The sequence below is a fragment of the Schistocerca gregaria genome, chromosome 8, assembly GCF_023897955.1.
Source record: "Schistocerca gregaria isolate iqSchGreg1 chromosome 8, iqSchGreg1.2, whole genome shotgun sequence".
NCBI classification, from domain to species: Eukaryota; Metazoa; Arthropoda; class Insecta; order Orthoptera; family Acrididae; genus Schistocerca; species Schistocerca gregaria.
Window position 1 is genome coordinate 94,757,820 of NC_064927.1, and position 72,089 is coordinate 94,829,908.

Genomic DNA, 72,089 nt, shown 5'->3' on the forward strand with positions numbered 1-72,089 from the left:
AGGAAATACGCTAGAGCTGTGCACATAGCATTCTTCACACCGAATGTATCTACGTACAATGGATGACTGAGTGGGTACTTCGTATAATGGTAAGTAATAGCTCCATGTTTAAATATGTTCAGATTCTGCATAAAGAATACTGATAAAATTACATATTCTCGTGCATTTGGAGTGCCCTATTGTATGCATTTTCTTTCTTTAGCAAGTGGAGAAGAGATGTGTGGCAGCGGCAACATATTCTAGAAGAAATTCGCTAGTGCTGTGCACATAGCATTCTTCACACGGAATGTATCTACGTACAATGGATGACTGAGTGGGTACTTCGTTATTTGGTAAGTAATAGTTCGATGATTAAATATGTTCAGACTCTGCATAAAGAATACTGATAAAATTACATATTCTCGTGCATTTGGAGTGCCCTAATGTATGCATTTTCTTTCTTTAGCAGGTGGAGAAGAGATGTGTGGCAGCGGCAACATATTCTAGAGGATATACGCTAGTGCTGTGCACATAGCATTCTTCACATGGAATGTATCTACGTAGAATGGATGACTAAGTGGGTACTTCGTTTTTTGGTAAGTAATTGCTCGATGTTTAAATATGTTCAGAATCTGCATTAAGAATACTGATAAAGTTACACAATCGCGTGCATTTGGAGTGCCCTAATGTTTGCATTTTCTTTCTTTAGCAGGTGAAGAAGAGATGTGTGGCAGCGGCAACATATTCTAGAGGAAATACGATAGTGCTGTGCACATAGCGTTCCTCACATAAAATCTATCTACGTACAATGGATGGCTGAGAGGGTACTTCGTTTTTTGGTAAGTAATAGCTCGATTTATAAATATATTCAGATTCTTCATAAGGAATACTGATAAAATTACACAATATCGTACATTTGGGGTGCCCTAATGTATGCATTTTCTTTCTTTAGCAGGTTGAGAAATGTGTGTGGCAGTGGCGACGTATTCTAGCAGAAATACGATAGTGCTCTGCACATAGTATTCTTCACACTTAATGTATCTACGTACAATGGATGACTGAGTGGGTATTTCGTTTTTGGTAAGTAATAACTCGATGTTTAAATATGTTCAGATTCTGCAAAAAGAGAACTGATAAAATTACACATTCTCGTGCATTTGGAGTGCACTAATGTATGCATTTTCTTTCTTTAGCAGGTGCAGAAGGGATGTGTGGCAGCGGCAACATATTCCAGAAGAAATACGCTAGTGCTGCGCACATAGCATTCTTCACACGGAATGTATCTACGTACAATGGATGGCTGAGTGGGTACTTCATTTTTTGGTAAGTAATAGCTCGATGTTTAAATATGTTCAGATTCTGCTTAAAGAATACTGATAAAATTACACATCCTCGTGCATTTGGAGTGCCCTAATGTATGCATTTTCTTTCTTTAGCAGGTGGAGAAGAGATGGGTGGCAGCGGCAACATATTCTAGAAGAAATTCGCTAGTGCTGTGTACATAGCATTCTTCACACGGAATGTATCTACGTACAATGGATGACTGAGTGGGTACTTCGTTTTTTGGTAAGTAATTGCTCGATTTTTAAATATGTTCAGATTCTGCATAAAGAATACTGATAAAATTACACATTCTCGTGCATTTGGAGTGCCCCAATGTATGCATTTTCTTTCTTTAGCAGGTGGAGAGGGATGTGTGGCAGCGGCAACATATTCTAGAAGAAATTCGCTAGTGCTGTGTACATAGCATTCTTCACACGGAATGTATCTGCGTACAATGGATGACTGAGTGGGTGCTTCGTTTTTTGGTAAGTAATAGCTCGTTGTTTAAATATGTTCAGATTCTGCATAAAGAATACTGATAAATTACACATTCTCGTGCATTTGGAGTGCCCTAATGTACACCTTTTCTTTCTTTATCAGGTGGTAGAAGAGATGTGTGGCAGCGGCAACATATTCTAGAAGAAATTCGCTAGTGCTGTGCACATAGCACTCTTCACACGGAATGTATCTACGTACAATGGATGACTGAGTGGGTACTTCGTTTTTTGGTAAGTAATAGCTCGATGTTTAAATATGTTCAGATTCTGCATAAAGAATACTGATAAATTACACATTCTCTTGCAATTGGTGTGCCTTAATGTATGCATTTTCATTCTTTAGCATGTGGAGAAGAGATGTGTGGCAGCGGCAACATTTTCTAAAGGAAATACGCTAGTGCTGTGCACATAGCATTCTTCACACGGAATGTATCTACGTACAATGGATGACTGAGTGGGTACTTCGTTTTTTGGTAAGATATAGCTCGATGTTTAAATATGTTCAGATTCTGCATAAAGAATACTGATAAAAGTACACATTCTCGTGCATTTGGAGTGCCCTAATGTATGCCTATTCTTTCTTTAGCAGGTGGAGAAGAGATGTGTGGCAGCGGCAACATATTCTAGAAGAAATTCGCTAGTGCTGTGCACATAGCATGCTTCACACGGAATGTATCTACGTACAATGGATGAATTAGTGGGTACTTCGTTTTTTGGTAAGTAATAGGTCGATGTTTAAATATGTTCAGATTCTGCATAAAGAATACTGATAAATTAAACATTCTCGTGCATTTGGTGTGCCCTAATGTATGCATTTTCTTTCTTTAGCAGGTGGAGAAGAGATGTGTGTCAACGGCAACATATTCCAGAAGAAATACGGTAGTACTGCGCACATAGCATTCTTCACACGGAATATATCTTCGTACAATGGATGACTGAGTGGCTATTTCGTTTATTGGTAAGTAATAGCTCGATGTTTAAATATGTTCAGATTCTGCATAAGGAATACTGATAAATTACACATTCTCTTGCATTTGGAGTGGCCTAATGTATGCATTTTCTTTCTTTAGCATGTGGAGAAGAGATGTGTGGCAGCGGCAACATTTTCTAAAGGAAATACGCTAGTGCTGTGCACATAGCATTCTTCACATGGAATGTATCTACGTACAATAGATGACTGAGTGGGTTCTTCCTTTTTTGGTAAGTAACAGTTCGATGATTAAATATGTTCTGATTCTGCATAAAGAATACTTATAAAATTACAGATTCTCGTGCATTTGGAGTGCCCTAATGTATGCATTTTCTTTCTTTAGCAGGTGCAGAATGGATGTGTGGCAGTGGCTACATATTCTAGAAGAAATACGCTAGTGCTGCGCACAAAGCATTCTTCACACGGAATGTATCTACGTACAATGGATGACTGAGTGGGTACTTAGTTTTTTGGTAAGTAATAGCTCGATGTTTAAATATGTTCAGATTATGCATAAAGAATACTGATAAAATTACACATTCTCGTGCATTTGGAGTGCCCTAATGTATGCATTTTCTTTCTTTAGAAGGTGGAGAGAGATGTGTGGCAGCGAAAACATATTCTAGAAGAAAATCGCTAGTGCTGTGCACACAGCAATCTTCACACGGAATGTATCTACATACAAGGGATGACTGAGTGGGTACTTCGTTTTTTGGTAAGTAATAGCTCGATGTTTACATATGTTCAGATTCTGCATAACGAATACTGATAAAATTACACATTCTCGTGCATTTGGAGTGCCCTAATGTATGCCTTTTCTTTCTTTAGCATGTGGAGAAGAGATGTGTGGCAGCGGCAACATATTCTAGAAGAAATACGCTAGTGCTGCGCACAAAGCATTCTTCACACGGAATGTATCTACGTACAATGGATGACTGAGTGGGTACTTCGTTTTTTGGTAAGTAATTGATCGATGTTTAAATATGTTCAGATTCTGCATAAAGAATACTGATAAATTAAACATTCTCGTGCATTTGGAGTGCCCTAATGTATGCACTTTCTTTCTTTAGAAGGTGGAGAGAGATGTGTGGCAGCGGCAACATATTCTAGAGGCAAATCGCTAGTGCTGTGCACACAGCAATCTTCACACGGAATGTATCTACGTACAATGGATGACTGAGTGGGTACTTCGATTTTTGGTAAGTAATAGCTCGATGTTTACATATGTTCAGATTCTGCATAAAGAATACTGATAAAATTACACATTCTCGTGCATTTGGTGTGCCCTAAGGTATGCCTTTTCTTTCTTTAGCAGGTGGAAAAGAGATGTGTGGCAGCGGCAACATATTCTAGAGGAAATACGCTAGTGCTGTTCACATAGCATTCTTCATACGGAATGTATCTATGTACAATGGATGACAGAGTGGGTACCTCGTTTTTTGGTAAGTAATAGCTCGATAATTAAATATGTTCAGATTCTTCATAAAGAATACTTTTAAAATTACACAATCTCGTACATATGTGGTGCCCTAATGTATGCATTTTCTTTCTTTAGCAGGTTGAGAAAGGTGTGAGGCAGCGGCGACGTATTCTGGCAGATATACGCTGGTGCTGTGCACATAGCGTTCTTCACACGGAATGTATCTACGTACAATGGATGACTGAGTGGGTACTTCGTTTTTTGGTAAGTAATAGCTCGATATTTAAATATGTTCAGATTCTGCATAAAGAATACTGATAAATTACACATTCTCTTGCAATTGGTGTGCCCTAATCTATGCATTTTCTTTCTTTAGCATGTGGAGAAGAGATGTGTGGCAGCGCAACATTTTCTAAAGGAAATACGCTAGTGCTGTGCACATAGCATTCTTCACACGGACTGTATCTACGTACAATGGATGACTGAGTGGGTACTTCGGTTTTTGGTAAGTAATAGCTCGATGTTTAAATAAGTTCAGGTTCTGCATAAAGAATACTGATAAAATTACACATTCTCGTGCATTTGGAGTGCCCTAACGTATGCATTTTCTTTCTTTAGCATGTGGAGAAGAGATGTTTGGCAGCGGCAACATATTCTAGAAAAAATTCGCTAGTGCTGTGACATAACATTCTTCACACGGAATGTATCTACGTACAATGGATGACTGAGTGGGTACTTCGTTTTTTGGTAAGTAATAGCTCGATGTTTAAGTATGTTCAGATTCTTCATAAAGAATACTTTTAATATTACACAATCTCGTACATATGTGGTGCCCTAATGTATGCATTTTCTTTCTTTAGCAGGTTGAGAAAGGTGTGAGGCAGCGGCGACGTATTCTGGCAGAAATACGCTTGTGCTGTGCACAGAGCATTCTTCACACGGAATGTATCTACGTACAATAGATGACTGAGTGGGTTCTTCGTTTTTTGGTAAGTAATAGTTCGATGTTTAAATATGTTCAGATTCTGCATAAAGAATACTGATAAAATTACAGATTCTCGTGCATTTGGAGTGCCCTAATGTATGCATTTTCCTTCTTTAGCAGGTGGAGAAGAGATGTGTGGCAGCGGCAACATATTATAGAAGAAATACGCTAGTGCTGCGCACATAGCATTCTTCACACGGAATCTATCTACATACAATGGATGACTGAGTGGGTACTTCGGTTTTTTTGGAAGTAATAGCTCAATGTTTAAATATGTTCAGATTCTGCATAAAGAATACTGATAAGTTACAGATTCTCGTGCATTTGGAGTGCCGTAATGTATGCATTTTCTTTCTTTAGCAGGTGGAGAAGAGATGTGTGTTAGCGGCAACATATTCTAGAGAAAATACGCTAGTGCTGTGCACATAGCATTCTTCACACGGAATGTATCTATGTACAATAGATGACTGAGTGGGTTCTTCGTTTTTTGGTAAGTGATAGTTCGACATTTAAATATGTTCAGATTCTGCATAAAGAATACTGATAAAATTACAGATTCTCGTGCATTTGGAGTGCCCTAATGTATGCATTTTCTTTCTTTAGCAGGTGGAGAAGAGATGTGTGGCAGCTTCAACATATTCTAGAAGAAATACACTAGTGCTGCGCACATAGCATTCTTCACACGGAATGTATCTACGTACAATGGATGACTGAGTGGGTACTTCGTTTTTTGGTAAGTAATAGCTCAATGTTTAAATATGTTCAGATTCTGCATAAAGGATACTGATAAAATTACACATTCTCGTGCATTTGGAGTGCCCTAATGTATGCATTTTCTTTCTTTAGCATGTGGAGAAGAGATGTTTGACAGTGGCAACATATTCTAGAAAAAATTCGCTAGTGCTGTGACATAGCATTCTTCACACGGAATGTATCTACGTACAATGGATGACTGAGTGGGTACTTCGTTTTTTGGTAAGTAATAGCTCGATGTTTAAATATGTTCAGATTCTGCATAAAGAACACTGATAAATTAAACATTCTCGTGCATTTGGAGTGCCCTAATGTATGCATCTTCTTTCTTTAGCAGGTTAAGAACAGATGTGTGACAGCGGCAACATATTCTAGAGGAAATACGCTAGTGCTGTGCACATAGCATTCTTCACACGGAATGTATCTACGTACAATGGATGACTGAGTGAGTACTTCGTTTTTTGGTAAGTAATAGCTCGATGTTTAAGTATGTTCAGATTCTTCATTAAGAATACTTTTAAAATTACACAAACTCGTACATATGTGGTGCCCTAATGTATGCATTTTCTTTCTTTAGCAGGTTGAGAAAGGTGTGAGGCAGCGGCGACGTATTCTGGCAGAAATACGCTTGTGCTGTGCACATAGCATTCTTCACACGGAATGTATCTACGTACAATAGATGACTGAGTGGGTTCTTCGTTTTTTGGTAAGTAATAGTTCGATGTTTAAATATGTTCAGATTCTGCATAAAGAATACTGATAAAATTACAGATTCTCGTGCATTTGGAGTGCCCTAATGTATGCATTTTCTTTCTTTAGCAGGTGGAGAAGAGATGTGTGGCAGCGGCAACATATTATAGAAGAAATACGCTAGTGCTGCGCACATAGCATTCTTCACACGGAATCTATCAACATACAATGGATGACTGAGTGGGTACTTCGGTTTTTTTGGAAGTAATAGCTCAATGTTTAAATATGTTCAGATTCTGCATAAAGAATACTGATAAGTTACAGATTCTCGTGCATTTGGAGTGCCCTAATGTATGCATTTTCTTTCTTTAGCAGGTGGAGAAGAGATGTGTGTTAGCGGCAACATATTCTAGAGGAAATACGCTAGTGCTGTGCACATAGCATTCTTCACACGGAATGTATCTACGTACAATAGATGACTGAGTGGGTTCTTCGTTTTTTGGTAAGTAATAGTTCGACAGTTAAATATGTTCAGATTCTGCATAAAGAATACTGATAAAATTACAGATTCTCGTGCATTTGGAGTGCCCTAATGTATGCATTTTCTTTCTTTAGCAGGTGGAGAAGAGATGTGTGGCAGCTTCAACATATTCTAGAAGAAATACACTAGTGCTGCGCACATAGCATTCTTCACACGGAATCTATCTACATACAATGGATGACTGAGTGGGCACTTCGTTTTTTGGTAAGTAATAGCTCGATGTTTAAATATGTTCAGATTCTGCATAAAGAGTACTGATAAAATTACACATTCCCGTGGATTTGGAGTGCCCTAATGTATGCCTTTTCTTTCTTTACCAGGTGGACAAGACATGTGTGGCAGCGGCAACATATTCTAGAAGAAATTCGCTAGTGCTGTGCACATAGCATTCTTCACACGGAATGTATGTACGTACAATGGATGACTGAGTGGGTACTTCGTTTTTTGGTAAGTAATAGCTCGATGTTTAAATATGTTCAGATTCTGCATAAAGAATACTGATAAATTAAACATTCTCGTGCATTTGAAGTGCCCTAATGTATGCATTTTCTTTCTTTAGCAGGTGGAGAAGAGATGTGTGGCAGCGGCAACATATTCTAGAGGAAATACGCTAGAGCTGTGCACATAGCATTCTTCACACCGAATGTATCTACGTACAATGGATGACTGAGTGGGTACTTCGTATAATGGAAAGTAATAGCTCCATGTTTAAATATGTTCAGATTCTGCATAAAGAATACTGATAAAATTACATATTCTCGTGCATTTGGAGTGCCCTATTGTATGCATTTTCTTTCTTTAGCAAGTGGAGAAGAGATGTGTGGCAGCGGCAACATATTCTAGAAGAAATTCGCTAGTGCTGTGCACATAGCATTCTTCACACGGAATGTATCTACGTACAATGGATGACTGAGTGGGTACTTCGTTATTTGGTAAGTAATAGTTCGATGATTAAATATGTTCAGACTCTGCATAAAGAATACTGATAAAATTACATATTCTCGTGCATTTGGAGTGCCCTAATGTATGCATTTTCTTTCTTTAGCAGGTGGAGAAGAGATGTGTGGCAGTGGCAACATATTCTAGAGGATATACGCTAGTGCTGTGCACATAGCATTCTTCACATGGAATGTATCTACGTAGAATGGATGACTAAGTGGGTACATCGTTTTTTGGTAAGTAATTGCTCGATGTTTAAATATGTTCAGAATCTGCATTAAGAATACTGATAAAGTTACACATTCGCGTGCATTTGGAGTGCCCTAATGTTTGCATTTTCTTTCTTTAGCAGGTGAAGAAGAGATGTGTGGCAGCGGCAACATATTCTAGAGGAAATACGATAGTGCTGTGCACATAGCGTTCCTCACATAAAATCTATCTACGTACAATGGATGGCTGAGAGGGTACTTCGTTTTTTGGTAAGTAATAGCTCGATTTATAAATATATTCAGATTCTTCATAAGGAATACTGATAAAATTACACAATATCGTACATTTGGGGTGCCCTAATGTATGCATTTTCTTTCTTTAGCAGGTTGAGAAATGTGTGTGGCAGTGGCGACGTATTCTAGCAGAAATACGATAGTGCTCTGCACATAGTATTCTTCACACTTAATGTATCTACGTACAATGGATGACTGAGTGGGTATTTCGTTTTTGGTAAGTAATAACTCGATGTTTAAATATGTTCAGATTCTGCAAAAAGAGAACTGATAAAATTACACATTCTCGTGCATTTGGAGTGCACTAATGTATGCATTTTCTTTCTTTAGCAGGTGCAGAAGGGATGTGTGGCAGCGGCAACATATTCCAGAAGAAATACGCTAGTGCTGCGCACATAGCATTCTTCACACGGAATGTATCTACGTACAATGGATGGCTGAGTGGGTACTTCGTTTTTTGGTAAGTAATAGCTCGATGTTTAAATATGTTCAGATTCTGCTTAAAGAATACTGATAAAATTACACATCCTCGTGCATTTGGAGTGCCCTAATGTATGCATTTTCTTTCTTTAGCAGGTGGAGAAGAGATGGGTGGCAGCGGCAACATATTCTAGAAGAAATTCGCCAGTGCTGTGCCCATAGCATTCTTCACACGGAATGTATCTACGTACAATGGATGACTGAGTGGGTACTTCGTTTTTAGGTAAGTAATAGCTCGATGTTTAAATATGTTCAGATTCTGCATAAAGAATATTGACAATTTAAACATTCTCGTGCATTGGAGGGCCCTAATGTATACATTTTCTTTCTTTAGCAAGTGGAGAAGAGATGTGTGGCAGCGGCAACATATTCTAGAGGAAATACGCTAGTGCTGTGCACATAGCATTCTTCACACAGAATGTGTCTACGTACAATTGATGACTGAGTGGGTACTTCGTATTTTGGTAAGTAAAACTCGATGTTTAAATATGTTCAGATTCTGCATAAAGAATACTGATAAAATTACACATTCTCGTGCATTTGGAGTGCCTTAATGTATGCATTTTCTTTCTTTAGCAGGTGGAGAAGAGATGTGTGGCTGCGGCAACATATTCTAGAGGAAATACGCTAGTGCTGTGCACATACCATTCTTCACACGGAATGTATCTACGTACAATAGATGACTGAGTGGGTTCTTCGTTTTTTGGTAAGTAATAGTTCGATGATTAAATATGTTCAGATTCTGCATAAAGAATACTGATAAATTACAGATTCTCGTGCATTTGGAGTGCCCTAATGTATGCATTTTCTTTCTTTAGCAGGTGGAGAAGAGATGTGTGGCAGCGGCAACATATTCTAGAAGAAATACGCTAGTGCTGCGCACATAGCATTCTTCACACGGAATCTATCTACGTACAATGGGTGACTGAGTGGGTACTTCTTTTTTTTGGTAAGTAATATCTCGATGTTTAAATATGTTCAGACTCTGCATAAAGAATACTGATAAAATTACACATTCTCGTGCATTTGGAGTGCCCTAATGTATGCCTTTTCTTTCTTTAGCAGGTGGAGAAGAGATGTGTGGCAGCGGCAACATATTCTAGAAGAAATTCGCTAGTGCTGTGCACATAGCATTCTTCACACCGAATGTATCTACGTACAATGGATGACTGAGTGGGTACTTCGTTTTTTGGTGAGTAATAGTTCGATGATTAAATATGTTCAGATTCTGCATAAAGAATACTGATAAAATTACAGATTCTCGTGCATTTGGAGTGCCCTAATGGATGCATTTTCTTTCTTTAGCAGGTGGAGAAGAGATGTGTGGCAACGGCAACATATTCTAGAAGAAATTCGCTAGTGCTGTGCACATAGCATTCTTCACACAAAATCTATCTACGTACAATGGATGGATGAGAGGGTACTTCGTTTTTTGGTAAGTAATAGCTCGATGTATAAATATATTCAGATTCTTCATATGGAATACTGATAAAATTACACAATCTCGTACATTTGGGGTGCCCTAATGTATGCATTTTCTTTCTTTAGCAGGTTGAGAAAGGTGTGTGGCAGTGGCGACGTATTCTAGCAGAAATACGCTAGTGCTCTGCACATAGTATTCTTCACACTTAATGTATCTACGTACAATGGATGACTGAGTGGGTATTTCGTTTTTGGTAAGTAATAACTCGATGTTTAAATATGTTCAGATTCTGCAAAAAGAAAACTGATAAAATTACACATTCTCGTGCATTTGGAGTGCACTAATGTATGCATTTTCTTTCTTTAGCAGGTGCAGAAGGGATGTGTGGCAGCGGCAACATATTCCAGAAGAAATACGCTAGTGCTGCGCACATAGCATTCTTCACACATAATGTATCTACGTACAATGGATGGCTGAGTGGGTACTTCGTTTTTTGGTAAGTAATAGCTCGATGTTTAAATATGTTCAGATTCTGCTTAAAGAATACTGATAAAATTACACATCCTCGTGCATTTGGAGTGCCCTAATGTATGCATTTTCTTTCTTTAGCAGGTGGAGAAGAGATGGGTGGCAGCGGCAACATATTCTAGAAGAAATTCGCCAGTGCTGTGCCCATAGCATTCTTCACACGGAATGTATCTACGTACAATGGATGACTGAGTGGGTACTTCGTTTTTAGGTAAGTAATAGCTCGATGTTTAAATATGTTCAGATTCTGCATAAAGAATATTGACAATTTAAACATTCTCGTGCATTGGAGGGCCCTAATGTATACATTTTCTTTCTTTAGCAAGTGGAGAAGAGATGTGTGGCAGCGGCAACATATTCTAGAGGAAATACGCTAGTGCTGTGCACATAGCATTCTTCACACAGAATGTGTCTACGTACAATTGATGACTGAGTGGGTACTTCGTATTTTGGTAAGTAAAACTCGATGTTTAAATATGTTCAGATTCTGCATAAAGAATACTGATAAAATTACACATTCTCGTGCATTTGGAGTGCCTTAATGTATGCATTTTCTTTCTTTAGCAGGTGGAGAAGAGATGTGTGGCTGCGGCAACATATTCTAGAGGAAATACGCTAGTGCTGTGCACATACCATTCTTCACACGGAATGTATCTACGTAGAATAGATGACTGAGTGGGTTCTTCGTTTTTTGGTAAGTAATAGTTCGATGATTAAATATGTTCAGATTCTGCATAAAGAATACTGATAAATTACAGATTCTCGTGCATTTGGAGTGCCCTAATGTATGCATTTTCTTTCTTTAGCAGGTGGAGAAGAGATGTGTGGCAGCGGCAACATATTCTAGAAGAAATACGCTAGTGCTGCGCACATAGCATTCTTCACACGGAATCTATCTACGTACAATGGGTGACTGAGTGGGTACTTCTTTTTTTTGGTAAGTAATATCTCGATGTTTAAATATGTTCAGACTCTGCATAAAGAATACTGATAAAATTTCACATTCTCGTGCATTTGGAGTGCCCTAATGTATGCCTTTTCTTTCTTTAGCAGGTGGAGAAGAGATGTGTGGCAGCGGCAACATATTCTAGAAGAAATTCGCTAGTGCTGTGCACATAGCATTCTTCACACCGAATGTATCTACGTACAATGGATGACTGAGTGGGTACTTCGTTTTTTGGTGAGTAATAGTTCGATGATTAAATATGTTCAGATTCTGCATAAAGAATACTGATAAAATTACAGATTCTCGTGCATTTGGAGTGCCCTAATGGATGCATTTTCTTTCTTTAGCAGGTGGAGAAGAGATGTGTGGCAACGGCAACATATTCTAGAAGAAATTCGCTAGTGCTGTGCACATAGCATTCTTCACACAAAATCTATCTACGTACAATGGATGGATGAGAGGGTACTTCGTTTTTTGGTAAGTAATAGCTCGATGTATAAATATATTCAGATTCTTCATATGGAATACTGATAAAATTACACAATCTCGTACATTTGGGGTGCCCTAATGTATGCATTTTCTTTCTTTAGCAGGTTGAGAAAGGTGTGTGGCAGTGGCGACGTATTCTAGCAGAAATACGCTAGTGCTCTGCACATAGTATTCTTCACACTTAATGTATCTACGTACAATGGATGACTGAGTGGGTATTTCGTTTTTGGTAAGTAATAACTCGATGTTTAAATATGTTCAGATTCTGCAAAAAGAAAACTGATAAAATTACACATTCTCGTGCATTTGGAGTGCACTAATGTATGCATTTTCTTTCTTTAGCAGGTGCAGAAGGGATGTGTGGCAGCGGCAACATATTCCAGAAGAAATACGCTAGTGCTGCGCACATAGCATTCTTCACACATAATGTATCTACGTACAATGGATGGCTGAGTGGGTACTTCGTTTTTTGGTAAGTAATAGCTCGATGTTTCAATATCTTCAGATTCTGCTTAAAGAATACTGATAAAATTACACATCCTCGTGCATTTGGAGTGCCCTAATGTATGCATTTCCTTTCTTTAGCAGGTGGAGAAGAGATGGGTGGCAGCGGCAACATATTCTAGAAGAAATTCGCTAGTGCTGTGCACATAGCATTCTTCACACGGAATGTATCTACGTACAAATGGATGACTGAGTGGGTACTTCGTTTTTTGGTAAGTAATAGCTCGATGTTTAAATATGTTCAGATTCTGCATAAAGAATATTGATAATTTAAACATTCTCGTGCATTTGGAGGGCCCTAATGTATACATTTTCTTTCTTTAGCAAGTGGAGAAGAGATGTGTGGCAGCGGCAACATATTCTAGAGGAAATACGCTAGTGCTGTGCACATAGCATTCTTCACACAGAATGTGTCTACGTACAATTGATGACTGAGTGGGTACTTCGTATTTTGGTAAGTAAAACTCGATGTTTAAATATGTTCAGATTCTGCATAAAGAATACTGATAAAATTACACATTCTCGTGCATTTGGAGTGCCTTAATGTATGCATTTTCTTTCTTTAGCAGGTGGAGAAGAGATGTGTGGCTGCGGCAACATATTCTAGAGGAAATACGCTAGTGCTGTGCACATACCATTCTTCACACGGAATGTATCTACGTACAATAGATGACTGAGTGGGTTCTTCGTTTTTTGGTAAGTAATAGTTCGATGATTAAATATGTTCAGATTCTGCATAAAGAATACTGATAAATTACAGATTCTCGTGCATTTGGAGTGCCCTAATGTATGCATTTTCTTTCTTTAGCAGGTGGAGAAGAGATGTGTGGCAGCGGCAACATATTCTAGAAGAAATACGCTAGTGCTGCGCACATAGCATTCTTCACACGGAATCTATCTACGTACAATGGGTGACTGAGTGGGTACTTCTTTTTTTGGTAAGTAATATCTCGATGTTTAAATATGTTCAGACTCTGCATAAAGAATACTGATAAAATTACACATTCTCGTGCATTTTTAGTGCCCTAATGTATGCCTTTTCTTTCTTTAGCAGGTGGAGAAGAGATGTGTGGCAGCGGCAACATATTCTAGAAGAAATTCGCTAGTGCTGTGCACATAGCATTCTTCACACCGAATGTAACTACGTACAATGGATGACTGAGTGGGTACTTCGTTTTTTGGTAAGTAATAGTTCGATGATTAAATATGTTCAGATTCTGCATAAAGAATACTGATAAAATTACACATTCTCGTGCATTTGGAGTGCCCTAATGTATGCATTTTCTTTCTTTAGCAGGTTGAGAAAGGTGTGTGGCAGTGGCGACGTATTCTAGCAGAAATACGCTATTGCTCTGCACATAGTATTCTTCACACTTAATGTATCTACGTACAATGGATGACCGAGTGGTTATTTCGTTTTTGGTAAGTAATAACTCGATGTTTAAATATGTTCAGATTCTGCAAAAAGAAAACTGATAAAATTACACATTCTCGTGCATTTGGAGTGCCCTAATGTATGCATTTTCTTTCTTTAGCAGGTGGAGAAGAGATGTGTGGCAGCGGCAACATATACCAGAAGAAATACGCTAGTGCTGCGCACATAGCATTCTTCACACGGAATGTATCTACGTACAATGGCTGACTGAGTGGGTACTTCGTTTTTTGGTAAGTAATAGCTCGATGTTTAAATATGTTCAGATTCTGCATAAAGAATACTGATAAATTACACATTCTCTTGCATTTGGTGTGCCCTAATGTATGCATTTTCTTTCTTTAGCATTTGGAGAAGTGATGTGTGGTAGCGGCCACATTTTCTAAAGGAAATACGCTAGTGCTGTGCACATAGCATTCTTCACACGGAATGTAACTACGTACAATGGATGGCTGAGTGGGTACTTCGTTTTTTGGTAAGTAATAGCTCGATGTTTAAATATGTTCAGATTCTGCTTAAAGAATACTGATAAAATTACACATCCTCGTGCATTTGGAGTGCCCTAATGTATGTATTTTCTTTCTTTAGCAGGTGGAGAAGAGATGGGTGGCAGCGGCAACATATTCTAGAAGAAATTCGCTAGTGCTGTGCACATAGCATTCTTCACACGGAATGTATCTACGTACAATGGATGACTGAGTGGGTACTTCGTTTTTTGGTAAGTAATAGCTCGATGTTTAAATATGTTCAGATTCTGCATAAAGAATATTGATAATTTAAACATTCTCGTGCATTTGGAGGGCCCTAATGTATACATTTTCTTTCTTTAGCAAGTGGAGAAGAGATGTGTGGCAGCGGCAACATATTCTAGAGGAAATACGCTAGTGCTGTGCACATAGCATTCTTCACACAGAATGTATCTACGTACAATTGATGACTGAGTGGGTACTTCGTATTTTGGTAAGTAATAGCTCGATGTTTAAATATGTTCAGATTCTGCATAAAGAATACTGATAAAATTACACATTCTCGTGCATTTGGAGTGCCTTAATGTATGCATTTTCTTTCTTTAGCAGGTGGAGAAGAGATGTGTGGCTGCGGCAACATATTCTAGAGGAAATACGCTAGTGCTGTGCACATACCATTCTTCACACGGAATGTATCTACGTACAATAGATGACTGAGTGGGTTCTTCGTTTTTTGGTAAGTAATAGTTCGATGATTAAATATGTTCAGATTCTGCATAAAGAATAATGATAAATTACAGATTCTCGTGCATTTGGAGTGCCCTAATGTATGCATTTTCTTTCTTTAGCAGGTGGAGAAGAGATGTGTGGCAGCGGCAACATATTCTAGAAGAAATACGCTAGTGCTGCGCACATAGCATTCTTCACACGGAATCTATCTACGTACAAAGGGTGACTGAGTGGGTACTTCGTTTTTTGGTAAGTAATATCTCGATGTTTAAATATGTTCAGACTCTGCGTAAAGAATACTGATAAAATTACACATTCTCGTGCATTTGGAGTGCCCTAATGTGTGCCTTTTCTTTCTTTAGCAGGTGGAGAAGAGATGTGTGGCAGCGGCAACATATTCTAGAAGAAATCCGCTAGTGCTGTGCACATAGCATTCTTCACACCGAATGTATCTACGTACAATGGATGACTGAGTGGGTACTTCGTTTTTTGGTAAGTAATAGTTCGATGATTAAATATGTTCAGATTCTGCAAAAAGAAAACTGATAAAATTACACATTCTCGTGCATTTGGAGTGCACTAATGTATGCATTTTCTTTCTTTAGCAGGTGCAGAAGGGATGTGTGGCAGCGGCAACATATTCCAGAAGAAATACGCTAGTGCTGCGCACATAGCATTCTTCACACATAATGTATCTACGTACAATGGATGGCTGAGTGGGTACTTCGTTTTTTGGTAAGTAATAGCTCGATGTTTCAATATCTTCAGATTCTGCTTAAAGAATACTGATAAAATTACACATCCTCGTGCATTTGGAGTGCCCTAATGTATGCATTTCCTTTCTTTAGCAGGTGGAGAAGAGATGTGTGGCAACGGCAACATATTCTAGAAGAAATTCGCTAGTGCTGTGCACATAGCATTCTTCACACAAAATCTATCTACGTACAATGGATGGATGAGAGGGTACTTCGTTTTTTGGTAAGTAATAGCTCGATGTATAAATATATTCAGATTCTTCATATGGAATACTGATAAAATTACACAATCTCGTACATTTGGGGTGCCCTAATGTATGCATTTTCTTTCTTTAGCAGGTTGAGAAAGGTGTGTGGCAGTGGCGACGTATTCTAGCAGAATTACGCTAGTGCTCTGCACATAGTATTCTTCACACTTAATGTATCTACGTACAATGGATGACTGAGTGGGTATTTCGTTTTTGGTAAGTAATAACTCGATGTTTAAATATGTTCAGATTCTGCAAAAAGAAAACTGATAAAATTACACATTCTCGTGCATTTGGAGTGCACTAATGTATGCATTTTCTTTCTTTAGCAGGTGCAGAAGGGATGTGTGGCAGCGGCAACATATTCCAGAAGAAATACGCTAGTGCTGCGCACATAGCATTCTTCACACATAATGTATCTACGTACAATGGATGGCTGAGTGGGTACTTCGTTTTTTGGTAAGTAATAGCTCGATGTTTCAATATCTTCAGATTCTGCTTAAAGAATACTGATAAAATTACACATCCTCGTGCATTTGGAGTGCCCTAATGTATGCATTTCCTTTCTTTAGCAGGTGGAGAAGAGATGGGTGGCAGCGGCAACATATTCTAGAAGAAATTCGCTAGTGCTGTGCACATAGCATTCTTCACACGGAATGTATCTACGTACAAATGGATGACTGAGTGGGTACTTCGTTTTTTGGTAAGTAATAGCTCGATGTTTAAATATGTTCAGATTCTGCATAAAGAATATTGATAATTTAAACATTCTCGTGCATTTGGAGGGCCCTAATGTATACATTTTCTTTCTTTAGCAAGTGGAGAAGAGATGTGTGGCAGCGGCAACATATTCTAGAGGAAATACGCTAGTGCTGTGCACATAGCATTCTTCACACAGAATGTGTCTACGTACAATTGATGACTGAGTGGGTACTTCGTATTTTGGTAAGTAAAACTCGATGTTTAAATATGTTCAGATTCTGCATAAAGAATACTGATAAAATTACACATTCTCGTGCATTTGGAGTGCCTTAATGTATGCATTTTCTTTCTTTAGCAGGTGGAGAAGAGATGTGTGGCTGCGGCAACATATTCTAGAGGAAATACGCTAGTGCTGTGCACATACCATTCTTCACACGGAATGTATCTACGTACAATAGATGACTGAGTGGGTTCTTCGTTTTTTGGTAAGTAATAGTTCGATGATTAAATATGTTCAGATTCTGCATAAAGAATACTGATAAATTACAGATTCTCGTGCATTTGGAGTGCCCTAATGTATGCATTTTCTTTCTTTAGCAGGTGGAGAAGAGATGTGTGGCAGCGGCAACATATTCTAGAAGAAATACGCTAGTGCTGCGCACATAGCATTCTTCACACGGAATCTATCTACGTACAATGGGTGACTGAGTGGGTACTTCTTTTTTTGGTAAGTAATATCTCGATGTTTAAATATGTTCAGACTCTGCATAAAGAATACTGATAAAATTACACATTCTCGTGCATTTTTAGTGCCCTAATGTATGCCTTTTCTTTCTTTAGCAGGTGGAGAAGAGATGTGTGGCAGCGGCAACATATTCTAGAAGAAATTCGCTAGTGCTGTGCACATAGCATTCTTCACACCGAATGTATCTACGTACAATGGATGACTGAGTGGGTACTTCGTTTTTTGGTAAGTAATAGTTCGATGATTAAATATGTTCAGATTCTGCATAAAGAATACTGATAAAATTACACATTCTCGTGCATTTGGAGTGCCCTAATGTATGCATTTTCTTTCTTTAGCAGGTTGAGAAAGGTGTGTGGCAGTGGCGACGTATTCTAGCAGAAATACGCTATTGCTCTGCACATAGTATTCTTCACACTTAATGTATCTACGTACAATGGATGACCGAGTGGTTATTTCGTTTTTGGTAAGTAATAACTCGATGTTTAAATATGTTCAGATTCTGCAAAAAGAAAACTGATAAAATTACACATTCTCGTGCATTTGGAGTGCCCTAATGTATGCATTTTCTTTCTTTAGCAGGTGGAGAAGAGATGTGTGGCAGCGGCAACATATACCAGAAGAAATACGCTAGTGCTGCGCACATAGCATTCTTCACACGGAATGTATCTACGTACAATGGCTGACTGAGTGGGTACTTCGTTTTTTGGTAAGTAATAGCTCGATGTTTAAATATGTTCAGATTCTGCATAAAGAATACTGATAAATTACACATTCTCTTGCATTTGGTGTGCCCTAATGTATGCATTTTCTTTCTTTAGCATTTGGAGAAGTGATGTGTGGTAGCGGCCACATTTTCTAAAGGAAATACGCTAGTGCTGTGCACATAGCATTCTTCACACGGAATGTAACTACGTACAATGGATGGCTGAGTGGGTACTTCGTTTTTTGGTAAGTAATAGCTCGATGTTTAAATATGTTCAGATTCTGCTTAAAGAATACTGATAAAATTACACATCCTCGTGCATTTGGAGTGCCCTAATGTATGTATTTTCTTTCTTTAGCAGGTGGAGAAGAGATGGGTGGCAGCGGCAACATATTCTAGAAGAAATTCGCTAGTGCTGTGCACATAGCATTCTTCACACGGAATGTATCTACGTACAATGGATGACTGAGTGGGTACTTCGTTTTTTGGTAAGTAATAGCTCGATGTTTAAATATGTTCAGATTCTGCATAAAGAATATTGATAATTTAAACATTCTCGTGCATTTGGAGGGCCCTAATGTATACATTTTCTTTCTTTAGCAAGTGGAGAAGAGATGTGTGGCAGCGGCAACATATTCTAGAGGAAATACGCTAGTGCTGTGCACATAGCATTCTTCACACAGAATGTATCTACGTACAATTGATGACTGAGTGGGTACTTCGTATTTTGGTAAGTAATAGCTCGATGTTTAAATATGTTCAGATTCTGCATAAAGAATACTGATAAAATTACACATTCTCGTGCATTTGGAGTGCCTTAATGTATGCATTTTCTTTCTTTAGCAGGTGGAGAAGAGATGTGTGGCTGCGGCAACATATTCTAGAGGAAATACGCTAGTGCTGTGCACATACCATTCTTCACACGGAATGTATCTATGTACAATAGATGACTGAGTGGGTTCTTCGTTTTTTGGTAAGTAATAGTTCGATGATTAAATATGTTCAGATTCTGCATAAAGAATAATGATAAATTACAGATTCTCGTGCATTTGGAGTGCCCTAATGTATGCATTTTCTTTCTTTAGCAGGTGGAGAAGAGATGTGTGGCAGCGGCAACATATTCTAGAAGAAATACGCTAGTGCTGCGCACATAGCATTCTTCACACGGAATCTATCTACGTACAAAGGGTGACTGAGTGGGTACTTCGTTTTTTGGTAAGTAATATCTCGATGTTTAAATATGTTCAGACTCTGCGTAAAGAATACTGATAAAATTACACATTCTCGTGCATTTGGAGTGCCCTAATGTGTGCCTTTTCTTTCTTTAGCAGGTGGAGAAGAGATGTGTGGCAGCGGCAACATATTCTAGAAGAAATCCGCTAGTGCTGTGCACATAGCATTCTTCACACCGAATGTATCTACGTACAATGGATGACTGAGTGGGTACTTCGTTTTTTGGTAAGTAATAGTTCGATGATTAAATATGTTCAGATTCTGCATAAAGAATACTGATAAAATTACAGATTCCCGTGCATTTGGAGTGCCCTAATGGATGCATTTTCTTTCTTTAGCAGGTGGAGAAGAGATGTGTGGCAGCGGCAACATATTCTAGAGGATATACGCTAGTGCTGTGCACATAGCATTCTTCACACGGAACGTATCTACGTACAATGGATGACTGAGTGGGTACTTCGTTTTTTGGTAAATAATTACTCGATGTTTAAATATGTTCAAAATCTGCATTAAGAATACTGATGAAATTACACATTCTCGTGCATTTGGAGTGCCCTAATGTTTGCATTTTCTTTCTCTAGCAGGAGGAGAAGAGATGTGTGGCAGCGGCAACATATTCTAGAAGTAATACGATAGTGCTGCGCACATAGCATTCTTCACACGGAATGTATCTACGTACAATGGATGACTGAGTGGGTACTTCGTATTTTGGTAAGTAATAGCTCGATGTTTAAATATGTTCAGATTCTGCATAAAGAATACTGATAAAATTAAAGATTCTCGTGCATTTGGCGTGCTCTAATGTATGCATTTTCTTTCTTTAGCAGGTGGAGAAGAGATGTGTGGCAGTGGCAACGTATTGTAGCAGAAATACGCTACTGCTGTGCACATAGCATTCTTCACACAGAATGTATCTACGTACAATGGATGACTGAGTGGGTATTTCGTTTTTTGGTAAGTAATAGCTCGATGTATAAATATGTTCAGATTCTGCATTAAGAAAACTGCTAAAATTACACATTCTCGTGCATTTGGAGTTCACTAATGTATGCATTTTCTTTCTTTAGCCGGTGCAGAACAGATGTGTGGCAGCGGCAACATATTCCAGAAGAAATACGCTAGTGCTGCGCACATAGCATTCTTCACACGGAATGTATCTACGCACAATGGATGACCGAGTATGTACTTCGTTTTTTAGTAAGTAATAGCTCGATGTTTAAATATGTTCAGATTCTGCATAAAGAATACTGATAAATTACACATTCTCTTGCATTGGTGTGCCTTAATGTATGCATTTTCTTCCTTTAGCATTTGGAGAAGAGATGTGTGGCAGCGGCCACATTTTCTAAAGGAAAAACGCTAGTGCTGTGCACATAGCATTCTTCACACGGAATGTATCTACGTACAATGGATGACTGAGTGGGTACTTCGTTTTTTGGTAAGTAATAGCTCGATGTTTAAATATATTCAGATTCTGCATAAAGAATACTGATAAAATTACACATTCTCGTGGATTTGGAGTGCCCTAATGTATGCCTTTTCTTTCTTTAGCAGGTGGAGAAGAGATGTGTGGCAGCGGCAACATATTCTAGAAGAAATTCGCTAGTGCTGTGCACATAGCATTCTTCACACGGAATGTATCTACGTACAATGGATGACTGAGTGGGTACTTCGTTTTTTGGTAAGTAATAGCTCGATGTTTAAATATGTTCAGATTCTGCATAAAGAATACTGATAAATTAAACATTCTCGTGCATTTGGAGTGCCCTAATGTATGCATTTTCTTTCTTTAGCAGGTGGAGAAGAGATGTGTGGCAGCGGCAACATATTCTAGAGGAAATACGCTAGTGCTGTGCACATAGCATTCTTCACACAGAATGTATCTACGTACAATGGATGACTGAGTGGGTACTTTGTATTTTGGTAAGTAATACCTCGATGCTTAAATATGTTCAGATTCTGCATAAAGAATACTGATAAATTACACATTCTCTTGCATTTGGAGTTCTCTAATGTATGCATTTTCTTTCATTAGCAGGTGGAGAAGAGATGTGTGGCAGCGGCAACATATTCTAGAGGATATACGCTAGTGCTGTGCACATAGCATTCTTCACACGGAATATATCTACGTACAATGGATGGCTGAGTGGGTACTTCGTTTTTTGGTAAGTAATAGCTCGATGTTTAAATATGTTCAGATTCTGCTTAAAGAATACTGATAAAATTACACATCCTCGTGCATTTGGAGTGCCCTAATGTATGCATTTTCTTTCTTTAGCATGTGGAGAAGAGATGGGTGGCAGCGGCAACATATTCTAGAAGAAATTCGCTAGTGCTGTGCACATAGCATTCTTCACACGGAATGTATCTACGTACAATGGATGACTGAGTGGGTACTTCGTTTTTTGGTAAGTAATAGCTCGATGTTTAAATATGTTCACATTCTGCATAAAGAATATTGATAATTTAAACATTCTCGTGCATTTGGAGTGCCCTAATGTATGCATTTTCTTTCTTTAGCAAATGGAGAAGAGATGTGTGGCAGCGGCAACATATGCTAGAGGAAATACGCTAGTGCTGTGCACATAGCATTCTTCACACAGAATGTATCTACGTGCATTTGATGACTGAGTGGGTACTTCGTATTTTGGTAAGTAATAGCTCGGTGTTTAAATATGTTCAGATTCTGCAATAAGAATACTGATAAAATTACACATTCTCGTGCATTTGGAGTGCCTTAATGTATGCATTTTCTTTCCTTAGCAGGTGGAGAAGAGATGTGTGGCAGCGGCAACATATTCTAGAGGAAATACGCTAGTGCTGTGCACATACCATTCTTCACACGGAATGTATCTACGTACAATAGATGACTGAGTGGGTTCTTCGTTTTTTAGTAAGTAATAGTTCGATGATTAAATATGTTCAGATTCTGCATAAAGAATACTGATAAATTACAGATTCTCGTGCATTTGGAGTGTCCTAATGTATGCATTTTCTTTCTTTAGCAGGTGGAGAAGAGATGTGTGGCAGCGGCAACATATTCTAGAAGAAATACGCTAGTGCTGCGCACATAGCATTCTTCACACGGAATCTATCTACATACAATGGATGACTGAGTGGGTACTTCGGTATTTTGGTAAGTAATAGCTCGATGTTTAAATATGTTCAGATTCTTCATAAAGAATACTGATAAAATTACGCAATCTCGTACATTTGGTGTGACCTAATGTATGCTTTTTCCTTCTTTAGCAGGTTGAGAAAAGTGTGTGGCATTGGCGACGTATTCTAGCAGAAATACGCTAGTGCTGTGCACATAGCATTCTTCACACGGAATGTATCTATGTACAATGGATGACTGAGTGGGTACTTCGTTTTTTGGTAAGTAATAGCTCGATGTTTAAATATGTTCAGATTCTGCATAAAGAATACTGATTAATTACACATTCTCGTGCATTTGGAGTGCCCTAATGTATGCATTTTCTTTCTTCAGCAGGTGGGGAAGAGATGTGAGGCAGCGAAAACATATTCTAGAAGAAATACTATAGTGCTGCGCACATAGCATTCTTCACACGGAATGTATCTACGTACAAGGGATGACTGCGTGGGTACTTCGTTTTTTGGTAAGTAATAGCTCGATGTTTAAATATGTTCAGATTCTTCACAAGGAATACTGATAAAATTACACAATCTCGTACATTTGGGGTGGCCTAATGTATGCATTTTCTTTCTTTAGCAGGTTGAGAAAGGTGTGTGGCAGTGGCGACGTATTCTAGCAGAAATACGCTAGTGCTCTGCACATAGCATTCTTCACACGGAATGTATCTACGTACAATAGATGCCTGAGTGGGTACTTCGATTTTCGGTAAGTAATAGCTCGACGTTTAAATATGTTCAGATTCTGCATAAAGAATACTGATAAATTACACATTCTCTTGCATTTGGTGTGCTCTAATGTATGCATTTTCTTTCTATAGGATGTGGAGAAGAGATGAGTGGCAGCGGCAACATTTTCTAAAGGAAATACGCTAGTGCTGTGCACATAGCATTCTTCACACGGTATGTATCTAAGTACAATGGATGACTGAGTAGGTACATCGGTTTTTGGTAAGTAATATCTCGATATTTAAATATGTTCAGACTCTGCATAAAGAATACTGATAGAATTACACATTCTCGTGCATTTGGAGTGCAATAATGTATGCCTTTTCTTTCTTTTCCAGGTGGAGATGAGATGTGTGGTAGCGGCAACATATTCTAGAAGAAATTCGCTAGTGCTGTGCGCATAGCATTCTTCACACGGAATGTATCTACGTACAATGGATGACTGAGTGGGTACTTCGTTTTTTGGTAAGTGATAGCTCGATGTTTAAATATGTTGAGATTCTGCATAAAGAATACTGATAAATTACACATTCTCTTGCATTTGGAGTGCTCTAATGTATGCATTTTCTTTCATTAGCAGGTGGAGAAGAGATGTGTGGCAGCGGCAACATATTCTAGAGGATATACGCTAGTGCTGTGCACATAGCATTCTTCACACGGAACGTATCTACGTACAATGGATGACTGAGTGGGTACTTCGTTTTTTGGTAAGTAATTGCTCGATGTTTGAATATGTTCAGAATCTGCATTAAGAATACTGATAAAATTACACATTCTCGTGAATTTGGAGTGCCCTAATGTTTGCATTTTCTTTCTTTAGCAGGTGGAGAAGAGATGTGTGGCAGCGGCAACATATTCTAGAAGTAATACGCTAGTGCTGCGCACATAGCATTCCTCACACAAAATCTATCTACGTACAATGGATGGCTGAGAGGGTACTTTGTTTTTTGGTAAGTAATAGCTCGATGTTTAAATATATTCATATTCAGCATAAAGATTACAGATAAAATTACACAATCTCGTGCATTTGAAGTGCCCTAATGTATGCATTTTCTGTCTTCAGCAGGTGTAGAAGAGATGTGTGGCAGCGAAAACATATTCTAGAAGAAATACTATAGTGCTGCGCACATAGCATTCTTCACACGGATTGCATCTACGTACAACGGATGACTGAGTGGGTACTTCGTTTCTTGGTAAGTAATAGCTCGATGTTTATATATGTTCAGATTCTTCATAAGGAATACTGATAAAATTACACAATCTCGTACATTTGGGGTAGCCTAATGTATGCATTTTCTTTCTTTAGCAGGTTGAGAAAGGTGTGTGGCAGTGGCGACGTATTCTAGCAGAAATACGCTAGTGCTGTGCACATAGCATTCTTCACATGGAATGTATCTACGTACAATGGATGCCTGAGTGGGTACTTCGATTTTCGGTAAGTAATAGCTCGACGTTTAAATATGTTCAGATTCTGCATAAAGAATACTGATAATATTATACATTCTCGTGCATTTGGAGTGCCCTAATGTATGCATTTTCTTTCTTTAGCATGTGGAGAAGAGATGTGTGGCAGCGGCAACTTTTTCTAAACGAAATTCGCTAGTGCTTTGCACATAGCAATCTTCACACGGAATGTGTCTACGTACAATGGATGACTGAGTGGTTATTTCGTTTTTTGGTAAGTAATAGCTCGATGTTTAAATATGTTCAGATTCTGCATAAAGAAAACTGATAAAATTACACATTCTCGTGCATTTGGTGTGCATTAATGTATGCATTTTCTTTCTTTAGCAGATGCAGAAGGGATGTGTGGCAGCGGCAACATTTTCTAGAAGAAATACGCTAGTGCTGTGCACATAGCATTCTTCACACGGTATGTATCTAAGTACAATGGATGACTGAGTGGGTACTTCGTTTTTGGTAAGTAATATCTCGATGTTTACATATGTTCAGACTCTGCATAAAGAATACTGATACAATTACACATTCTCGTGCATTTGGAGTGCCCTAATGTATGCCTTTTCTTTCTTTAGCAGGTGGAGAAGTGATGTATGGCAGCGGCAACATATTCTAGAAGAAATTCGCTAGTGCTGTGCACAAAGCATTCTTCAGACGGAATGTATCTATGTACAATGGATGACTGAGTGGGTACTTCGTTTTTTGGTAAGTAATAGCTCGATGTTTAAATATGTTCAGATTCTTCATAAGGAATACTGATAAAATTACACAATCTCGTACGTTTGGGGTGCCCTAATGTATGCATTTTCTTTCTTTAACATGTTGAGAAAGGTGTGTGGCAGTGGCGACGTATACTAGCAGAAATACGCTAGTGCTGTGCACATAGTATTCTTCACACTTAATGTATCTACGTACAATGGATGACTGAGTGGGTATTTCGTTTTTGGTAAGTAATAGCTCGATGTTTAAATATGTTCATATTCTGCATAAAGAAAACTGATAAAATTACACATTCTCGTGCATTTGGACTGCCCTAATGTATGCATTTTCTTTCTTTAGCATGTGGAGAAGAGATGTGCGGCAGAGGGAACATATTCTAGAGGAGATACGCTAGTGCTGTGCACATAGCATTCCTCACACAAAATCTATCTACGTACAATGGATGGCTGAGAGGGTACTTCGTTTTTTGGTGAGTAATAGCTCGATGTTTAAATATATTCATATTCTGCATAAAGATTACTGATAATATTACACATTGTCGTGCATTTGAAGTGCCCTAATGTATGCATTTTCTTTCTTTAGCTGGTGCAGAACAGATGTGTGGCAGCGAAAACATATTCTAGAAGAAATACGCTAGTGCTGCGCACATTGCATTCTTCACACGGAATGTATCTACGTACAATGGATGACTGAGTGGGTACTTCGTTTTTTGGTAAGTAAAAGCTCGATGTTTAAATATGTTCAGATTCTTTATAAGGAATACTGGTAAAATTACATAATCTCGTACATTTGGGGTGCCCTAATGTATGCATTTTCTTTCTTTAGCAGGTTGAGAAAGGTGTGTGGCAGTGGCGACGTATTCTAGCAGAAATACGATAGTGCTGTGCACATAGCATTCTTCACACTTAATGAATCTACGTACAATGGATGACTGAGTGGGTATTTCGTTTTTGGTAAGTAATAGCTCGATGTTTAAATATGTTCATATTCTGCATAAGGAAAACTGATAAAATTACACATTCTAGTGCATTTGGAGTGCCCTAATGTATGCATTTTCTTTCTTTAGCATGTGGAGAAGAGATGTGTGGCAGCGGCAACATTTTCTAAAGGAAATACGCTAGTGTTGTGCACATAGCAATCTTCACACGGAATGTATCTACGTACAATGGATGACTGAGTGGGTATTTCGTTTTTTGGTAAGTAATAGCTCGATGTTTAAATATGTTCAGATTCTGCATAAAGAAAACTGATAAAATTACACATTCTCGTGCATTTGGAGTGCACTAATGTATGCATTTTCTTTCTTTAGCAGGTGCAGAAGGGATGTGTGGCAGCGGCAACATATTCCAGAAGAAATACGCTAGTGCTGCGCACATAGCATTCTTCACACCGAATGTATCTACGTACAATGGATGACTGAGTGGGTACTTCGTTTTTTGGTAAGTAATACCTCGATGCTTAAATATGTTCAGATTCTGCATAAAGAATACTGATAAATTACACATTCTCTTGATTTGGTGTGCCCTAATGTATGCATTTTCTTTCTTTAGCATTTGGAGAAGAGATGTGTGTTAGCGGCCACCTTTTCGAAAGGAAATACGCTAGTACTGTGCACATAGCATTCTTCACACGGAATATATCTACGTACAATGGATGGCTGAGTGGGTACTTCGTTTTTTGGTAAGTAATAGCTCGATGTTTAAATATGTTCAGATTCTGCTTAAAGAATACTGATCAAATTACACATCCTCGTGCATTTGGAGTGCCCTAATGTATGCATTTTCTTTCTTTAGCAAATGGAGAAGAGATGTGTGGCAGCGGCAACATATTCTAGAGGAAATACGCTAGTGCTGTGCACATAGCATTCTTCACACGGAATGTATCTACGTACAATAGATGACTGAGTGGGTTCTTCGTTTTTTAGTAAGTAATAGTTCGATGATTAAATATGTTCAGATTCTGCATAAAGAATACTGATAAATTACAGATTCTCGTGCATTTGGAGTGTCCTAATGTATGCATTTTCTTTCTTTAGCAGGTGGAGAAGAGATGTGTGGCAGCGGCAACATATTCTAGAAGAAATACGCTAGTGCTGCGCACATAGCATTCTTCACATGGAATCTATTTACATACAATGGATGACTGAGTGGGTACTTCGGTATTTTGGTAAGTAATAGCTCGATGTTTAAATATGTTCAGATTCTTCATAAAGAATACTGATAAAATTACGCAATCTCGTACATTTGGTGTGACCTAATGTATGCTTTTTCCTTCTGTAGCAGGTTGAGAAAAGTGTGTGGCAGTGGCGACGTATTCTAGCAGAAATACGCTAGTGCTGTGCACATAGCATTCTTCACACGGAATGTATCTACGTACAATGGATGACTGAGTGGGTCCTTCGTTTTTTGGTAAGTACTAGCTCGATGTTTAAATATGTTCAGATTCTGCATTAAGAATACTGATTAATTACACATTCTCTTGCATTTGGTGTGCTCTAATGTATGCATTTTCTTTCTATAGCATGTGGAGAAGAGATGAGTGGCAGCGGCAACATTTTCTAAAGGAAATACGCTAGTGCTGTGCACATAGCATTCTTCACACGGTATGTATCTAAGTACAATGGATGACTGAGTAGGTACATCGGTTTTTGGTAAGTAATATCTCGATGTTTAAATATGTTCAGACTCTGCATAAAGAATACTGATAGAATTACACATTCTCGTGCATTTGGAGTGCAATAATGTATGCCTTTTCTTTCTTTTCCAGGTGGAGAAGAGATGTGTGGTAGCGGCAACATATTCTAGAAGAAATTCGCTAGTGCTGTGCACATAGCATTCTTCACACGGAATGTATCTACGTACAATGGATGACTGAGTGGGTACTTCGTTTTTTGGTAAGTAATAGCTCGATGTTTAAATATGTTCAGATTCTGCATAAAGAATACTGATAAATTACACATTCTCTTGCATTTGGAGTTCTCTAATGTATGCATTTTCTTTCATTAGCAGGTGGAGAAGAGATGTGTGGCAGCGGCAACATATTCTAGAGGATATACGCTAGTGCTGTGCACATAGCATTCTTCACACGGAACGTATCTACGTACAATGGATGACTGAGTGGGTACTTCGTTTTTTGGTAAGTAATTGCTCGATGTTTGAATATGTTCAGAATCTGCATTAAGAATACTGATAAAATTACACATTCTCGTGAATTTGGAGTGCCCTAATGTTTGCATTTTCTTTCTTTAGCAGGTGGAGAAGAGATGTGTGGCAGCGGCAACATATTCTAGAAGTAATACGCTAGTGCTGCGCACATAGCATTCCTCACACAAAATGTATCTACGTACAATGGATGGCTGAGAGGGTACTTTGTTTTTTGGTAAGTAATAGCTCGTAGTTTAAATATATTCATATTCTGCATAAAGATTACAGATAAAATTACACATTCTCGTGCATTTGAAGTGCCCTAATGTATGCATTTTCTTTCTTCAGCAGGTGTAGAAGAGATGTGTGGCAGCGAAAACATATTCTAGAAGAAATACTATAGTGCTGCGCACATAGCATTCTTCACACGGAATGCATCTACGTACAACGGATGACTGAGTGGGTACTTCGTTTTTTGGTAAGTAATAGCTCGATGTTTATATATGTTCAGATTCTTCATAAGGAATACTGATAAAATTACACAATCTCGTACATTTGGGGTCTCCTAATGTATGCATTTTCTTTCTTTAGCAGGTTGAGAAAGGTGTGTGGCAGTGGCGACGTATTCTAGCAGAAATACGCTAGTGCTGTGCACATAGCATTCTTCACACGGAATGTATCTACGTACAATGGATGCCTGAGTGGGTACTTCGATTTTCGGTAAGTAATAGCTCGACGTTTATATATGTTCAGATTCTGCATGAAGAATACTGATAAAATTACACATTCTCGTGCATATGGAGTGCCCTAATGTAAGCATTTTCTTTCCTTAGCATGTGGAGAAGAGATGTGTGGCAGCGGCAACATTTTCTAAACGGAATACGCTAGTGCTGTGCACATAGCAATCTTCACACGGAATGTATCTACGTACAATGGATGACTGAGTGGGTATTTCGTTTTTGGTAAGTAATAGCTCGATGTTTAAATATGTTCAGATTCTTCATAAGGAATACTGATAAAATTACACAATCTCGTACATTTGGGGTGCCCTAATGTATGCATTTTCTTTCTTTAACATGTTGAGAAAGGTGTGTGGCAGTGGCGACGTATTCTAGCAGAAATACGCTAGTGCTGTGCACATAGTATTCTTCACACTTAATGTATCTACGTACAATGGATGACTGAGTGGGTATTTCGTTTTTGGTAAGTAATAGCTCGATGTTTAAATATGTTCATATTCTGCATAAAGAAAACTGATAAAATTACACATTCTCGTGCGTTTGGAGTGCCCTAATGTTTGCATTTTCTTTCTTTAGCATGTGGAGAAGAGATGTGCGGCAGAGGCAACATATTCTAGAGGAGATACGCTAGTGCTGTGCACATAGCATTCTTCACCCGGAATATATCTACGTACAATGGATGACTGAGTGGGTACTTCGATTTTTGGTAAGTAATAGTTCGATGATTAAAATGTTCAGATTCTGCATAAAGATTACAGATAAAATTACACATTCTCGTGCATTCGAAGTGCCCTAATGTATGCATTTTCTTTCTTCAGCAGGTGGAGAAGAGATGTGTGGCAGCGAAAACATATTCTAGAAGAAATACTATAGTGCTGCGCACATAGCATTCTTCACACGCAATGCATCTACGTACAAGGGATGACTGAGTGGGTACTTAGTTTTTTGGTATGTAATAGTTCGATGATTAAATATGTTCAGATTCTGCATAAAGAATTCTGATAAAATTACAGATTCTCGTGCATTTGGAGTGCCCTAATGTATGCATTTTCTTTCTTTAGCAGGTGGAGAAGAGATGTGTGGCAGCGGCAACATATTCTAGAGGATATACGCTAGTGCTGTGAACATAGCATTCTTCACACGGAACGTATCTACGTACAATGGATGACTGAGTGGGTACTTCGTTTATTGGTGAGTAATTGCTCGATGTTTAAATATGTTCAGAATCTGCATTAAGAATACTGATAAAATTACACATTCTCGTGCATTTGGAGTGCCCTAATGTTTGCATTATCTTTCTTTAGGAGGTGGAGAAGAGATGTGTGGCAGCGGCAACATATTCTAGAAGTAATACGCTACTGCTGCGCATATAGCATTCCTCACACAAAATCTATCTACGTACAATGGATGGCTGAGAGGGTACTTCGTTTTTTGGTGAGTAATAGCTCGATGTTTAAATATATTCATATTCTGCATAAAGATTACAGATAAAATTACACATTCTCGTGCATTCGAAGTGCCCTAATGTATGCATTTACTTTCTTTAGCAGGTGGAGAAGAGATGTGTGGCAGCGAAAACATATTCTAGAAGAAATACGCTAGTGCTGCGCACATAGCATTCTTCACACGGAATGTATCTACATACAATGGATGACTGAGTGGGTACTTCGTTTTTTGTAAGTAATTGCTCGATGTTTAAATATGTTCAGAATCTGCATTAAGAATACTTATAAAATTACACATGCTCGTGCATTTGGAGTGCCCTAATGTTTGTATTTTCTCTCTTTAGCAGGTGGAGAAGAGATGTGTGGCAGCGGCAACATATTCTAGAAGAAATTCGCTAGTGCTGCGCACATAGCATTCCTCACACAAAATCTATCTACGTACAATGGATGGCTGAGAGGGTACTTCGTTTTTTGGTAAGTAATAGCTCGATGTTTAAATATATTCATATTCTGCATAAAGATTACAGATAAAATTACACATTGTCGTGCATTTGAAGTGCAGTAATGTATACATTTTCTTTCTTTAGCTGGTGCAGAACAGATGTGTGGCAGCGAAAACATATTCTAGAAGAAATACGCTAGTGCTGTGCACATAGCATTCTTCACACTTAATGAATCTACGTACAATGGATGACTGAGTGGGTACATCGGTTTTTGGTAAGTAATACCTCGATGTTTAAATATGTTCAGACTCTGCATAAAGAATACTGATAAAATTACACATTCTAGTGCATTTGGAGTGCCCTAATGTATGCATTTTCTTTCTTTAGCATGTGGAGAAGAGATGTGTGGCAGCGGCAACATTTTCTAAAGGAAATACGCTAGTGTTGTGCACATAGCAATCTTCACACGGAATGTATCTACGTACAATGGATGACTGAGTGGGTATTTCGTATTTTGGTAAGTAATAGCTCGATGTTTAAATATGTTCAGATTCTGCATAAAGAAAACTGATAAAATTACACATTCTCGTGCATTTGGAGTGCACTAATGTATGCATTTTCTTTCTTTAGCAGGTGCAGAAGAGATTTGTGGCAGCGGCAACATATTACAGAAGAAATACGCTAGTGCTGCGCACATAGCATTCTTCACACGGAATGTATCTAAGCACAATGGATGACTGAGTGGGTACATCGGTTTTTGGTAAGTAATACCTCGATGTTTAAATATGTTCAGACTCTGCATAAAGAATACTGATAAAATTACACATTCTCGTGCATTTGGAGTGCAATAATGTATGCCTTTTCTTTCTTTACCAGGTGGAGAAGAGATGTGTGGTAGCAGCAACATATTCAAGAAGAAATTCGCTAGTGCTGTGCACATAGCATTCTTCACACGGAATGTATCTACGTACAATGGATGACTGAGTGGGTACTTCGTTTTTTGGTAAGTAATAGTTCGATGATTAAATATGTTCAGATTCTGCATAAAGAATACTGATAAAATTACAGATTCTCGTGCATTTGGAGTGCCCTAATGTATGCATTTTCTTTCTTTAGCAGGTGGAGAAGAGATGTGTGGCAGCGGCAACATATTCTAGAGGATATACGCTAGTGCTGTGCACATAGCATTCTTCACACGGAACGTATCTACGTACAATGGATGAATGAGTGGGTACTTCGTTTTTTGGTAAGTAATTGCTCGATGTTTAAATATGTTCACAATCTGCATTAAGAATACTGATAAAGTTACACATTCTCGTGCATTTGGAGTGCCCTAATGTTTGCATTTTCTTTCTTTAGCAGGTGGAGAAGAGATTTGTGGCAGCGGCAACATATTCTAGAAGTAATACGCTAGTGCTGCGCACATAGCATACCTCACACAAAATCTATCTACGTACAATGGATGGCTGAGAGTTTACTTCGTTTTTTGGTAAGTAATAGCTCGTAGTTTAAATATATTCATATTCTGCATAAAGATTACAGATAAAATTACACATTCTCGTGCATTCGAAGTGCCCTAAAGTATGCATTTTCTTTCTTTAGCAGGTGGAGAAGAGATGTGTGGCAGCGAATACATATTCTAGAAGAAATACGCTAGTGCTGCGCACATAGCATTCTTCACACGGAATGTATCTACGTACAATGGATGACTGAGTGGGTACTTCGTTTTTTGCTAAGTAATACCTCGATGTTTAAATATGTTCAGACTCTGCATAAAGAATACTGATAAAATTACACATTCTCGTGCATTTGGAGTGCAATAATGTATGCCTTTTCTTTCTTTACCAGGTGGAGAAGAGATGTGTGGTAGCAGCAACATATTCTAGAAGAAATTCGCTAGTGCTGTGCACATAGCATTCTTCACACTTAATGAATCTACGTACAATGGATGACTGAGTGGGTATTTCGTTTTTGGTAAGTAATAGCTCGATGTTTAAATATGTTCATATTCTGCATAAAGAAAACTGATAAAATTACACATTCTAGTGCATTTGGAGTGCCCTAATGTATGCATTTTCTTTCTTTAGCATGTGGAGAAGAGATGTGTGGCAGCGGCAACATTTTCTAAAGGAAATACGCTAGTGTTGTGCACATAGCAATCTTCACACGGAATGTATCTACGTACAATGGATGACTGAGTGGGTATTTCGTATTTTGGTAAGTAATAGCTCGATGTTTAAATATGTTCAGATTCTGCATAAAGAAAACTGATAAAATTACACATTCTCGTGCATTTGGAGTGCAATAATGTATGCCTTTTCTTTCTTTACCAGGTGGAGAAGAGATGTGTGGTAGCAGCAACATATTCTAGAAGAAATTCGCTAGTGCTGTGCACATAGCATTCTTCACACGGAATGTATCTACGTACAATGGATGACTGAGTGGGTACTTCGTTTTTTGGTAAGTAATAGTTCGATGATTAAATATGTTCAGATTCTGCATAAAGAATACTGATAAAATTAGAGATTCTCGTGCATTTGGAGTGCCCTAATGTATGCATTTTCTTTCTTTAGCAGGTGGAGAAGAGATGTGTGGCAGCGGCAACATATTCTAGAGGATATACGCTAGTGCTGTGCACATAGCATTCTTCACACGGAACGTATCTACGTACAATGGATGAATGAGTGGGTACTTCGTTTTTTGGTAAGTAATTGCTCGATGTTTAAATATGTTCACAATCTGCATTAAGAATACTGATAAAATTACACATTCTCGTGCATTTGGAGTGCCCTAATGTTTGCATTTTCTTTCTTTAGCAGGTGGAGAAGAGATTTGTGGCAGCGGCAACATATTCTAGAAGTAATACGCTAGTGCTGCGCACATAGCATACCTCACACAAAATCTATCTACGTACAATGGATGGCTGAGAGTTTACTTCGTTTTTTGGTAAGTAATAGCTCGTAGTTTAAATATATTCATATTCTGCATAAAGATTACAGATAAAATTACACATTCTCGTGCATTCGAAGTGCCCTAAAGTATGCATTTTCTTTCTTTAGCAGGTGGAGAAGAGATGTGTGGCAGCGAATACATATTCTAGAAGAAATACGCTAGTGCTGCGCACATAGCATTCTTCACACGGAATGTATCTACGTACAATGGATGACTGAGTGGGTACTTCGTTTTTGCTAAGTAATAGCTCGATGTTTAAATATGTTCAGATTGTGCATAAAGAATACTGATAAAATTACACATTCTCGTGCATTTGGAGTGCCCTAATGTTTGCATTTACTTTCTTTAGCAGGTGGAGAGGAGATGTGTGGCAGCGGCAACATATTCTAGAGGATATACGCTAGTGCTGTGCACATAGCATTCTTCACACGGAATGTATCTACGTACAATGGCTGACTTAGTGGGTACTTCGTTTTTTGGTATGTAATAGTTCGATGATTAAATATGTTCAGATTCTGCATAAAGAATACTGATAAAATTACAGATTCTCGTGCATTTGGAGTGCCCTAATGTATGCATTTTCTTTCTTTAGCAGGTGGAGAAGAGATGTGTGGCAGCGGCAACATATTCTAGAGGATATACGCTAGTGCTGTGCACATAGCATTCTTCACACGGAACGTATCTACGTACAATGGATGACTGAGTGGGTACTTCGTTTATTGGTGAGTAATTGCTCGATGTTTAAATATGTTCAGAATCTGCATTAAGAATACTGATAAAATTACACATTCTCGTACATTTGGAGTGCCCTAATGTTTGCATTTTCTTTCTTTAGCAGGTGGAGAAGAGATGTGTGGCAGCGGCAACATATTCTAGAAGAAATTCGCTAGTGCTGTGCACATAGCATTCTTCACACGGTATGTATCTACGTACAATGGATGACTGAGTGGGTACTTCGTTTTTTGGTAAGTAATAGGTCGATGATTAAATATGTTCAGATTCTGCATAAAGAATACTGATAAAATTACAGACTCTCGTGCATTTGGAGTGCCCTAATGTATGCATTTTCTTTCTTTAGCAGGTGGAGAAGAGAAGTGTGGCAGCGGCAACATATTCTAGAGGATATACGCTAGTGCTGTGCACATAGCATTCTTCACACGGAACGTATCTACGTACAATGGATGACTGAGTGGGTACTTCGTTTTTTGGTAAGTAATTGCTCGATGTTTAAATATGTTCTGAATCTGCATTAAGAATACTGATAAAATTACACATTCTCGTGCATTTGGAGTGCCCTAATGTTTGCATTCTCTTTCTTTAGCAGGTGGAGAAGAGATGTGTGGCAGCGGCAACATATTCTAGAAGAAATACGCTAGTGCTGCGCACATAGCATTCCTCACACAACATCTATCTACGTACAATGGATGGCTGAGAGAGTACTTCGTTTTTTGGTAAGTAATAGCTCGATGTTTAAATATATTCATATTCTGCATAAAGATTACAGATAAAATTACACATTCTCGTGCATTTGGAGTGCACTAATGTATGCATTTTCTTTCTTTAGCAGGTGCAGAAGGGATGTGTGGCAGCGGCAACATATTCTAGAAGAAATACGCTAGTGCTGCGCACATAGCATTCTTCACACGGAATGTATCTACGTACAATGGATGACTGAGTGGGTACTTCGTTTTTTGGTAAGTAATAGTTCGATGATTAAATATGTTCAGATTCTGCATAAAGAAAACTGATAAAATTACACATTCTCGTGCATTTGGAGTGCACTAATGTATGCATTTTCTTTCTTTAGCAGGTGCAGAAGGGATTTGTGGCAGCGGCAACATATTCCAGAAGAAATACGCTAGTGCTGCGCACATAGCATTCTTCACACGGAATGTATGTAAGTACAATGGCTGACTGAGTGGGTACTTCGTTTTTGGTAAGTAATATCTCGATGTTTACATATGTTCAGACTCTGCATAAAGAATACTGATACAATTACACATTCTCGTGCATTTGGAGTACCCTAATGTATGCCTTTTCTTTCTTTAGCAGGTGGAGAAGTGATGTGTGGCAGCGGCAACATATTCTAGAAGAAATTCGCTAGTGCTGTGCACATAGCATTCTTCACACGTAATGTATCTACGTACAATGGCTGACTGAGTGGGTACTTCGTTTTTTGGTATGTAATAGTTCGATGATTAAATATGTTCAGATTCTGCATAAAGAATACTGATAAAATTACAGATTCTCGTGCATTTGGAGTGCCCTAATGTATGCATTTTCTTTCTTTAGCAGGTGGAGAAGAGATGTGTGGCAGCGGCAACATATTCTAGAGGATATACGCTAGTGCTGTGCACATAGCATTCTTCACACGGAACGTATCTACGTACAATGGATGACTGAGTGGGTACTTCGTTTTTTGGTATGAAATAGTTCGATGTTTAAATATGTTCAGAATCTGCATTAAGAATACTGATAAAATTACACATTCTCGTGCATTTGGAGTGCCCTAATGTTTGCATTTTCTTTCTTTAGCAGTTGGAGAAGAGATGTGTGGCAGCGGCAACATATTCTAGAGGATATACGCTAGTGCTGTGCACATAGCATTCTTCACACGGAACGTATCTACGTACAATGGATGACTGAGTGGGTACTTCGTTTTTTGGTAAGTAATTGCTCGATGTTGAAATATGTTCAGAATCTGCATTAAGAATACTGATAAAATTACACATTCTCGTGCATTTGGAGTGCCCTAATGTTTGCATTTTCTTTCTTTAGCAGGTGGAGAAGAGATTTGTGGCAGCGGCAACATATTCTAGAAGTAATACGCTAGTGCTGCGCACATAGCATTCCTCACACAAAATCTATCTACGTACAATGGATGGCTGAGAGGGTACTTCGTTTTTTGGTAAGTAATAGCTCGAAGTTTAAATATATTCATATTCTGCATAAAGATTACAGATAAAATTACACATTCTCGTGCATTCGAAGTGCCCTAATGTATGCATTTTCTTTCTTTAGCAGGTGGAGAAGAGATGTGTGGCAGCGAATACATATTCTAGAAGAAATACGCTAGTGCTGCGCACATAGCATTCTTCACACGGAATGTATCTATGTACAATGGATGACTGAGTGGGTACTTCGTTTTTTGGTAAGTAATAGCTCGATGTTTAAATATGTTCAGATTGTGCATAAAGAATACTGATAAAATTACACATTCTCGTGCATTTGGAGTGCCCTAATGTTTGCATTTTCTTTCTTTAGCAGGTGGAGAGGAGATGTGTGGCAGCGGCAACATATTCTAGAAGAAATACGCTAGTGCTGTACATAGCATTCTTCACACGGTATGTATCTAAGTACAATGGCTGACTGAGTGGGTACTTCGTTTTTGGTAAGTAATATCTCGATGTTTACATATGTTCAGACTTTGCATAAAGAATACTGATACAATTACACATTCTCGTGCATTTGGAGTACCCTAATGTATGCCTTTTCTTTCTTTAGCAGGTGGAGAAGTGATGTGTGGCAGCGGCAAATATTCTAGAAGAAATTCGCTAGTGCTGTGCACATAGCATTCTTCACACGGAATGTATCTACGTACAATGGCTGACTGAGTGGGTACTTCGTTTTTTGGTATGTAATAGTTCGATGATTAAATATGTTCAGATTCTGCATAAAGAATACTGATAAAATTACAGATTCTCGTGCATTTGGAGTGCCCTAATGTATGCATTTTCTTTCTTTAGCAGGTGGAGAAGAGATGTGTGGCAGCGGCAACATATTCTAGAGGATATACGCTAGTGCTGTGCACATAGCATTCTTCACACGGAACGTATCTACGTACAATGGATGACTGAGTGGGTACTCCTTTTTTTGGTATGTAATAGTTCGATGTTTAAATATGATCAGAATCTGCATTAAGAATACTGATAAAATTACACATTCTCGTGCATTTGGAGTGCCCTAATGTTTGCATTTTCTTTCTTTAGCAGGTGGAGAAGAGATGTGTGGCAGCGGCAACATATTCTAGAAGAAATTCGCTAGTGCTGTGCACATAGCATTCTTCACACGGTATGTATCTACGTACAATGGATGACTGAGTGGGTACTTCGTTTTTTGGTAAGTAATAGGTCGATGATTAAATATGTTCTGATTCTGCATAAAGAATACTGATAAAATTACAGACTCTCGTGCATTTGGAGTGCCCTAATGTATGCATTTTCTTTCTTTAGCAGGTGGAGAAGAGATGTGTGGCAGCAGCAACATATTCTAGAGGATATACGATAGTGCTGTGCACATAGCATTCTTCACACGGAACGTATCTACGTACAATGGATGACTGAGTGGGTACTTCGTTTTTTGGTAAGTAATTGCTCGATGTTTAAATATGTTCTGAATCCGCATTAAGAATACTGATAAAATTACACATTCTCGTGCATTTGGAGTGCCCTAATGTTTGCATTCTCTTTCTTTAGCAGGTGGAGAATAGATGTGTGGCAGCGGCAACATATTCTAGAAGAAATACGCTAGTGCTGCGCACATAGCATTCCTCACACAACATCTATCTACGTACAATGGATGGCTGAGAGGGTACTTCGTTTTTTGGTAAGTAATAGCTCGATGTTTAAATATATTCATATTCTGCATAAAGATTACAGATAAAATTACACATTGTCGTGCATTTGAAGTGCCCTAATGTATGCATTTTCTTTCTTTAGCTGGTGCAGAACAGATGTGTGGCAGCGAAAAGATATTCTAGAAGAAATACGCTAGTGCTGCGCACATAGCATTCTTCACACGGAATGTATCTACGTACAATGGATGACTGAGTCTGTACTTCGTTTTTTGATAAGTAAAAGCTCGATGTTTAAATATGTTCAGATTCTTTATAAGGAATACTGATAAAATTACACAATCTCGTACATTTGGGATGCCCTAATGTAAGCATTTCCTTTCTTTAGCAGGTTGAGAAAGGTGTGTGGCAGTGGCGACGTATTCTAGCAGAAATACGCTAGTGCTGTGCACATAGCAATCTTCACACGGAATGTATCTACGTACAATGGATGACTGAGTGGGTATTTCGGTTTTTGGTAAGTAATAGCTCGATGTTTAAATATGTTCAGATTCTGCATAAAGAATATTGATAAAATTACACATTCTCGTGCATTTGGAGTGCCCTAATGTTTGCATTTTCTTTCTTTAGCAGGTGGAGAAGAGATGTGTGGCAGCGAAAACATATTCTAGAAGAAATACTATAGTGCTGCGCACATAGCATTCTTCACACGGAATGCATCTACGTACAAGGGATGACTGAGTGGGTACTTCGTTTTTTGGTAAGTAATATCTCGATGTTTAAATATGTTCAGATTCTTCATAAGGAATACTGATAAAATTACACAATCTCGTACATTTCGGGTGCCCTAATGTATGCATTTTCTTTCTTTAGCAGGTTGAGAAAGGTGTGTGACAGTGGCGACGTATTCTAGCAGAAATACGCTAGTGCTCTGCACATAGCATTCTTCACACGGAATGTTCTACGTACAATGGATGCCTGAGTGGGTACTTCGATTTTCGGTAAGTAATAGCTCGACGTTTAAATATGTTCAGATTCTGCATAAAGAATACTGATAAATTACACATTCTCTTGCATTTGGTGTGCCCTAATGTATGCATTTTCTTTCTATAGCATGTGGAGAAGAGATGAGTGGCAGCGGCAACACTTTCTAAAGGAAATACGCTGGTGCTGTGCACATAGCATTCTTCACACGGTATGTATCTAAGTACAATGGATGACTGAGTGGGTACATCGGTTTTTGGTAAGTAATATCTTGATGTTTAAATATGTTCAGACTCTGCATAAATAATACTGATAAAATTACACATTCGCGTGCATTTGGAGTGCAATAATGTATGCCCTTTCTTTCTTTACCAGGTGGAGAAGAGATGTGTGGTAGCGGCAACATATTCTAGAAGAAATTCGCTAGTGCTGTGAACATAGCATTCTTCACACGGAATGTATCTACGTACAATGGATGACTGAGTGGGTACTTCGTTTTTTGGTATGTAATAGTTCGATGATTAAATATGTTCAGATTCTGCATAAAGAATACTGATAAAATTACAGATTCTCGTGCATTTGGAGTGCCCTAATGTATGCATTTTCTTTCTTTAGCAGGTGGAGAAAGGATGTGTGGCAGCGGCAACATCTTCTAGGGGATATACGCTAGTGCTGTGCACATAGCATTCTTCACACGGAACGTATCTACGTACAATGGATGACTGAGTGGGTACTTCGTTTATTGGTGAGTAATTGCTCGATGTTTAAATATGTTCAGAATCTGCATTAAGAATACTGATAAAATTACACATTCTCGTGCATTTGGAGTGCCCTAATGTTTGCATTTTCTTTCTTTAGCAGGTGGAGAAGAGATGTGTGGCAGCGGCAACATATTCTAGAAGAAATTCGCTAGTGCTGTGCACATAGCATTCTTCACACGGAATGTATCTACGTACAATGGATGACTGAGTGGGTACTTCGTTTTTTGGTAAGTAATAGGTCGATGATTAAATATGTTCAGATTCTGCATAAAGAATACTGATAAAATTACAGACTCTCGTGCATTTGGAGTGCCCTAATGTATGCATTTTCTTTCTTTAGCAGGTGGAGAAGAGATGTGTGGCAGCGGCAACATATTCTAGAGAATATACACTAGTGCTGTGCACATAGCATTCTTCACACGGAACGTATCTACGTACAATGGATGACTGAGTGGGTACTTCGTTTTTTGGTAAGTAATTGCTCGATGTTTAAATATGTTCCCAATCTGCATTAAGAATACTGATAAAATTACACATTCTCGTGCATTTGGAGTGCCCTATTGTTTGCATTTTCTTTCTTTAGCAGGTGGAGAAGAGATGTGTGGCAGCGGCAACATATTCTAGAAGAAATACGCTAGTGCTGCGCACATAGCATTCCTCACATAAAATCTATCTACGTACAATGGAGAGCTGAGAGGGTACTTCGTTTTTTGGTAAGTAATAGCTCGATGTTTAAATATATTCATATTCTGCATAAAGATTACAGATAAAATTACACATTGTCGTGCATTTGAAGTGCCCTAATGTATGCATTTTCTTTCTTTAGCTGGTGCAGAACAGATGTGTGGCAGCGAAAACATATTCTAGAAGAAATACGCTAGTGCTGCGCACATAGCATTCTTCACACGGAATGTATCCACGTACAATGGATGACTGAGTGGGTACTTCGTTTTTTGGTAAGTAAAAGCTCGATGTTTAAATATGTTCAGATTCTTTATAAGGAGTACTGATAAAATTACACAATCTCGTACATTTGGGGTGCCCTAAAGTATGCCTTTTCTTTCTTTAGCAATTTGAGAAAGGTGTGTGGCAGAGGCGACGTATTCTAGCAGAAATACGCTAGTGCTGTGCACATGGCATTCTTGACACTTAATGAATCTACGTACAGTGGATGACTGAGTGGGTATTTCGTTTTTGGTAAGTAATAGCTCGATGTTTAAATGTGTTCATATTCTGCATAAAGAAAACTGATAAAATTACACATTCTCGTGCATTTGGAGTGCCCTAATGTATGCATTTTCTTTCTTTAGCATGTGGAGAGGAGATGTGTGGCAGTGGCAACATTTTCTAAAGGAAATACGCTAGTGCTGTGCACATAGCAATCTTCACACGGAATGTATCAACGTACAATGGATGACTGAGTGGGTATTTCGTTTTTTGGTAAGTAATAGCTCGATGTTTAAATATGTTCAGATTCTGCATAAAGAAAACTGATAAAATTACACATTCTCGTGCATTTGGAGTGCACTAATGTATGCATTTTCTTTCTTTAGCAGGTGCAGAAGGGATGTGTGGCAGCGGCAACATATTCCAGAAGAAATACGCTAGTGCTGCGCACATAGCATTCTTCACACGGATTGTATCTAAGTACAATGGATGACTGAGTGGGTACATCGGTTTTTGGTAAGTAATATCTCGATGTTTAAATATGTTCAGACTCTGCATAAAGAATACTGATAAAATTACACATTCTCGTGCATTTGGAGTGCAATAATGTATGCCTTTTCTTTCTTTACCAGGTGGAGAAGAGATGTGTGGTAGCGGCAACATATTCTAGAAGAAATTCGCTAGTGCTGTGAACATAGCATTCTTCACACGGAATGTATCTACGTACAATGGATGACTGAGTGGGTGCTTCGTTTTTTGGTAAGTAATAGTTCGATGATTAAATATGTCCAGATTCTGCATAAAGAATACTGATAAAATTACAAATTCTCGTGCATTTGGAGTGCCCTAATGTATGCATTTTCTTTCTTTAGCAGGTGGAGAAGAGATGTGTGGCAGCGGCAACATATTCTAGAGGATATACGCTAGTGCTGTGCATATAGCATTCTTCACACGGAACGTATCTACGTACAATGGATGACTAAGTGTGTACTTCGTTTTTTGGTAAGTAATTGCTCGATGTTTAAATATGTTCAGAATCTGCATTAAGAATACTGATAAAATTACACATTGTCGTGCATTTGAAGTGCCCTAATGTTTGCATTTTCTTTCTTTAGCAGGTGGAGAAGAGATGTGTGGCAGCGGCAACATATTCTAGAGGATATACGCTAGTGCTGCGCACATAGCATTCCTCACACAAAATCTATCTACGTACAATGGATGGCTGAGAGGGTACTTCGTTTTTTGGTAAGCAATAGCTCGAAGTTTAAATATATTCATATTCTGCATAAAGATTACAAATAAAATTACACATTCTCGTGCATTTGGAGTGCCCTAATGTATGCATTTTCTTTCTTTAGCAGGTGGAGAAGAAATGTGAGGCAGCGGCAACATATTCTAGAAGAAATTCGCTAGTGCTGTGCACATAGCATTCTTCACACGTAATGTATCTACGTACAATGGATGACTGAGTGGGTACATCGTTTTATGGTAAGTAATAGCTCGATGTTTAAATATGTTCAGATTCTGCATAAAGAATACTGATAAAATTACACATCCTCGTGCATTTGGAGTGCTCTAATGTATACCTTTTCTTTCTTTAGCAGGTGGAGAAGAGATGTGTGGCAGCGGCAACATATTCTAGAAGAAATTCGCTAGTGCTGTGCACATAGCATTCTTCACACGGAATGTATCTACGTACAATGGATGACTGAGTGGGTACTTCGTTTATTGGTGAGTAATTGCTCGATGTTTAAATATGTTCATATTCTGCATAAAGATTACAGATAAAATTACACATTGTCGTGCATTTGAAGTACCCTAATGTATGCATTTTCTTTCTTTAGCTGGTGCAGAACAGATGTGTGGCAGCGAAAACATATTCTAGAAGAAATACGCTAGTGCTGCGCACATAGCATTCTTCACACGGAATGTATCTACGTACAATGGATGACTGAGTGGGTACTTCGTTTTTTGGTAAGTAATAGTTCGATGATTAAATATGTTCAGATTCTGCATAAAGAATACTGATAAAATTACAGATTCTCGTGCATTAGGAGTGCCCTAATGTATGCATTTTCTTTCTTTAGCAGGTGGAGAAGAGATGTGTGGCAGCGGCAACATATTCTAGAGGATATACGCTAGTGCTGTGCACATAGCATTCTTCACACGGAACGTATCTACGTACAATGGATGACTGAGTGGGTACATCGTTTTTTGGTAAGTAATTGCTCGATGTTTAAATATGTTCAGAATTAACATTAAGAATACTGATAAAATTACACATTCTCGTGCATTTGGAGTGCCCTAATGTTTGCATTTTATTTCCTTAGCAGGTGGAGAAGAGATGTGTGGCAGCGGCAACATATTCTAGAAGTAATACGCTAGTGCTGCGCACATAGCATTCCTCACACAAAATCTATCTACGTACAATGGATGGCTGAGAGGGTACTTCGTTTTTTGGTAAGTAATAGCTCGAAGTTTAAATACATTCATATTCTGCATAAAGATTACAGATAAAATTACACATTCTCGTGCATTCGAAGTGCCCTAATGTATGCATTTTCTTTCTTTAGCAGGTGGAGAAGAGATGTGTGGCAGCGAATACATATTCTAGAAGAAATACGCTAGTGCTGCGCACATAGCATTCTTCACACGGAATGTATCTACGTACAATGGATGACTGAGTGGGTACTTCGTTTTTTGGTAAGTAATAGCTCGATGTTTAAATGCGTTCAGATTCTGCATAAAGAATACTGATAAAATTACACATTCTCGTGCATTTGGGTGCCCTAATGTTTGCATTTTCTTTCTGTAGCAGGTGGAGAAGAGATGTGTGGCAGCGGCAACATATTCTAGAAGAAATACGCTAGTGCTGTGCACATAGCATTCTTCACACGGAATGTATCTGCGTACAATGGCTGACTGAGTGTGTACTTCGTTTTTTGGTAAGTAATAGTTCGATGATTAAATATGTTCTGATTCTGCATAAAGAATACTGATAAAATTACAGATTCCCGTGCATTTGGAGTGCCCTAATGTTTGCATTTTATTTCTTTAGCAGGTGGAGAAGAGATGTGTGGCAGCGGCAACATATTCTAGAAGTAATACGCTAGTGCTGCGCACATAGCATTCCTCACACAAAATCTATCTACGTACAATGGATGGCTGAGAGGGTACATCGTTTTTTGGTAAGTAATAGCTCGAAGTTTAAATATATTCATATTCTGCATAAAGATTACAGATAAAATTACACATTCTCGTGCATTCGAAGTGCCCTAATGTATGCATTTTCTTTCTTTAGCAGGTGGAGAAGAGATGTGTGGCAGCGAATACATATTCTAGAAGAAATACGCTAGTGCTGCGCACATAGCATTCTTCACATGGAATGTATCTACGTACAATGGATGACTGAGTGGGTACTTCGTTTTTTGGTAAGTAATAGCTCGATGTTTAAATGCGTTCAGATTCTGCATAAAGAATACTGATAAAATTAAACATTCTCGTGCATTTGGAGTGCCCTAATGTTTGCATTTTCTTTCTGTAGCAGGTGGAGAAGAGATGTGTGGCAGCGGCAACATATTCTAGAAGAAATACGCTAGTGCTGTGCACATAGCATTCTTCACTCGGTATGTATCTAAGTACAATGGATGACTGAGTGGGTACTTCGTTTTTGGTAAGTAATATCTCGATGTTTACATATGTTCAGACTCTGCATAAAGAATACTGATACAATTACACATTCTCGTGCATTTTGAGTGCCCTAATGTATGCATTTTCTTTCTTTAGCAGGTGGAGAAGTGATGTGTGGCAGCGGCAACATATTCTAGAAGAAATTCGCTAGTGCTGTGCACATAGCATTATTCACACGGAATGTATCTACGTACAATGGATGACTGAGTGGGTACATCGTTTTTTGGTAAGTAATAGCTCGATGTTTAAATATGTTCAGATTCTGCATAAAGAATACTGATAAAATTACACATCCTCGTGCATTTGGAGTGCTCTAATGTATACCTTTTCTTTCTTTAGCAGGTGGAGAGGAGATGTGTGGCAGCGGCAACATATTCTAGAAGAAATTCGCTAGTGCTGTGCACATAGCATTCTTCACACGGAATGTATCTACGTACAATGGATGACTGAGTGGGTACTTCGTTTTTTGGTAAGTAATAGCTCGATGTTTAAATATGTTCAGATTCTGCATAAGGAATACTGATAAATTACACATTCTCTTGCATTTGGTGTGCCCTAATGTATGCATTTTCTTTCTTTAGCATTTGGAGAAGAGATGTGTGGCAGCGGCCACATTTTCTAAAAGAAATACGCTAGTGCTGTGCACATAGCATTCTTCAGACGGAATGTATCTACGTACAATGGATGACTGAGTTTTTTGGTAAGTAATAGTTCGATGATTAAATATGTTCAGATTCTCCATAAAGATTACTGATAAAATTACAGATTCTCGTGCATTTGGAGTGCCCTAATGTTTGCATTTTCTTTCTTTAGCAGGTGGAGAAGAGATGTGTATCAGCGGCAACATATTCTAGAAGAAATACGCTAGTGGTGCGCACATAGCATTCCTCACACAAAATCTATCTACGTACAATGGATGGCTGAGAGAGTACTTCGTTTTTTGCTAAGTAATAGCTCGATGTTTAAATATATTCATATTCTGCATAAAGATTACAGATAAAATTACACATTGTCGTGCATTTGAAGTACCCTAATGTATGCATTTTCTTTCTTTAGCAGGTGCAGAACAGATGTGTGGCAGCGAAAACATATTCTAGAAGAAATACGCTAGTGCTGCGCACATAGCATTCTTCACACGGAATGTATCTACGTACATTGGATGACTGAGTGGGTTCTTCGTTTTTTGGTAAGTAATAGTTCGATGATGAAATATGTTCAGATTCTGCATAAAGAATACTGATAAAATTACAGATTCTCGTGCATTTGGAGTGCCCTAATGTATGCAGTTTCTTTCTTTAGCAGGTGGAGAAGAGATGTGTGGCAGCGGCAACATATTCTAGAGGATATACGCTAGTGCTGTGCACATAGCATTCTTCACACGGAACGTATCTACGTACAATGGATGACTGAGTGGGTACTTCGTTTTTTGGTAAGTAATTGCTCGATGTTTAAATATGTTCAGATTCTGCATAAAGAATACTGATAGAATTACACATTCTCGTGCATTTGGAATGCCCTAATGTATGCATTTTCTTTCTTTAGCAGGTGGAGAAGAGATGTGTGGCAGCGGCAACATATTCTAGAGGATATACGCTAGTGCTGTGCACATAGCATTCTTCACACGGAACGTATCTACGTACAATGGTTGACTGAGTGGGTACTTCGTTTTTTGGTAAGTAATTGCTCGATGTTTAAATATGTTCAGAATCTGCATTAAGAATACTGATAAAATTACACATTCTCGTGCATTTGGAGTGCCCTAATGTTTGCATTTTCTTTCTTTAGCAGGTGGAGAAGAGATGTGTGGCAGCGGCAACATATTCTAGAAGTAATACGCTAGTGCTGCGCACATAGCATTCCTCACACAAAATCTATCTACGTACAATGGATGGCTGAGGGGGTACTTCGTTTTTTGGTAAGTAATAGCTCGAAGTTTAAATATATTCATATTCTGCATAAAGATTACAGATAAAATTACACATTCTCGTGCATTCGAAGTGCCCTAATGTATGCATTTTCTTTCTTTAGCAGGTGGAGAAGAGATGTGTGGCAGCGAATACATATTCTAGAAGAAATACGCTAGTGCTGCGCACATAGCATTCTTCACACGGAATGTATCTACGTACAATGGATGACTGAGTGGGTACTTCGTTTTTTGGTAAGTAATAGCTCGATGTTTAAATACGTTCAGATTCTGCATAAAGAATACTGATAAAATTACACATTCTCGTGCATTTGGAGTGCCCTAATGTTTGCATTTTCTTTCTGTAGCAGGTGGAGAAGAGATGTGTGGCAGCGGCAACATATTCTAGAAGAAATACGCTAGTGCTGTGCACATAGCATTCTTCACACGGTATGTATCTAAGTTCAATGGATGACTGAGTGGGTACTTCGTTTTTGGTAAGTAATATCTCGATGTTTACATATGTTCACACTCTGCATAAAGAATACTGATACAATTACACATTTTCGTGCATTTGGAGTGCCCTAATGTATGCCTTTTCTTTCTTTAGCAGGTGGAGAAGTGATGTGTGGCAGCGGTAACATTTTCTAGAAGAAATTCGCTAGTGCTGTGCAATTTAGCATTCTTCACACTGAATGTATCTACGTACAATGCCTGACTGAGTGGGTACTTCGTTTTTTGGTAAGTAATAGTTCGATGATTAAATATGTTCTGATTCTCTATAAAGAATACTGATAAAATTACAGATTCTCGTGCATTTGGAGTGCCCTAATGTATGCATTTTCTTTCTTTAGCAGGTGGAGAAGAGATGTGTGGCAGCGGCAACATATTCTAGAAGAAATTCGCTAGTGCTGTGCACATAGCATTCTTCACACGGTATGTATCTAAGTACAATGGATGACTGAGTGGGTACTTCGTTTTTGGTAAGTAATATCTCGATGTTTACATATGTTCAGACTCTGCATAAAGAATACTGATACAATTACACATTCTCGTGCATTTGGAGTGCCCTAATGAATGCCTTTTCTTTCTTTAGCAGGTGGAGAAGTGATGTGTGGCAGCGGCAACATATTCTATAAGAAATTCGCTAGTGCTGTGCACATAGCATTCTTCACACGGAATGTATCTACGTACAAAGGCTGACTGAGTGGGTACTTCGTTTTTTGGTAAGTAATAGTTCGATGATTAAATATGTTCAGATTCTCCATAAAGAATACTGATAAAATTACAGATTCTCGTGCATTTGGAGTGCCCTAATGTATGCATTTTCTTTCTTTAGCAGGTGGAGAAGAGATGTGTGGCAGCGGCAACATATTCTAGCAGAAATACGCTAGTGCTGTGCACATAGCATTCTTCACACGGAATGTATCTACGTACAAAGGCTGACTGAGTGGGTACTTCGTTTTTTGGTAAGTAATAGTTCGATGATTAAATATGTTCAGATTCTCCATAAAGAATACTGATAAAATTACAGATTCTCGTGCATTTGGAGTGCCCTAATGAATGCCTTTTCTTTCTTTAGCAGGTGGAGAAGTGATGTGTGGCAGCGGCAACATATTCTAGCAGAAATACGCTAGTGCTGTGCACATAGCATTCTTCACACGGAATGTATCTACGTACAAAGGCTGACTGAGTGGGTACTTCGTTTTTTGGTAAGTAATAGTTCCATGATTAAATATGTTCAGATTCTCCATAAAGAATACTGATAAAATTACAGATTCTCGTGCATTTGGAGTGCCCTAATATATGCATTTTCTTTCTTTAGCAGGTGGAGAAGAGATGTGTGGCAGCGGCAACATGTTCTAGAGGATATACGCTAGTGCTGTGCACATAGCATTCTTCACATGGAACGTATCTACGTACAATGGATGACTGAGTGGGTACTTCGTTTTTTGTAAGTAATTGCTCGATGTTTAAATATGTTCAGAATCTGCATTAATAATACTGATAAAATTACACATTCTCGTGCATTTGGAGTGCCCTAATGTTTGCATTTTCTTTCTTTAGCAGGTGGAGAAGAGATGTGTGGAAGCGGCAAGATATTCTAGAAGAAATACGCTAGTGCTGCGCACATAGCATTCCTCACACAAAATCTATCTACGTACAATGGATGGCTGAGAGGGTACTTCGTTTTTTGGTAAGTTATAGCTCGATGTTTAAATATATTCATATTCTGCATAAAGATTACAGATAAAATTACACATTGTCGTGCATTTGAAGTGCCCTAATGTATGCATTTTCTTTCTTTAGCAGGTGCAGAACAGATGTGTGGCAGCGAAAACATATTCTAGAAGAAATACGCTAGTGCTGCGCACATAGCATTCTTCACACGGAATGTATCTTCGTACAATGGATGACTGAGTGGGTACTTCGTTTTTTGGTAAGTAAAAGTTCGATGTTTAAATATGTTCAGATTCTTCATAAGGAATACTGATAAATTACACATTCTCTTGCATTTGGTGTGCCCTAATGTATGCATTTTCTTTCTTTAGCATTTGGAGAAGAGATGTGTGGCAGCGGCCACATTTTCTAAAAGAAATTCGCTAGTGCTGTGCACATAGCATTCTTCACACGGAATGTATCTACGTACAAAGGCTGACTGAGTGGGTACTTCGTTTTTTGGTAAGTAATAGTTCGATGATTAAATATGTTCAGATTCTCCATAAAGAATACTGATAAAATTACAGATTCTCGTGCATTTGGAGTGCCCTAATGTATGCATTTTCTTTCTTTAGCAGGTGGAGAAGAGATGTGTGGCAGCGGCAACATATTCTAGCAGAAATACGCTAGTGCTGTGCACATAGCATTCTTCACACGGAATGTATCTACGTACAAAGGCTGACTGAGTGGGTACTTCGTTTTTTGGTAAGTAATAGTTCGATGATTAAATATGTTCAGATTCTCCATAAAGAATACTGATAAAATTACAGATTCTCGTGCATTTGGAGTGCCCTAATGTATGCCTTTTCTTTCTTTAGCAGGTGGAGAAGTGATGTGTGGCAGCGGCAACATATTCTAGAGGATATACGCTAGTGCTGTGCACATAGCATTCTTCACATGGAACGTATCTACGTACAATGGATGACTGAGTGGGTACTTCGTTTTTTGGTAAGTAATAGTTCCATGATTAAATATGTTCAGATTCTCCATAAAGAATACTGATAAAATTACAGATTCTCGTGCATTTGGAGTGCCCTAATGTATGCATTTTCTTTCTTTAGCAGGTGGAGAAGAGATGTGTGGCAGCGGCAACATGTTCTAGAGGATATACGCTAGTGCTGTGCACATAGCATTCTTCACATGGAACGTATCTACGTACAATGGATGACTGAGTGGGTACTTCGTTTTTTGTAAGTAATTGCTCGATGTTTAAATATGTTCAGAATCTGCATTAATAATACTGATAAAATTACACATTCTCGTGCATTTGGAGTGCCCTAATGTTTGCATTTTCTTTCTTTAGCAGGTGGAGAAGAGATGTGTGGAAGCGGCAAGATATTCTAGAAGAAATACGCTAGTGCTGCGCACATAGCATTCCTCACACAAAATCTATCTACGTACAATGGATGGCTGAGAGGGTACTTCGTTTTTTGGTAAGTAATAGCTCGATGTTTAAATATATTCATATTCTGCATAAAGATTACAGATAAAATTACAGATTCTCGTGCATTTGGAGTGCCCTAATGTATGCATTTTCTTTCTTTAGCAGGTGGAGAAGAGATGTGTGGCAGCGGCAACATATTCTAGAGGATATACGCTAGTGCTGTGCACATAGCATTCTTCACATGGAACGTATCTACGTACAATGGATGACTGAGTGGGTACTTCGTTTTTTGGTAAGTAATAGTTCGATGACTAAATATGTTCAGATTCTCCATATAGAATACTGATAAAATTACAGATTCTCGTGCATTTGGAGTGCCCTAATGTATGCATTTTCTTTCTTTGGCAGGTGGAGAAGAGATGTGTGGCAGCGGCAACATATTCTAGAGGATATACGCTAGTGCTGTGCACATAGCATTCTTCACATGGAACGTATCTACGTACAATGGATGACTGAGTGGGTACTTCGTTTTTTGCAAATAATTGCTCGATGTTTAAATATGTTCAGAATCTGCATTAATAATACTGATAAAATTACACATTCTCGTGCATTTGGAGTGCCCTAATGTTTGCATTTTTTTTCTTTAGCAGGTGGAGAAGAGATGTGTGGCAGCGGCAAGATATTCTAGAAGAAATACGCTAGTGCTGCGCACATAGCATTCCTCACACAAAATCTGTCTACGTACAATGGATGGCTGAGAGAGTACTTCGTTTTTTGGTAAGTAATAGCTCGATGTTTAAATATATTCATATTCTGCATAAAGATTACAGATAAAATTACACATTGTCGTGCATTTGAAGTGCCCTAATGTATGCATTTTCTTTCTTTAGCAGGTGCAGAACAGATGTGTGACAGCGAAAACATATTCTAGAAGAAATACGCTAGTGCTGCGCACATGGCATTCTTCACACGGAATGTATCTTCGTACAATGGATGACTGAGTGGGTACTTCGTTTTTTGGTAAGTAAAAGCTCGATGTATAAATATGTTCAGATTCTTCATAAGGAATACTGATAAATTACACATTCTCTTGCATTAGGTGTGCCCTAATGTATGCATTTTCTGTCTTTAGCATGTGGAGAAGAGATGTGTGGCAGTGGCAACATTTTCTAAAGGAAATACAATAGTGCTGTGCACATAGCATTCTTCACACGGAATGTATCTACGTACAATGGATGACTGAGTGCGTACTTCGTTTTTTGTTAAGTAATAGCTCGATGTTTAAATATGTTCAGATTCTGCATAAAGAATACTGATAGAATTACACATTCTCGTGCATTTGGAGTGCCCTAATGTATGCATTTTCTTTCTTTAGCAGGTGGAGAAGAGATGTGTGGCAGCGGCAACATATTCTAGAAGAAATTCGCTAGTGCTCTGCACATAGCATTCTTCACACGGAATGTATCTACGTACAATGGATGACTGAGTGGGTACTTCGTTTTTTTGGTAAGTAATAGCTCGATGTTTAAATATGTTCAGATTCTGCATAAAGAATAATGATAAATTACACATTCTCTTGCATTTGGTGTGCCCTAATGTATGCATTGTCTTTCTTTAGCATTTGGAGAAGAGATGTGTGGTGGCGGCCACATTTTCTAAAAGAAATACAATAGTGCTGTGCACATAGCATTCTTCACAAGGAATGTATCTACGTACAATGGATGACTGACTGCGTACTTCGTTTTTTGTTAAGTAATAGCTCGATGATTAAATATGTTCAGATTCTGCATAAAGAATACTGATAGAATTACACATTCTCGTGCATTTGGAGTGCCCTAATGTATGCATTTTCTTTCTTTAGCAGGTGCAGAACAGATGTGCGGCAGCGAAAACATATTCTAGAAGAAATACGCTAGTGCTGCGCACATAGCATTCTTCACACGGAATGTATCTTCGTACAATGGATGACTGAGTGAGTACTTCGTTTTTTGGTAAGTAAAAGCTCGATGTTTAAATATGTTCAGATTCTTCATAATGAATACTGATAAAATTACACAATCTCGTACATTTGGGGTGCCTAATGTATGCATTTTCTTTCTTTAGCTGGTTGAGAAAAGTGTGTGGCAGTGGCGACGTATTCTAGCAGAAATACGCTAGTGCTGTGCACATAGTATTCTTCACACTTAATGTATCTACGTACAATGGATGACTGAGTGGGTACTTCGTTTTTTGGTAAGTAATAGTTCGATGATTAAATATGTTCAGATTCTCCATAAAGAATACTGATAAAATTACAGATTCTCGTGCATTTGGAGTGCCCTAATGTATGCATTTTCTTTCTTTAGCAGGTGGAGAAGAGATGTGTGGCAGCGGCAACATATTCTAAAGGATATACGCTAGTGCTGTGCACATAGCATTCTTCACATGGAACGTATCTACGTACAATGTATGACTGAGTGGGTACTTCGTTTTTTGTAAGTAATTGCTCGATGTTTAAATATGTTCAGAATCGGCATTAATAATACTGATAAAATTACACATTCTCGTGCATTTGGAGTGCCCTAATGTTTGCATTTTCTTTCTTTAGCAGGTGGAGAAGAGATGTGTGGCACCGGCAACGTATTCTAGAAGTAATACGCTAGTGCTGCGCACATAGCATTCCTCACACAAATCTATCTACGTACAATGGATGGCTGAGAGGGTACTTTGTTTTTTGGTAAGTAATAGCTCGATGTTTAAATATATTCGTATTCTGCATAAAGATTACAGATAAAATTACACATTCACGTGCATTTGAAGTGCCCTAATGTATGCATTTTCTTCCTTCAGCGGGTGGAGAAGAGATGTGTGGCAGCGAAAACATATTCTAGAAGAAATACTATAGTGCTGCGCACATAGCATTCTTCACACGGAATGCATCTATGTACAAGGGATGACTGAGTGGGTACTTCGTTTTTTGGTAAGTAATATCTCGTTGTTTAAATATGTTCAGATTCTTCATAAGAAATACTGATAAAATTACACAATCTCGTACATTTGGGGTGACCTAATGTATGCATTTTCTTTCTTTAGCAGGTTGAGAAAGGTGTGTGGCAGTGGCGACGTATTCTAGCAGATATACGCTAGTGCTCTGCACATAGCATTCTTCACACGGAATGTATCTACGTACAATGGATGCCTCAGTGGGTACTTCGATTTTCGGTAAGTAATAGCTCGACGTTTAAATATGTTCAGATTCTTTTTAAAGAATACTGATAAATTACACATTCTCTTGCATTTGGTGTGCCCTAATGTATGCATTTTATTTCTATAGCATGTGGAGAAGAGATGAGTGGCAGCGGCAACATTTTCTAAAGGAAATACGCTAGTGCTGCGCACATAGCATTCTTCACACGGAATGTATCTTCGTACAATGGATGACTGAGTGAGTACTTCGTTTTTTGGTAAGTAAAAGCTCGATGTTTAAATATGTTCAGATTCTTCATAATGAATACTGATAAAATTACACAATCTCGTACATTTGTGGTGCCTAATGTATGCATTTTCTTTCTTTAGCTGGTTGAGAAAAGTGTGTGGCAGTGGCGACGTATTCTAGCAGAAATACGCTAGTGCTGTGCACATAGTATTCTTCACACTTAATGTATCTACGTACAATGGATGACTGAGTGGGTACTTCGTTTTTTGGTAAGTAATAGTTCGATGATTAAATATGTTCAGATTCTCCATAAAGAATACTGATAAAATTACAGATTCTCGTGCATTTGGAGTGCCCTAATGTATGCATTTTCTTTCTTTAGCAGGTGGAGAAGAGATGTGTGGCAGCGGCAACATATTCTAAAGGATATACGCTAGTGCTGTGCACATAGCATTCTTCACATGGAACGTATCTACGTACAATGTATGACTGAGTGGGTACTTCGTTTTTTGTAAGTAATTGCTCGATGTTTAAATATGTTCAGAATCGGCATTAATAATACTGATAAAATTACACATTCTCGTGCATTTGGAGTGCCCTAATGTTTGCATTTTCTTTCTTTAGCAGGTGGAGAAGAGATGTGTGGCACCGGCAACGTATTCTAGAAGTAATACGCTAGTGCTGCGCACATAGCATTCCTCACACAAATCTATCTACGTACAATGGATGGCTGAGAGGGTACTTTGTTTTTTGGTAAGTAATAGCTCGATGTTTAAATATATTCGTATTCTGCATAAAGATTACAGATAAAATTACACATTCACGTGCATTTGAAGTGCCCTAATGTATGCATTTTCTTCCTTCAGCGGGTGGAGAAGAGATGTGTGGCAGCGAAAACATATTCTAGAAGAAATACTATAGTGCTGCGCACATAGCATTCTTCACACGGAATGCATCTATGTACAAGGGATGACTGAGTGGGTACTTCGTTTTTTGGTAAGTAATATCTCGTTGTTTAAATATGTTCAGATTCTTCATAAGAAATACTGATAAAATTACACAATCTCGTACATTTGGGGTGACCTAATGTATGCATTTTCTTTCTTTAGCAGGTTGAGAAAGGTGTGTGGCAGTGGCGACGTATTCTAGCAGATATACGCTAGTGCTCTGCACATAGCATTCTTCACACGGTATGTATCTAAGTACAATGGATGACTGAGTGGGTACATCGGTTTTTGGTAAGTAATATCTTGATGTTTAAATATGTTCAGACTCTGCATAAAGAATACTGATAAAATTACACATTCTCGTGCATTTGGAGTGCAATAATGTATGCCCTTTCTTTCTTTACCAGGTGGAGAAGAGATGTGTGGTAGCGGCAACATATTCTAGAAGAAATTCGCTAGTGCTGTGCACATAGCATTCTTCACACGGAATGTATCTACGTACAATGGATGACTGAGTGGGTACTTCGTTTTTTGGTATGTAATAGTTCGATGATTAAATATGTTCAGATTCTGCATAAAGAATACTGATAAAATTTCAGATTCTCGTGCATTTGGAGTGCCCTAATGTATGCATTTTCTTTCTTTAGCAGGTGGAGAAGAGATGTGTGGCAGCGGCAACATATTCTAGAGGATATACGCTAGTGCTGTGCACATAGCATTCTTCACACGGAATGTATCTACGTACAATGGATGACTGAGTGGGTACTTCGTTTATTGGTGAGTAATTGCTCGATGTTTAAATATGTTCAGAATCTGCATTAAGAATACTGATAAAATTACACTTTCTCGTGCATTTGGAGTGCCCTAATGTTTGCATTTTCTTTCTTTAGCAGGTGGAGAAGAGATGTGTGGCAGCGGCAACATATTCTAGTAGAAATTCGCTAGTGCTGTGCACATAGCATTCTTCACACGGAATGTATCTACGTACAATGGATGACTGAGTGGGTACTTCGTTTTTTGGTAAGTAATAGTTCGATGATTAAATATGTTCAGATTCTGCATAAAGAATACTGATAAAATTACTATTCTCGTGCATTTGGAGTGCCCTAATGTATGCATTTTCTTTCTTTAGCAGGTGGAGAAGAGATGTGTGGCAGCGGCAAAATATTCTAGTGGACATACGTTAGTGCTGTGCACGTAGCATTCTTCACACGGAACGTATCTACGTACAATGGATGACTGAGTGGGTACTTCGTTTTTTGTTAAGTAATTGCTCGATGTTTAAATATGTTCAGAATCTGCATTAAGAATCCTGATAAAATTACAGATTCTCGTGCATTTGGAGTGCCCTAATGTTTGCATTTTCTTTCTTTAGCTGGTGCAGAACAGATGTGTGGCAGCGAAAACATATTCTAGAAGAAATACGCTAGTGCTGCGCACATAGCATTCTTCACACGGAATGTATCTACGTACAATGGATGACTGAGTGGGTACTTCGTTTTTTGGTAAGTAAAAGCTCGATGTTTAAATATGTTCAGATTCTTTATAAGGAATACTGATAAAATTACACAATCTCGTACATTTGGGGTGCCCTAATGTATGCATTTTCTTTCTTTAGCAGGTTGAGAAAGGTGTGTGGCAGTGGCGACGTATTCTATCAGAAATAGGCTAGTGCTGTGCACATAGTATTCTTCACACTTAATGAATCTACGTACAATGGATGACTGAGTGGGTATTTCGTTTTTGGAAAGTAATAGCTCGATGTTTAAATATGTTCATATTCTGCATAAAGAAAACTGATAAAATTACACATTCTCGTGCATTTGGAGTGCCCTAATGTATGCATTTTCTTTCTTTAGCATGTGGAGAAGAGATGTGTGGCAGCGGCAACATTTTCTAAAGGAAATACGCTAGTGCTGTGCACATAGCAATCTTCACACGGAATGTATCTACGTACAATGGATGACTGAGTGGGTATTTCGTTTTTTGGTAAGTAATAGCTCGATGTTTAAATATGTTCAGATTCTGCATAAAGAAAACTGTTAAAATTACACATTCTCGTGCATTTGGAGTGTACTAATGTATGCATTTTCTTTCTTTAGCAGGTGCAGAAGGGATGTGTGGCAGCGGCAACATATTCCAGAAGAAATACGCTAGTGCTGCGCACATAGCATTCTTCACACGGAATGTATCTAAGTACAATGGATGACTGAGTGGGTACATCGGTTTTTGGTAAGTAATATCTCGATGTTTAAATATGTTCAGACTCTGCATAAAGAATATTGATAAATTTACACATTCTCGTGCATTTGGAGTGCAATAATGTATGCCTTTTCTTTCTTTACCAGGTGGAGAAGAGATGTGTGGTAGCGGCAACATATTCTAGAAGAAATTCGCTAGTGCTGTGCACATAGCATTCTTCACACGCAATGTATCTACGTACAATGGATGACTGAGTCGGTACTTCGTTTATTGGTAAGTAATAGTTCGATGATTAAATATGTTCAGATTCTGCATAAAGAATACTGATAAAATTACAGATTCTCGTGCATTTGGAGTGCCCTAATGTACGCATTTTCTTTCTTTAGCAGGTGGAGAAGAGATGTGTGGCAGCGGCAACATATTCTAGAGGATAAACGCTAGTGCTGCACACATAGCATTCTTCACACGGAACGTATCTACGTACAATGGATGACTGAGTGGGTACTTCGTTTTTTGTAAGTAATTGCTCGATGTTTAAATATGTTCAAATTCTGCATAAAGAAAACTGATAAAATTACACATTCTCGTGCATTTGGAGTGCACTAATTTATGCATTTTCTTTCTTTAGCAGGTGGAGAAGAGATGTGTGGCAGCGGCAACATATTCTAGAAGAAATTCGCTACTGCTGTGCACATAGCATTCTTCACACGGAATGTATCTACGTACAATGGATGAGTGAGTGGGTATTTCGTTTTTTGGTAAGTAATAGCTCGATGTTTAAATATGTTCAGATTCTGCATAAAGAAAACTGATAAAATTACACATTCTCGTGCATTTGGAGTGCACTAATTTATGCATTTTCTTTCTTTAGCAGGTGCAGAAGGGATGTGTGGCAGCGGCAACATATTCCACAAGAAATACGCTAGTGCTGCGCACATAGCATTCTTCACACAGAATGTATCTACGTACAATGGATGACTGAGTGGGTACTTCGTTTTTTGGTAAGTAATAGCTCGATGTTTAAATATGTTCAGATTCTGCATAAAGAATACTGATAAATTACACATTCTCTTGCATTTGGTGTGCCCTAATGTATGCATTTTTTTTCTTTAGCATTTGGAGAAGAGATGTGTGGCAGCGGCCACATTTTCTAAAGGAAATACGCTAGTGCTGTGCACATAGCATTCTTCAGACGGAATGTATCTACGTACAATGGATGACTGAGTGGGTACTTCGTTTTTTGGTAAGTAATAGCTCGATGTTGAAATATGTTCAGATTCTGCATAAAGAATACTGATAAAATTACACATCCTCGTGCATTTGGAGTGCTCTAATGTATACATTTTCTTTCTTTAGCAGGTGGAGAAGAGATGTGTGGCAGCGGCAACATATTCTAGAAGAAATTCGCTAGTGCTGAGCACATAGCATTCTTCACACGGAATGTATCTACGTACAATGGATGACTGAGTGGGTACTTCGTTTTTTGGTAAGTAATAGCTCGATGTTTAAATATGTTCAGATTCTGCATTAAGAATACTGATAAATTACACATTTTCTTGCATTTGGTGTGCCCTAATGTATGCATTTTCTTTCTTTAGCATTTGGAGAAGAGATGCGTGGCAGCGGCCATATTTTCTAAAGGAAATACGCTAGTGCTGTGCACATAGCATTCTTCAGACGGAATGTATCTACGTACAATGGATGACTGAGTTTTTTGGTAAGTAAATAGTTCGACGATTACATATGTTCAGATTCTCCATAAAGAATACTGACAACAATACAGATTCTCGTGCATTTGGAGTGCCCTAATGTTTGCATTTTCTTTCTTTAGCAGGTGGAGAAGAGATGTGTGGCAGCGGCAACATATTCTAGAAGAAATACGCTAGTGCTGCGCACATAGCATTCCTCACACAAAATCTATCTACGTACAATGGATGGCTGAGAGGGTACTTCGTTTTTTGGTAAGAAATAGCTCGATGTTTAAATATATTCATATTCTGCATAACGATTACAGATAAAATTACACATTGTCGTGCATTTGAAGTGCCCTAATGTATGCATTTTCTTTCTTTAGCAGGTGCAGAACAGATGTGTGGCAGCGAAAATATATTCTAGAAGAAATACGCTAGAGCTGCGCACATAGCATTCTTCACACGGAATGTATCTTCGTACAATGGATGACTGAGTGGGTACTTCGTTTTTTGGTAAGTATAAGCTCGATGTTTAAATATGTGCAGATTCTTCATAAGGAATACTGATAAATTACACATTCTCTTGCATTAGGTGTGCCCTAATGTATGAATTTTCTTTCTTTAGCAGGTTGAGAAAAGTGTGTGGCAGTGGCGACGTATTCTAGCAGAAATACGCTAGTGCTGTGCACATAGTATTCTTCACACTTAATGTATCTACTTACAATGGATGACTGAGTGGGTATTTCGTTTTTGTTAAGTAATAGCTCGATGTTTAAATATGTTCATATTCTGCATAAAGAAAACTGATAAATTACACATTCTCATGCATCTGGAGTGCCCTAATGTATGCATTTTCTTTCTTTAGCATGTGGAGAAGAGATGTGTGGCAGCGGCAACATTTTCTAAAGGATATACGCTAGTGCTGTGCACATAGCAATCTTCACACGGAATGTATCTACGTAGATTGGATGACTGAGTGGGTACTTCGTTTTTTGGTAAGTAATAGCTCGATGTTTAAATATGTTCTGATTCTGCACAAAGAATACTGATAAATTACACATTCTCGTGCATTTAGAGTGCCCTAATGTATGCATTTTCTTTCTTTAGCAGGTGGAGAAGAGATGTGTGGCAGCGGCAACATATTCTAGACGAAATACGCTAGTGCTGTGCACATAGCTTTCTTCACACAGAATGTATCTACGTACAATTGATGACTGAGTGGGTACTTCGATTTTCGGTAAGTAATAGCTCGACGTTTAAATATGTTCAGATTCTTTTTAAAGAATACTGATAAATTACACATTCTCTTGCATTTGGTGTGCCCTAATGTATGCATTTTCTTTCTGTAGCATGTGGAGAAGAGATGAGTGGCAGCGGCAACATTTTCTAAAGGAAATACGCTGGTGCTGTGCACATAGCATTCTTCAGACGGAATGTATCTACGTACAATGGATGACTGAGTGGGTACTTCGTTTTTTGGTAAGTAATAGCTCGATGTTTAAATATGTTCAGATTCTGCATTAAGAATACTGATAAATTACACATTTTCTTGCATTTGGTGTTCCCTAATGTATGCATTTTCTTTCTTTAGCATTTGGAGAAGAGATGCGTGGCAGCGGCCATATTTTCTAAAGGAAATACGCTAGTGCTGTGCACATAGCATTCTTCAGACGGAATGTATCTACGTACAATGGATGACTGAGTTTTTTGGTAAGTAAATAGTTCGACGATTACATATGTTCAGATTCTCCATAAAGAATACTGACAACAATACAGATTCTCGTGCATTTGGAGTGCCCTAATGTTTGCATTTTCTTTCTTTAGCAGGTGGAGAAGAGATGTGTGGCAGCGGCAACATATTCTAGAAGAAATACGCTAGTGCTGCGCACATAGCATTCCTCACACAAAATCTATCTACGTACAATGGATGGCTGAGAGGGTACTTCGTTTTTTGGTAAGAAATAGCTCGATGTTTAAATATATTCATATTCTGCATAACGATTACAGATAAAATTACACATTGTCGTGCATTTGAAGTGCCCTAATGTATGCATTTTCTTTCTTTAGCAGGTGCAGAACAGATGTGTGGCAGCGAAAATATATTCTAGAAGAAATACGCTAGTGCTGCGCACATAGCATTCTTCACACGGAATGTATCTTCGTACAATGGATGACTGAGTGGGTACTTCGTTTTTTGGTAAGTATAAGCTCGATGTTTAAATATGTGCAGATTCTTCATAAGGAATACTGATAAATTACACATTCTCTTGCATTAGGTGTGCCCTAATGTATGCATTTTCTTTCTTTAGCAGGTTGAGAAAAGTGCGTGGCAGTGGCGACGTATTCTAGCAGAAATACGCTAGTGCTGTGCACATAGTATTCTTCACACTTAATGTATCTACTTACAATGGATGACTGAGTGGGTATTTCGTTTTTGTTAAGTAATAGCTCGATGTTTAAATATGTTCATATTCTGCATAAAGGAAACTGATAAATTACACATTCTCGTGCATCTGGAGTGCCCTAATGTATGCATTTTCTTTCTTTAGCATGTGGAGAAGAGATGTGTGGCAGCGGCAACATTTTCTAAAGGAAATACGCTAGTGCTGTGCACATAGCAATCTTCACACGGAATGTATCTACGTAGATTGGATGACTGAGTGGGTACTTCGTTTTTTGGTAAGTAATAGCTCGATGTTTAAATATGTTCTGATTCTGCACAAAGAATACTGATAAATTACACATTCTCGTGCATTTAGAGTGCCCTAATGTATGCATTTTCTTTCTTTAGCAGGTGGAGAAGAGATGTGTGGCAGCGGCAACATATTCTAGACGAAATACGCTAGTGCTGTGCACATAGCTTTCTTCACACAGAATGTATCTACGTACAATTGATGACTGAGTGGGTACTTCGATTTTCGGTAAGTAATAGCTCGACGTTTAAATATGTTCAGATTCTTTTTAAAGAATACTGATAAATTACACATTCTCTTGCATTTGGTGTGCCCTAATGTATGCATTTTCTTTCTGTAGCATGTGGAGAAGAGATGAGTGGCAGCGGCAACATTTTCTAAAGGAAATAAGCTGGTGCTGTGCACATAGCATTCTTCACACGGTATGTATCTAAGTACAATGGATGACTGAGTGGGTACATCGGTTTTTGGTAAGTAATATCTTGATGTTTAAATATGTTCAGACTCTGCATAAAGAATACTGATAAAATTACACATTCTCGTGCATTTGGAGTGCAATAATGTATGCCCTTTCTTTCTTTACCAGGTGGAGAAGAGATGTGTGGTAGCGGCAACATATTCTAGAAGAAATTCGCTAGTGCTGTGCACATAGCATTCTTCACACGGAATGTATCTACGTACAATGGATGACTGTGTGGGTACTTCGTTTTTAGGTATGTAATAGTTCGATGATTAAATATGTTCAGATTCTGCATTAAGAATGCTGATAAAGTTACACATTCTCGTGCATTTGGAGTGCCCTAATGTAATCATTTTCTTTCTTTAGCAGGTGGAGAAGAGATGTGTGGCAGCGGCAACATATTCTAGAAGAAATACGCTAGTGCTGCGCACATAGCATTCTTCACACGGAATCTGTCTACATACAATGGATGACTGAGTGGTTACTTCGTTTTTTGGTAAGTAACAGCTCGTTGTTGAAATATGTTCAGATTCTGCATAAAGAATACTGATAAAATTACACATTCTCGTGCATTTGGAGTGCCCTAATGTTTGCATTTTCTTTCTTTAGCAGGTGGAGAAGAGGTGTGTGGCAGCGGCAACATATTGTAGATGTAATACGCTAGTGCTGCGCACATAGCATTCCTCACACAGAATCTATCTACGTAAATGGATGGCTGAGAGGGTACTTCGTTTTTTGGTAAGTAATAGCTCGATGTTTAAATATATTCATATTCTGCATAAGCATTACAGATAAAATTACACATTCTCGTGCATTCGAACTGCCCTAATGTATGCATTTTCTTTCTTCAGCAGGTGGAGAACAGATGTGTGGCAGCGACAACATATTCTAGAAAAAATACGCTGGTGCTGTGTACATAGCACTCATCAAACGGAATGTATCTGCGTACAATGGATGACTGAGTGGGTACTTAGCTTTTTTGTAAGTAATAGATCGATGTTTAAATATGTTCAGATTCTGCATTAAGAATACTGATAAAATTACACATTCTCGTCCATTTGGAATGCCCTAATGTATGCATTTTATTTCCTTAGCAGGTTGAGAATGCTGTGAGGCAGCGGCGACGTATTCTGGCAGAAATATGCTAGTGCTGTGCACATAGCATTCTTCACACGGAATGTATCTACGTACAATAGATGACTGAGTGGATACTTCGATTTTTGGTAAGTAATAGCTCGAGGTTTAAATATGTTCAGATTGTGCATAAAGAATACTGATAGAATTAAACATTCTCGTGCATTTGGAGTACCCTAATGTATGCTTTTTCTTTTTCCAGCGGTGGAGAAGAGATGTGTGGCAGCGGCAACATATTCTAGCAGAAATATGCTAGTGCTGCACACATAGCATTCTTCACACGGAATGTATCTACGTACAATGGATAACTGAGTGTGTACTTCGTTTTTTGGTAAGTAATAGCTCGATGTTTAAATATGTTCAGATTCTTCATAAAGAATACTGATAAAATTACACAATCTCGTACATTTGAGGTGCCCTAATGTATGCATTTTCTTTCATTAGCAAGTTGAGAAAGGTGTGTGGCAGCGGCGACGTATTCTAGCAGAAATACGCTAGTGCTGTGCACATAGCATTCTTCACACGGAATGTATCTACGTGCAATGGATGACTGAGTGAGTACTTCGTTTTTGGTAAGTAATAGCTCGATGTTTAAGTATGTTCAGATACTGCATAAAGAATACTGAGAAATTACACATTCTCGTGCATTTGGAGTGCCCTAACGTATGCATTTTCTTTCTTTAGCAGGTGGAGAAGAGATGTGTGGCAGCGACAACATATTCTAGAGGAAATACGCTAGTGCTGTGCACATAGCATTCTTCACACGGAATGTATCTACGTACAATGGATGACTGAGTGGGTACTTCGTGTTTTGGTAAAATATAGCTCGATGTTTAAATATGTTCACATTCTGCATAAGGAATACTGATAAAATTACACATTCTCATGCATTTGGAGTGCCCTAATGTATGCACTTTCTTTCTTTAGCGGGTGGAGAAGGGATGAAAGGCAGCGGCAACATATTCTAGAAGAAATACGCTAGTGCTGCGCACATAGTATTCTTCACACGGAATGTATCTACGTACAATGGATGACTGAGTGTGTACTTCGTTTTAGGTAAGTAATAGGACGATGTTTAAGTATGTTCAGATTCTGCATAAAGAATACTGCAAAAATTACACACTCTCGTGCATTTGATGTGCCCTAATGTATGCATTTTCCTTCTTTCGCAGGCGGAGAAGAGATGTGTGGCAGCGGCAACATATTCTAGAAGAAATACGCTAGTGCTGCGCACATAGCATTCTTCACACGGAATGTATCTACGTACAATGGATGACTGAGTGGGTACATCGTTTTTTGGTAAGTAATAGCTCGATGTTTAAATATGTTCAGATTCTGCATAAAGAATACTGATAAAATTACACATTCTCGTTCATTTGGAGAGCATTAATGTATTTATTTTCCTTCTTTAGGAGGTGTAGAACAGATGTGTGGCAGCGGCAACATATTCTAGAAGAAATAGGCTAGTGCTGCGCACATAGCATTCTTCACACGGAATGTATCTATGTACAATGGATGACTGAGTGGGTAATTCGTTTTATGGAAAGTAATAGCTCGATGTTTAAATATGTTCAGTTTCAGCATTAAGAATACTGATAAAATTACACATTCTCGTGCATTTGGTGTGCCCTAATGTATGCATTTTCTTTCTTTAGCAGGTGGAGATGAGATGTGTGGGGCAACATATTCTACAAGAAATACGCTAGTGCTGCGCACATAGCATTCTTCACACGGAAAGTATCTACGTACAATGGATGACTGAGTGGGTACTTCGTTTTTTGGTAAGTAATAGCTCGATGTTTTAAATATGTTCAGATTCTGCATTAAGAATACAGATAAATTACACATTCTCGTGCATTTGGATTGCCCTAATGTATGCACTTTCTTTCTGTAGCAGTTAGAGAAGAGATGTATGGCAGCGGCAACATATTCTACAAGAAATACGCTAGTGCTGCACACATAGCATTCTTCACACGGAATGTATCTACGTACAATGGATGACTGAGTGGGTACTTAATTTTTTGGTAAGTTATAGCTCGATGTTTAAATATGTTCAGATTCTGCATAAAGAAAACTGATAAAATTACACATCCTCGTGCATTTATGTGCCCTAATGTATGCATTTTCTTTCTTTAGCAGGTGGAGAAGAGATGTGTGGCAGCGGCAACATATCTTAGAAGAAATTCGCTAGTGCTGTGCACATAGCATTCTTCACACGGAATGTATCTACGTACAATGGATGACTGAGTGGGTACTTAGTTTTTTGGTAAGTTATAGCTCGATGTTTAAATATGTTCAGATTCTGCATTAAGAATACTGATAAAATTACACATTCTCGTGCAATTAGAGTGCCCTAATGTATGCATTTTCTTTCTTTAGCAGGTGGAGAAGAAATGTGTGGCAGCGGCATCATATTCTAGCAGTAATACGCTAGTGCTGCACACATAGCATTCTTCACACCGATGTATCTACGTACAATGGATGACTGAGTGGGTACTTCGTTCTTAAGTAAGAAATAGCTCGATGTTTAAATATGTTCAGATTCTTCTTAAAGAATACTTTTAAAATTACACAATCTCGTGCATTTGGAGTGCCCTAATGTATGCATTTTCTTTCTTTAGGAGGTGTAGAACAGATGTGTGGCAGTGGCAACATATTCTAGAAGAAATACGCTAGTGCTGCGCATATAGCATTCTTCACAAGGAATGTATCTACGTACAATGGATGACTGAGTGGGTACATCGTTTTATGGAAAGTAATAGCTCGATGTTTAAATATGTTCAGTTTCAGCATTAAGAATACTGATAAAATTACACATTCTCGTGCATTTGGTGTGCCCTAATGTATGCATTTTCTTTCTTTAGCAGGTGGAGATGAGATGTGTGGGGCAACATATTCTAGAAGAAATACGCTAGTGCTGCGCACATAGCATTCTTCACATGGAAAGTATCTACATACAATGGATGACTGAGTGGGTACTTCGTATTTTGGTAAGTAATAGCTCGATGTCTAAATATGTTCAGATTCTGCATAAAGAATATTGATAAATTACACATTCTCCTACATTTGGAGTGCACTAACGGATGGGTTTTCTTTCTTTAGCAGGTGGAGAAGAGATGTGTGGCAGCGACAACATACTCTAGAAAAAATACGCTGGTGCTGTGCACATAGCACTCATCAAACGGAATGTATCTGCGTACAATGAATGACTGAGTGGGTACTTAGCTTTTTTGTAAGTAATAGATCGATGTTTAAATATGTTCATATTCTGCATTAAGAATACTGATAAAATTACACATTCTCGTCCATTTGGAATGCTCTAATGTATGCATTTTCTTTCCTTAGCAGCTTGAGAATGGTGTGAGGCAGCGGCGACGTATTCTGGCAGAAATACGCCAGTGCTGTGCACATAGCATTCTTCACACGGAATGTATCTACGTACAATAGATGACTGAGTGGATACTTCGATTTTTGGTAAGTAATAGCTCGAAGATTAAATATGTTCAGATTGTGCATAAAGAATACTGATAGAATTAAACATTCTCATGCATTTGGAGTACCCTAATGTATGCATTTTCTTTCTCCAGCGGTGGAGAAGAGATGTGTGGCAGCGGCAACATATTCTAGCAGAAATACGCTAGTGCTGGACACATAGCATTCTTCACACGGAATGTATCTACTTACAATGGATGACTGAGAGGGTACTTCTTTTTTTGGTAAGTAATAGCTCGATGTTTAAATATGTTCAGATTCTTCATAAAGAATACTGATAAAATTACACAATCTCGTACATTTGAGGTCCCCTAATGTATGCATTTTCTTTCTTTAGCAGGTTGAGAAAGGTGTGTGGCAGCGGCGACGTATTGTAGCAGAAATACGCTAGTGCTGTGCACATAGCATTCTTCACACGGAATGAATCTACGTGCAATGGATGACTGAATAAGTACTTCGTTTTTTGGTAAGTAATAGCTCGATGTTTAAATATGTTCAGATACTGCATAAAGAATACTGATAAATTACACATTCTCGTCCATTTGGAGTGCCCTAACGTATGCATTTTCTTTCTTTAGCAGGTGGAGAAGAGATGTGTTGCAGCGACAACATATTCTAGAGGAAATACGCTGGTGCTGTGCACATAGCATTCTTCACACGGAATGTATCTACGTACAATGGATGACTGAGTGGGTACTTCGTTTTTTGGTAAAATATAGCTCGATGTTTAAATATGTTCAGATTCTGCGTAAAGAAAACTGATAAAATTACACATCCTCGTGCATTTATGTGCCCTAATGTATGCATTTTCTTTCTTTAGCAGGTGGAGAAGAGATGTGTGGCAGCGGCAACATATCTTAGAAGAAATTCGCTAGTGCTGTGCATATAGCATTCTTCACACGGAATGTATCTACGTACAATGGATGACTGAGTGTGTACTTAGTTTTTTGGTAAGTTATAGCTCGATGTTTAAATATGTTAAGATTCTGCATTAAGAATACTGATAAAATTACACAATCTCGTACATTTGGGGTGCCCTAATGTATGCATTTTCCTTCTTTCGCAGGCGGAGAAGAGATGTGTGGCAGCGGCAACATATTCTAGAAGAAATACGCTAGTGCTGCGCACATAGCATTCTTCACACGGAATGTATCTACGTACAATGGATGACTGAGTGGGTACATCGCTTTTTGGTAAGTAATAGCTCGATGTTTAAATATGTTCACATTCTGCATAAAGAATACTGATAAAATTACGCAATCTCGTCCATTTGGAGTGCATTAATGTATTTATTTTCCTTCTTTAGGAGGTGTAGAACAGATGTGTGGCAGCGGCAACATATTCTAGAAGAAATAGGCTAGTGCTGCGCACATAGCATTCTTCACACGGAATGTATCTACGTACAATGGATGACTGAGTGGGTAATTCGTTTTATGGAAAGTAATAGCTCGATGTTTAAATATGTTCAGTTTCAGCATTAAGAATACTGATAAAATTGCACATTCTCGTGCATTTGGTGTGCCCTAATGTATGCATTTTCTTTCTTTAGCAGGTGGAGATGAGATGTGTGGGGCAACATATTCTAGAAGAAATACGCTAGTGCTGCGCACATAGCATTCTTCACACGGAAAGTATCTATGTACAATGGATGACTGAGTGGGTACTTCGTTTTTTGGTAAGTAATAGCTCGATGTTTTAAATATGTTCAGATTCTGCATAAAGAATACTGATAAATTACACATTCTCGTGCATTTGGATTGCCCTAATGTATGCACTTTCTTTCTGTAGCAGTTGGAGAAGAGATGTATGGCAGCGGCAACATATTCTACAAGAAATACGCTAGTGCTGCACACATAGCATTCTTCACACGGAATGTATCTACGTACAAGATGACTGAGTGGGTACTTAGTTTTTTGGTAAGTTATAGCTCGATGTTTAAATATGTTCAGATTCTGCGTAAAGAAAACTGATAAAATTACACATCCTCGTGCATTTATGTGCCCTAATGTATGCATTTTCTTTCTTTAGCAGGTGGAGAAGAGATGTGTGGCAGCGGCAACATATCTTAGAAGAAATTCGCTAGTGCTGTGCATATAGCATTCTTCACACGGAATGTATCTACGTACAATGGATGACTGAGTGGGTACTTAGTTTTTTGGTAAGTTATAGCTCGATGTTTAAATATGTTCAGATTCTGCATTAAGAATACTGATAAAATTACACATTCTCGTGCAATTGGAGTGCCCTAATGTATGCATTTTCTTTCTTTAGCAGGTGGAGAAGAGATGTGTGGCAGCGGCAACATATTCTAGCAGAAATACGCTAGTGCTGCACACATAGCATTCTTCACACCGATGTATCTACGTACAATGGATGACTGAGTGGGTACTTCGTTCTTAAGTAAGAAATAGCTCGATGTTTAAATATGTTCAGATTCTTCATAAAGAATATTTAAAATTACACAATCTCGTGCATTTGGAGTGCCCTAATGTATGCATTTTCTTTCTTTAGCAGTTGGAGAATAGACGTGTGGCAGCGGCAACATTTTCTAAAGGAAATACGCTAGTGCTGTGCACATAGCATTCTTCACACGGAATGTATCTACGTACAATGGATCACTGAGTGGTTACTTCGTTTTTTGGTAAGTAATAGCTCGATGTTTAAATATGTTCAGATTCTGCATAAAGAATACTGATAAATTACACATTCTCGTGCATTTGGAGTGCCCTAATGTATGCATTTTCTTTCTTTAGAAGGTGGAGAAGAGATGTGTGGCAGCGGCAACATATTCTAGAAGAAATACGGTAGTGCTGCGCACATAGCATTCTTCACACGGAATGTATCTACGTACAATGGATGACTGAGTGGGTACTTCGTTTTTTGGTAAGTAATAGCTCGATGTTTAAATATGTTGAGATTCTTCATAAAGAATACTGATAAAATTACACAATCTCGTACATTTGGGGTGCCCTAATGTATGCATTTTCTTTCTTTAGCAGGTTGAGAAAGGTGTGTACAGTGGCGACGTATTCTAGCAGAAATACCTTAGTGCTGTGCACATAGCATTCTTCACACGGAATGTATCTACGTACAATGGATGACTGAGTGGGTACTTCGTTTTTTTGTAAGTAACAGCTCGATGTTTAAATATGTTCAGATACTGCATAAAGAATACTGATAAAATTACACATTCTCGTGCATTTGGATTGCCCTAATGTATGCACTTTCTTTCTGTAGCAGTTGGAGAAGAGATGTATGGCAGCGGCAACATATTCTACAAGAAATACGCTAGTGCTGCACACATAGCATTCTTCACACGGAATGTATCTACGTGCAAGATGACTGAGTGGGTACTTAGGTTTTTGGTAAGTTATAGCTCGATGTTTAAATATGTTCAGATTCTGCGTAAAGAAAACTGATAAAATTACACATCCTCGTGCATTTATGTGCCCTAATGTATGCATTTTCTTTCTTTAGCAGGTGGAGAAGAGATGTGTGGCAGCGGCAACATATCTTAGAAGAAATTCGCTAGTGCTGTGCATATAGCATTCTTCACACGGAATGTATCTACGTACAATGGATGACTGAGTGGGTACTTAGTTTTTTGGTAAGTTATAGCTCGATGTTTAAATATGTTCAGATTCTGCATTAAGAATACTGATAAAATTACACAATCTCGTACATTTGGGGTGCCATAATGTATGCATTTTCTTTCTTTAGCAGTTGGAGAAGTGATGTGTGGCAGCGGCAACATATCTTAGAAGAAATTCGCTAGTGCTGTGCACATAGCATTCTACACACGGAATGCATCTACGTACAGTGGACGATTGAGTGGGTACTTCGTTTTTTGGTAAGTAATAGTTCGATGATTAAATATGTTCAGATTCTGCATAAAGAATACTGATAAAATTACAGATTCTCGTGCATTTGGAGTGCCCTAATGTATGCATTTTCTTTCTTTAGCAGGTGGAGAAGAGATGTGTGGCAGCGGCAACATATTCTAGAGGATATACGCTAGTGCTGTGCACATAGCTTTCTTCACACGGAACGTATCTACGTACAATGGATGACTGAGTGGGTACTTCGTTTTTTGGTAAGTAATTGCTCGATGTTTAAATATGTTCAGAATCTGCATTAGGAATACTGATAAAATTACACATTCTCGTGCATTTGGAGTGCCCTAATGTTTGCATTTTCTTTCTTTAGCAGGTGGAGAAGAGATGTGTGGCAGCGAAAACATATTCTAGAAGAAATACGCTAGTGCTGCGCACATAGCATTCTTCACATGGAATGTATCTACGTACAATGGATGACTGAGTGGGTAATTCGTTTTATGGAAAGTAATAGCTCGATGTTTAAATATGTTCAGTTTCAGCATTAAGAATACTGATAAAATTGCACATTCTCGTGCATTTGGTGTGCCCTAATGTATGCATTTTCTTTCTTTAGCAGGTGGAGATGAGATGTGTGGGGCAACATATTCTAGAAGAAATACGCTAGTGCTGCGCACATAGCATTCTTCACACGGAAAGTATCTATGTACAATGGATGACTGAGTGGGTACTTCGTTTTTTGGTAAGTAATAGCTCGATGTTTTAAATAT